The sequence below is a fragment of the Choloepus didactylus genome, chromosome 5, assembly GCF_015220235.1.
Source record: "Choloepus didactylus isolate mChoDid1 chromosome 5, mChoDid1.pri, whole genome shotgun sequence".
Lineage (NCBI taxonomy): Eukaryota > Metazoa > Chordata > Mammalia > Pilosa > Megalonychidae > Choloepus > Choloepus didactylus.
The window spans coordinates 127,381,490-127,453,578 of NC_051311.1; the positions used below are offsets into that span (position 1 = coordinate 127,381,490).

The window sequence follows — 72,089 nt, forward strand, 5'->3', positions numbered from 1 at the left end:
CTTTATTGTTAAAATTTAGGGTTTATTAGTTTTGATGAAGTTCAAAGGCTTAATCTTCTATAAATTGACAGGAATATTTAAAGTCTAATCCACTCATTCATTCAATAAATATTTATTGAGTGGCTATAATATGTAAGGCAGTGACATCAACACCTAAACTGTATAAAAGAAGCCCATATCAGGTTGGTTATTAGGACAACGACAAGCTAACCACACAAAATAAGTGTCATACAAAAGGTATTGGCTAGCATTAGTTCAGATATGAGTAACAAGGTATTCCCAGTTTGCTAATGCTGTCCTTTTGCAAAACACCAGAAATGGATTGCCTTTTATAAAGGGAGTTTATTTGGTTAAAAAGTTACAGTCTTAAGGCCATAAAGTGTCCAAGGTAAGGTGTCAACAAAGGGTACCTTCACTGGAGAAAAGGCCATTGGCATCCGGAAAACCTCTGTTAGCTGGGAAGGCACGTGGTTGGCATCTGCTTGCCCCCAGGTTGTTTCAAAATGGTGTTCTCCAAAGTGTTGTTCTTGGGGCGTTTTGTCCTTTCTTAACTGCAGCTGCTCTTCAAAGTGTCACTCTCAGTTTCTCTCTAAAATGTCACTCTTAGCTGTTCTTTTTATAGGACACCAGTGAATGAATCAAGACACACCTTGAATGGGTGGGGCCACATTTCCATGGAAACATTCAATCAAGAGGTCACACTCTAATCAAAGGTGTCACTTAAAGTTGAGTGGATTACATCTCCATGGAAACACTCAATCAGAAGTTTCCAACCCAATCAACACCAATACATCTACACACACAAGATTGCACCGAAGAACATGGCTTTTTTCTGGGGGACATAATATATGCAAACCAGCACACAAGGAAATTCAAAATAGCAGTGACTTGAAAAAGATATTTATTTCTCTTTCATTTTATTTTATTTTATTTTATTTTTTAGTTTTTTTATCTTCATTTTATTGAGATATATTCACATACCACGCAGTCATACAAAACAAATCGTACATTCGATTGTTCACAGTACCATTACATAGTTGTACATTCGTCACCTAAATCAATCCCTGACACCTTCATTAGCACACACACAAAAATAATAAGAATAATAGTTGAAGTGAAAAAGAGCAATTGAAGTAAAAAAGAACACTGGGTACCTTTGTCTGTTTGTTTGTTTGTTTCCTTCCCCTATTTTTCTACTCATCCATCCATAAACTAGACAAAGTGGAGTGTGGTCCTTATGGCTTTCCCAATCCCATTGTCACCCCTCATAAGCTACATTTTTATACAATTGTCTTCAAGATTCATGGGTTCTGGGTTGTAGTCTGATAGTTTCAGGTATTTATTGCTAGCTATTCCAATTCATTAGAACCTAAAAAGGGTTGTCTATATTGTGCGTAAGAGTGCCCACCAGAGTGACCTCTCGGCTCCTTTTGGAATCTCTCTGCCACTGAAGCTTATTTCATTTCCTTTCACATCCCCCTTTTGGTCAAGAAGATGTTCTCCGTCCCACGATGCTGGGTCTACATTCCTCCCCGGGAGTCATATTCCATGTTGCCAGGGAGATTCACTCCCCTGGGTGTCTGATCCCATGTAGGGGGGAGGGCCATGATTTCACCTTTCAAGTTGGCTTAGCTAGAGAGAGAGGGCCACATCTGAGCAACAAAGAGGCATTCGGGAGGAGGCTCTTAGGCACAATTATAGGGAAGCCTATGTTCTGGGGGACATAATATATAAAAACTAGCACACAAGGAAATTCAAAATAGCAGTGACTTGAAAAAGATATTTATTTCTCTTTCATTTTAAATCTAAAGGTGGTCATTCAGATGGTGAACCATGGTGGCAAGTTTGCGCTGGTAGGCCTGGCTTCCATTTCCAAGGCTCCTTCATGACCCCAAATTGCTTTTGGATTTCAAGCCTTCATGACTAGTTAGTAGGAAAGGGGAACAGGAAGAAAAATGGCAAACCATCTACAGATTTGGAAAAGGAATTATGGCCTTCCCAATACCTTGATTTTGGACTGACTTCTAGTCTTCTAAACCTCAAGCCAATAAATTTCTCTTGTTAAGCCAACCCACTGTGTGGTATTTGTCATAGCAGCCTGACAAACTAAAACAGTTTTATACCAAAGAGATGAGATTATCCTGGGATTTAAGTCCACATTCACAAGTTCCAGGTGGTCATATCTTTTTGGGGGAGTGCACAATTCAATCCACTATACCATCTCACTTTGGTAATGCTTCCTAAACGTTGTGTTCATCATTTCTGCTTTTATCCCATTAAACACATCTATTCTGTGCCCATACCTAGACTCATGGGCGGCTGAGAAATATGGCATTTATGTTGGGTGGCCATGTACCCATTTAAAAACCAGGAGCTCCAATAACAATCACAAGTAAAAGTGATAGTGTTTTTAAAATGTTACTGAGAAATGAGGATTTTTATAACATACTTGTCCATTTTGGCCAATGCTACTATAATAAGTTAGATTTGTATATATTATTTTAAAAAGTAATGAACTCATATGAAGCAGTAACTGTAAAGCCCCTGTTGGGAGTTTAGTACATAGCAAATTCCATAATTGCCACATTTTCCTAAGGTGTTTTTGAGGCCCAGTGAGGCTAGTTTACAAGAGCCTCTTCAGCTCCTCTTGTGATTGTTTCTCTATGACTCAATTCCAGTTCGTAATAAGCTGTGAGAATCACAGACTGGCTTTTTAATCAAGAAAGAAATCAGGTTACATTTGAAAAGAAAAACCTACTAAGCTCACAAACCTTTAATTTGGGCACAATAGAGTGTCTCTTTTTTGAAATGAGGGAATTGACTACATACTCAGGTCCAATCAGTTGGAATCATTGTTATAGAGTTGAGAAAAGGAGATAGACAAAGCTTTAGGGTTTTAAATGAACTGTTCTACATGAAGAGACATTTCTGAGAATCAGAAAGCAGTCTGAATTCAAAGTTGCAGGCAGTGGAGCTTGGTTTACAGAGCCAGGAGAAGGAGAGTTAAGCCCCCAGGGTATTTGTGAAGATCTAAGCTTCCACAGACCTATTGATTAAACACATTCCTCTTAAAATCTCAGAATTTTCTTGTATTTGAGCCTTCTTACAAAGATTGGATTTTGTGTTTGTGTGTGAGTCAATAATACATTTAGGGTAGCATATCAGTTCAAAATTATTTTGAGTGATCTAAAATTTTCTTCACGTAGTCCTCTTCGTTTGGCTAATGGTTTCTTTTTACCAGCCAACTGAAGTACTTTTTTGGACCCAAAAGGAGAATACCTCACCTTAACGAAGAATCTTGCATTTGCTACATGTTGCACAGATAAAACCGGTTTTAAATGATCAACAATCACATAAGAGGAAGTGATTGGAGAATCAGAAACCTCTTTCTCCCTCCCTCCCTCTTTCATTTTTATTTTTATTTTATTTTATTTATTTTTTATTTATTTATTTTTTTCCTGCAAAGAGTTTTATTACACACAGGGAGGGGGGTGTTCTTTCTTGGCGGCCGCTTTTCTCATGGCAGCCAGGATGTTGCTTAGCTCCTCTCTCTTCCTGTTACCACGGATGTGTGTCCCCATCCTTTTCTTGATGAATTTGAGGGCCCGCTTACCCTTGGAGACCTTGAGCAGCTCCATGGTGCACCGCTGGTAGGGGGCGAAGCTGCAACACCTCGCGGATCATGTCCCGCACAAACTTGGTGTGCTTGGTGAGGCGCCCACGGCGCTCACGTTCTTGGTCACTTATGGCCCTTGTTGAGGCCCACGGCCATGGGGTAGCGCAGAGCCATGGTTGCTGCTTCGCAATGGCTGCTCGGCGGAAGCTCTCTCTCTCTCTCTTTTTTTTTTAATCTTCATTTTATTGAGATATATTCACATACTACGCAGTCATACATAACAAATTGTACATTCAATTGTTCACAGTACCATTACATAGTTGTACATTCATCACCTAAATCAATCCCTGACACCTTCATTAGCACACACACAAAAATAACAAGAATAATAATTAAAGTGAAAAAGAGCAACTGAAGTAAAAAAGAACACTGGGTACCTTTGTCTGTTTGTTTGTTTGTTTCCTTCCCCTATTTTTCTACTCATCCATCCATAAACTAGACAAAGTGGAGTGTGGTCCTTATGGCTTTGCCAATCCCATTGTCACCCCTCATAAGCTACATTTTTTTTTTTTTCACTTTTAACAAGAAGGTTATTTTATTTATACAATGCATTATAAATTTTTTCAAGATTCTTCACTCATCAAGAAACTTTTCACTGTATTCATTTAACAAGAACAATGCCAACCTACACGTCACTACCTGTCAAACTCCAAGCGTTCAACTCAGAGACAAACAAAAAAGTGCTTGGGGCACTGAAAGGAAAGAGAAAAAGGCTAAAGAAGACCAACAGAGATACTTTAGAAGTAGTTAAAAAGGGATGGTTGGGGGGAATTAGATTCCTGAGCACCATCAGAGTTTCCTTAAGGTTCATAGGGGTTTTACAAAATCATTTTTAAAAGACACGAGATTAGAACTAAGGAATCAGAGGAACCTGCACTTTTGGATATTAAGCAGGTTATCAAAGTTCCTAGATTGGCAGAAAAGGTGAGAAAAGGAGGGTTGAGAGAATGTGGAAATAGGAAACAGAGAGGCAGACAAAGAGACAGACAGGAAGAGGGAAGCAGAGGGAGAAAGTTGTACCTAGAAGAAATGAAGTTTGGAACTTGTCATGAATTAAAGAATGAAAGCCATAGTCACAAGTCGGAGATGGACTACAAGAAGAGAAAGGCTGGAATTTTATACCTTCCAGCTGGTGAAGATAAATCCTAAAGTTGTGCAGTGGCAGGCAGGGAGGTGCATCCTAGACTGAGCCATGTATTTTTCTAAGAAGACATTGGCACCCTTCCTTGACTAATTATCCTCTATACTGCTACTTTGAAAGCATTTATGTCCAGAGTACAGCCACCCCAGCAGGTCAAATGCCTACAGGCAATTCAGAAGGGCTCCAAGCCAAATGGGTTTGTAGAAATTGAGATTCAACTAATGCTACTGTCAAGTGAAGAAACAACAGAACCAGTTTCATTTTTCTCCCACATTTTTTTAGTCTCCTAAAGCCAAACCATTCTGATCATTCTTAATAAGCTGGTATTGCCAAATACTGTACAGTCAAACATAGGCTGACCATGATCAAAGCCCAAATTTTTCCTGAGCCTCAACTGCCTCTGTGATTTGGAACACAGCAAACAGTATGGAAGTTATTATTATTACTTAGTTTCTGGAGGGGAAAATGGGGATAAAAAACTGCCTAACCATATATATAACTAAACAAGGGAGATCAAACTGGCTAATTCCATCAGCTGTTCAGAATCTCTTGTCAAAAAGTCATAACCTTCAGACTGATTAAGCAAAACAGGGCTACTTAGATGCTCTGAGTCTGGGAAGCCCTGGTATTGTTTGGTCAGTTTTATCTCCATTTTCTCAGGCACTTCAGCCTAAGACTACTCTGCCCACCAGGGAAAAGCTTCACATAAACATGTACCACATTTTCAGCGTGGTACCTTCCAAGGTGCCTCCATCTCCCCACCCCATTCAGTTGTCCACCTCCTCCTCCTCATTCTGTTCTTCTTCTTCCAGCCTTTCCTCATCTTCATCATTGTCCTCATCCCTGCTCTTGTCTTGCTCTTCTGAATCTGTCTTTTTGTCTCTGTCCTTCTTCTTTTGCTCTGAAGCTTCCTTCTTCCCTTTCTGCTCCCGCCTGTATGCTTCCAGGGCTACTTTTAGGGGGGTAATGAACCACTGGAACTCTATCTCTTCCATGGCCGAGAGCACATCACTGGCGTTCAGAGTCTTGCGCTTCCCTTTCATAGCAAAATTGTTGGCACACGAAGTGGCGTACAGTACGAAGACGCTGGCGGCGCGGGAGATAGCGCTCCGGGCCTCCTTGGAGATGTTGACACCTTCCGGGAGCGCCTCCTTGATGATCCTGGTGATGACAGCGTTGGGCAGATTTAGGTCCTCAGGCCTCTCCGCCATGGCCGCCGCAGGGGCCCACGCCTCCGCCTCAGACCTCTTCAGAGTGCACCCGCGTCCAGACTTCCCGCGTCTCTCTCATAAGCTACATTTTTATACAATTGTCTTCAAGATTCATGGGTTCTGGGTTGTAGTTAGATAGTTTCAGGTATCCACCACCAGCTACCCCAATTCTTTAGAAACTAAAAAGGGTTGTCTAAATTGTGCGTAAGAGTGCCCACCAGAGTGACCTCTCGGCTCCTTTTGGATTCTCTCTGCCACTGAAGCTTATTTCATTTCCTTTCACATCCCCCTTTTGGTCAAGAAGATGTTCTCCGTCCCACGATGCCGGGTCTACATTCCTCCCCGGGAGTCATATTCCACGTTGCCAGGGAGATTCACTCCCCTGGGTGTCTGATCCCACGTAGGGGGGAGGGCAGTGATTTCACCTTTCAAGTTAGCTTAGCCAGAGAGAGAGGGCCACATCTGAGCAACAAAGAGGCATTCGGGAGGAGGCTCTTAGGCACAAATATAGGGAGGCCTAGCCTCTCCTTTGCAGCAACCATCTTCCCAAGGGTAAAACTTATGGTAGAGGGCTCAACCCATCAAACCACCAGTCCCCTATGTCTGTGGTCATGTTAGCAACCATGGAGGTGGGGTAGGCGAATACCCCTGCATTCTCCACAGGCTCCTCAAGGGGGCACTACATATTTTTTTCCTTGTTTTTTTTTTTTTTTTTTTTTTTTTAACTTTTTTTCCTTTTTAAATCAACTGTATGAAAAAAAAATAAAAAAAAAAACAACATACAATAAAAGAACATTTCAAAGAGACCATAACAAGGGAGTAAGAGAAAGACAACTAACCTAAGATAACTGCTTTCCTTCCAACCTGTTCCTACTTTACCCCAAGAAAGTTACCTAATATAGCAACATTTCTGTGAACTTGTTCCTACTATATCCATCAGAAATTAACAGGCCATAGTCATTCCTGGGCATCCCCAGAATGTTAAATAGCTTATCTGTTCTCCTTGGATTATTGTTCCCCCTTCCTTAATTGCTCTCTATTGCTAGTTCCCCTACATTCTACATTATAAACCATTTGTTTTACATTTTTCAAAGTTCACATTAGTGGTAGCATATAATATTTCTCTTTTTGTGCCTGGCTTATTTCGCTCAGCATTATGTCTTCAAGGTTCATCCATGTTGTCATATGTTTCACGAGATTGTTCCTTCTTACTGCCGCGTAGTATTCCATCGTGTGTATATACCACATTTTATTCATCCACTCATCTGTTGAAGGACATTTGGGTTGTTTCCATCTCTTGGCAATTGTGAATAATGCTGCTATGAACATTGGCGTGCAGATATCTGCTCGTGTCACTGCTTTCCGATCTTCCAGGTATATACCAAGAAGTGCAATCGCTGGATCGAATGGTAACTCTATATCTAGTTTTCTAAGGAACTGCCAGACTGACTTCCAGAGTGGCTGAACCATTATACAGTCCCACCAACAATGAATAAGAGTTCCAATTTCTCCACATCCCTTCCAGCATTTGTAGTTTCCTGTTTGTTTAATGGCAGCCACTCTAATCGGTGTTAGATGGTATCTCATTGTGGTCTTAATTTGCATCTCTCTAATAGCTAGTGAAGCTGAACATTTTTTCATGTGTTTCTTGGCCATTTGTATTTCCTCTTTAGAGAAGTGTCTTTTCATATCTTTTGCCCATTTTATAATTGGGCTGTCTGTACTATTGTCATTGACTTTGTAGGATTTCTTTATATATGCAAAATATCAGTCTTTTGTCAGATACATGGTTTCCAAAAATTTTTTCCCATTGAGTTGGCTGCCTCTTTACCTTTTTGAAAAATTCCTTTGAGGTGCAGAAACTTCTAAGCTTGAGGAGTTCCCATTTATCTATTTTTTCTTTTGTTGCCTGTGCTTTGGGTGTAAAGTCTAGGAAGTGGCCACCTAATACAAGGTCTTGAAGACGTTTTCCTATATTATCTTCTAGGAGTTTATGGTACTTTCTTTTATATTGAGATCTTTCATCCATTTGGAGTTAATTTTTGTGTAGGGGGTGAGGTAGGGGTCCTCTTTCATTCTTTTGGATATGGATATCCAACTCTCCCAGCCCCATTTGTTGAAAAGACCATTATGACTCAGTTCAGTGACTTTGGGGGCCTTATCAAAGATCAGTCAGCTATAGATCTGAGGGTCTATCTCTGAATTCTCAATTCGATTCCATTGATCTATATGTCTATCTTTGTGCCAGTACCATGCTGTTTTGACAACTGTGGCTTTATAATAACCTTCAAAGTCAGGGAGTGTAAGTCCCCCCACTTTGTTTTTCTTTTTTAGAGTGTCTTTAGCAATTCGAGGCATCTTCCCTTTCCAAATAAATTTGATAACTAGCTTTTCCAAGTCTGCAAAGTAGGTTGTTGGAATTTTGATTGGGATTGCATTGAATCTGTAGATGAGTTTGGGTAGAATTGACATCTTAATGACATTTAGCCTTCCTATCCATGAACATGGAATATTTTTCCATCTTTTAAGATCCCCTTCTATTTCTTTTAGTAGAGTTATGTAGTTTTCTTTGTATAGGTCTTTTACATCTTTGGTTAAGTTTATTCCTAGGTACTTGATTTTTTTAGTTGATATTGAAAATGGTATCTTTTTCTTGAGTGTCTCTTCAGTTTGTTCATTTCTAGCATATAGAAACATTACTGACTTATGTGCATTAATCTTGTATCCCGCTACTTTGCTAAATTTGTTTATTATCTCTAGTAGCTGTATCGTCGATTTCTCAGGGTTTTCCAGATAGAAGATCATATCATCTGCAAACAATGACAGTTTTACTTCTTTTCCAATTTGGATGCCTTTTATTTCTTTGTCTTGCCGGATTGCCCTAGCTAGCACTTCCAGCACAATGTTGAACAACAGTGGTGACAGCGGGCATCCTTGTCTTGTTCCTGATCTTAGAGGGAAGGCTTTCAGTCTCTCACCATTGAGTACTATGCTGGCTGTGGGTTTTTCATATATGCTCTTTATCATATTGAGGAAGTTTCCTTCAATTCCTACCTTTTGAAGTGTTTTTATCAAAAAGGGATGTTGGATTTTGTCAAATGCTTTTTCAGCATCTATTGAGATGATCATTTGATTTTTCCCTTTCGAATTTTTAATGTGTTGTAGTACATTGATTGATTTTCTTATGTTGAACCATCCTTGCATGCCTGGAATGAACCCCACTTGGTCATGGTGTATGATTTTTTTAATGTGTCTTTGGATTCGATTTGCAAGTATTTTGTTGAGGATTTTTGCATCTATATTCATTAGGGAGATTGGCCGGTAGTTTTCCTTTTTTGTAGCATCTTTGCCTGGTTTTGGTATTAGATTGATGTTAGCTTCATAAAATGAGTTAGGTAGTGTTCCATTTTCTTCAATGTTTTGAAAGAGTTTGAGTAAGATTGGTGTCAGTTCTTTCTGGAAAATTTGGTAGAATTCCTCTGTGAAGCCATCTGGCCCTGGGCATTTATTTGTGGGAAGATTTTTGATGACTGATTGGATCTCTTTGCTTGTGATGGGTTGATTGAGGTCTTCTATTTCTTCTCTGGTCAGTCTAGGTTGTTCATATGTTTCCAGGAAGTTGTCCATTTCCTCTACATTATCTAGTTTGTTGCCATGCAGTTGTTCATAGTATCCTCTTATAATTTTTTTAATTTCTTCAGGATCTGCAGTTATGTCACCTTTTTCATTCATTATTTTGTTTATATGGGTCTTCTCTGTTTTTGATTTTGTCAGTCTAGCTAGGGGCTTGTCAATCTTGTTGATCTTCTCAAAGAACCAACTTTTGGTGATATTTATCCTCTCTATTGTTTTTTTTGTTCTCTATGTCATTTATTTCTGCTTTAGTCCTTGTTATTTATTTTCTTCTACTTGGTGTAGGATTGGTTTGCTGTTCATTTTCTAGCTTCTTCAGTTGATCCATTAGTTCTTTGATTTTGGCTCTTTCTTCCTTTTTAATATATGCATTTAGTGCTATAAATTTCCCCCTCAGCACTGCTTTTGCTGCATCCCATAGGTTTTGGTTCTCTCTCTCTTTTAAAGAAATCTTTGGCTGTCAAAAAGTAACCAACTAACTCTAGCCTTTCAGGCCCATTTACTCTTCTTGACTCTCTAAACTGCCCTTGAGGGCAGACTCTGAGATATTAAGGAGATATGAATACTTTCCTTCTTGTCCAGAATCCAAGTCAAGGATGTTAGCCATCAAAGAGATAGTAACTCCAAGCTATAATGCTCACCTCCCCCTGAATGTATTATATGTTAGTTTTGTTCAGATTGATTCCAGTTGCTACTATTTAGCAAATCAATGTGCTATTTAAAGGTAAGTTTTGTGTGGAATTTTCCACTTAGTAGCCAGTGTTCTACATGGACAATTCTCAATTTTTAAAAGACTATTTAACTTCCAATATCACTGAATTTTAATACTGTAGTATTAGTCAGACTTAGGGTAACTGCAAGAAGCAAGTGTAGTTTTCTAGTTTCCCTGGAAACAGGCAAAATTTTAAAATAAAAATCCTCCCAATTCCCTTTTAGTATCTTTTTTTCTCACTTACTATCTCCTCCTGATCCACCGGTGTCTTCGTCCTGTCCTAAGTGGCCTCTGTAGCACTCCTCTGAGATCCTTCTACCCTCTAGCACACGACTGTTCCTCGTGGTTTATCTCCCTTCCCCAGTCCAAACCCTCCTCTCCTCCTCAGGGCCTTCCCTTAGGTGTCCTGAGTAAAGCAATCAGATTGAGTTACTTTGAATTCCTGTGTCAGTGAGTCTTCATTTCTTCACTCTCAAGTCATTTATATTATTAGAGGAGAATGCTTGTTACACAATAAGAATCGCTAATTGGTAAGAATTTCAGGCAGGACAACAAAGTGTAAAATGTGGGAGCTAGACAGGATGACTTCTAATGTTTCCTTTTAGCACTGGCATTCTTTAATTTCATGACTAGATAAGGGTTGTATAGGGGAAAGACATTTTTGGCCACAGGCTGTCATGGTCTGGTGCTCAGTTTCTACAGCCTCAACTGTGGTCCTTAAGATCAAGCTGGACTTCAGGCTGGAAGCATTTAAGAAGCTCTAGACCGGCAGTGCCCAATAGAAATATAATGAGCCATACATGTAACTTAAAATTTTTCTGCTAGCCAAGTTTAAGAAAGGAAGATGAAAAAAGTAAAAATAATTTTAATAATATTTTTATTTAACCTGTTACGTCCAAATATTAGCATTTCCACATGTAATCAACATAAAAGTTATTAATGAATATTTTGTATTAATGTTTTCATACCGAGTTTTTGAAATCCATTGTGCATTTTACACTTACAGCATACCTCAGACCAGCTACATTTCGTGTGCTTAATACCCATATTTGGCTGGTGGCTACAGTATTGGACAGTGCAGTTTTAAACCACTAATCTCCACTTTGGCTACAAATTAAAATCATCTGGGGGGCTTTTAAAGGCCCTGATGTCCAAGCCACACCTCTGACTCTTTAAATTAGAAGACCCAGTCTTCAGTATTTGTTTTAAACTACACAGGTAATTATAATGGGCTGACAAGGTTGAGAACAACCATTGTGGACTAGTGTTTCTCAACTCTGGCTTAGAACACTTGGATAGTTTTTGTTTGTTTTAAATAGTGATCTCTAGGCTCCACCCCCAAGGATTCTGATTTGAATCTGTCTGGATTGGGTACTGTGCTGGTTTGGATGTATTATGTCCCCCAAAACCCCATGATCTTCTTTGACGCAGTCTTGTGTGGGCAGGAAACGTATTGGTGTTGATTGGGTTGGAAACTTTTGATTGGATCTTTCCGTGGAGAAGTGATCACTCAACTGTGGGCGAGATCTTTCACTGAAGAGTTTCCATGGAGGTGTGGCCCTGCCCACTCAGCATGGGCATTGATCAGTTTACTGGAGCACTATATAAGCTCAGACAGAAGGAGCGAGCTGGCTACAGCCAAAAGGGGCACTTTGAAGAATGCACAGGAGCTGAGAGAGAAACTGCAGTTTATAGAGACATTTTGGAGATGGACTTTGAAAGCAGACTTTTGCTCCAAAGAATCTGAGAGAGGACAAACACCCCAAGAGCATTTGAGAGTGACATTTTGGAGAGAAGCTGAAGCCTAGAGAGGAACGTCCTGGGAGAAAGACATGTTGAAACCAGAACTCCAGAGCAGACGCCAGCCACATGCCTTCCCATCTAACAGAGGTTTTCTGGATACCATTGGCCATCCTCCAGTGAAGGTACCTGATTGTTGATGCATTACCTTGGACACTTTATGGCCTTAATATTGTAACTGTGTAACCAAATAAACCCCCTTTTATAAAAGCCAATCCATTTCTGGTGTTTTGCATTTGGCAGCATTAGCAAACCAGAACAGGTACCAAGTAAAAATATTTGTGTAAATGTCCCCAACAGACTAGCAAGGTAAAGATATACTGGGTGGTACCCTTGAACTCAGTATTCTATCAGTCCTTGCTCCATGATCTTCTAGACCAGCTCTGCAACTAATAGTTGTCTATCTTGTTCCAAGACCCACTTCCCCAAATATACCCTGGATCTTTGTTTTGTTTTCCCTACTCAGATCCCTACTTATACCCAGGATTATTCCATTTCTCTGAGGTGTGCAGTCCTTTGCTTTGTTAGTTTCCTCCACTCACTAGAATTATCTTCCCCCCACCTGGTGAATGCATCACCTGCTAACAGACTTCCCAAATAATATTGGCCTACCTGCCTAGATCCCCAGCTATTACCATTTACTGGATTCTTTATCAATGTGCTTGGTTGCTGTTCTAGTTTGCTTTTGCTAATGCTGCCGGGATGCAAAACACCAGAAATAGATTGGCTTTTATGAAGGGGGGGTTATTTGGTTACACAGTTACAGTCTTAAGGCTATAAAGTGTCCAAGGTAATGCACCAACAATTGGGTACCTTAACTGGAGGATGGCCAATGGTGTCCGGTAAACCTCTGTTAGCTGGGAAGGCACGTGGCTGGTGTCTGCTCCAAAGTTCTGGTTTCAAATGGCTTTCTCCCAGGACATTCCTCTCTAGCTGCAGTTCCTCAAAAATGTCATTCTTAGTTACTCTTGGGGTGTTTGTCTTCTCTTAGTTTTTCCAGAGCAAGAGTCTGCTTTCAACGGCCATCTTCAAACTGTCTCTCATCCACAGCTACTCTCTCAGCTTTTGTGCATTCTTCAAAGTGTCTCTCTTGGCTGCAGCTCCTCTTCAAAATGTCACTCTCAGTTGCTCTTCAAAATGTCACTCACAGCTGCACTGAGTTCCTTCTGTTTGTCAGCTCATTTATATGGTTCCAGTGATTTAATTTAGACCCACTCTGAATGGGTGGGATAACACCTCCATGGAAATTATCCAATCAGAGTCATCACCCACAGTTGGGTGGGGTGCATCTCCACAGAAACACTCAAAGAATTACAATCTAATCAACACTGATACATCTGCCCACACAAGATTACATCAAAGAAAATGGCATTTTGGGGGACGTAATACATCCAAACCAGCACAGTTGCCCATTGGACATTTTCCTCAGACCATGATAGATTTCCTCATCCCCAGTGATTTGCCTCTACTATCACCTTCTGCCTATCTCAACACACTCCAGATACTACAGACTTCCTCAGCCTTCATCTGAAATTATCACTGCAGCATATGCCCCACCCCAGGATTGTATATAGCTTATATATTCTCCAACTCTACTGCATCCTCACACAGCCAGCCAGATCACCTGAAACCATGAGGAGGAATGTCTTCAGGAAAGTCACACATTTAAGTTCAGATCTACCCCTCCCTGGAAGCGCATCCCAGAGTATATTCCCATAAACCATTGACAACTATTATAGTTTCTCCCATTAGTTGTACTTTTATGCCAGACTATACTTATCTCCTCTCAAGCTTCTCTAGTCTGCTCTCGAACTGCATCTCAGGTAGCACCATCCCCATCCACAGACTTGCCTAAGCTAGGAGCCTTTGGGATTCTCTTGGCTCCCTTGTTCCCTACATTCAGTTAGTCATGATGTTCATTTTGATTTTATCAACTCTTTCTCCATGTTGTGACATTTCTCCAATGCACTTATCTTTCCAAAATATATTGAAATTTCATCCATTCCCTTAAAACTTCTGTTGGCTCCCCTTTGCCTACAAGAGTAATGACAAATTCCTAAGTGTGACACATAATACAATTAATAATGTAGAATATTATCAGAACTGTGCAAAGAACCTCCGTTTCTCAATCTGGCCTCAGTCTTTTGTCTTCAGTCTCACCTCATTACACTTATGCCTTGTATGTTCTGTTTGGTCACCCTGAAACTGCCCCATGCATTCATGTCCTTTTCTCAAGCTGCTTTTCTTTCTGCCTGGAGTGCTCTTCCTCCAGCTTTTTGCCTGGGAACATCTATCTTTAGAGTTCAAACAGAGTAGCCATTCTACAATTCTGCAATTTGACATCCTTCCTCTTTGGATTCTTAGCACTTGTACCAAATTATAATACTGAACTTACTGAATTATTAATTAATGTCTGTCTACGCAGCTAAAATGTGAACAGAAATTTCTAATTCATCTCTGTGTTCCCATCCCCAGCACATATCAGATATTTAAAAATGTTGTATGTGGTTATGGTATAAAATGATCATAGCTTCATTCACATGGAACTGTGTGAATCCTTTTATCTACACCCATTTGGGGAGTTAATTGTTGGTATATATTTTGAGACCATTTAATGGGAAAATGTATGGAGATTTTGGTCCATGTTTCTTTTTTCCCCTATATGGTTTCTTCTTATCCTGGCAACTTTATCCTATCAGCCAGTGTTACTCATTGCCTCAGGGGAAGAGATGATAGAACCTGGAATAAAGAGCAAATACTGATTCCTGAAAATTTATGGCTAAGAGCAATAGTTAGAAGGTTGAAGCCCTTTTTACTTGCAAGAGTTGAATAATACGAAGGAGAAAAATATGTTAGGTCCCAACGAGTCAGAGCTTGGAGAACTGAGCAAAGTTTGTATCAGTCTTTCAAACTTTTTTGACACTGACTCACAGAAAGAAACATAGTTTACATCTTGATTCAGTATCCAACACACATACTCACACACACACATGAAAAAAACAGAAGATTCACAAAACATTACTTACCTTTACTACACGATGGAGTAGTATTTTTCTATTATGTTGGAGTCTGTCAATTCTAACAAAAATAAATTGATTTAAACCCCTACTGAAGAGTCACAAGTTATTGTTTGAAAAATTCTGGCTTATACTACAAATCATAAAATAGAAAGAACTTATTATATGATGTCAAAGCTTCTTTCTCACCACACTGAAAGGAGATATAATTTTAGCTAGCTGTCAAGAAGATGAGAGAGGACATAACTATGATTCAGATCCAGCCCTATCTTGAAACCCCAAATTGGTTGAGGAGGAATTCAAGTAAAATAGTAAAGACAACCACGGACTTCTAAGTTGCAGGAAAACTGGTGCTGAAAGGACTTTGCTGGCTGGGGCTGGCTGATGGAGGTGTCTGGGAGAAGGTCTGGAAGGCACCCTCACAGAGGCGCACACTTCCCAGCATGGGAGGGGCATACAGCTGAGTGTTCTCACGTACTCAAAAGGTATGGAGATGAGCTGCTGAGTCCCAGGGGACTGGGAAATTAGGAAATAAGGATGAGAAAACCTCAGAATGCATGGGATCGCTCTATGATCAGGAACCAGAGTAGACACCACAGATGGCAGCAGCAGATTCCTGCTCATGAAACCCAGAGTCTGACCAAGGGCAGCTAAAACACAGCAGATGCCAAGTTTTGGTGCCTGAAGACCTGGTGCAACCAGAGACATCTAACCAGAGCACAGCTTTTGGGTCAGGTAGTCCCTATCCTTGCCCTCTTCAAACACATGCACTAGGGTGATATATATGCCCCTGGGGAACTTAGTTCACTTAAGGGAGAGAATGGAAGACTGAAGAGAAGAGGAAGGAGGAGGAAAAACCTAATTTTTCTTTTTTACTACTTGTCTGAGAGACATTACATTTTAAATCAAAATGTTTAGGATATTGAAATGGTAAGAGTAAGAGATTTCCACCATCATTTCTGCACATTTGAGTAATGACTGCAAATTTTAAACCCAATAGACAGAACTGCCAAAGTGATACATCATCTAAAGGCTCAGTGTCTCCATCATCTATACTTGTTATCAGTGGAGGTTTCTGGTTGATGCACAGATGGATGGACATTTGGGCATTCTTCCTGTCTACCTCAACCGATCAGAGAGAGGAGGGCTGCACCAGCCCCTGAAGGTGAAGGTGCCTTCCTGAGGCAGCTGGGGACCCAACAGTGACCAGGTTGAGGCAGCAGAGAGCAGAAAAACCTATTGGTAGGATTGCTCTTAATCAAGAAACATGTCTGAGCTACAGAGGGGGGATGTGAAATAAAGAGTTTGACTCAATAGCCTGTGGCAAGGCAATACGTAGAGCAGTGTCTTAAGAGAGGACACTTGAAGAATCCCTTATGGTATCGGGACTGTGCAAAGGGGAGAGGCTAGGATCCAATGCTGGGTGGCCAAAGCAAAGGCCCCTGAGCCATCTGAGGAAGTGGGTTGAATTCCAGTGGAATAGGAGACAGGCAGTGTATAGGAGATATTCTGGTAAGGAGTGGCTTGGAAGTTGACCTCATGATGTTGGTTTTGCTGATCACATTTTGGACACTCAGCCAGCCCTGCCTGCTTTCAAAGGCATACTGTCTCTATATGGACAGGGCTCTGTTGGGCCCTGGAACCCTCGTGAGTCTCTTCTCTCCATTCTCAACAATCAATTTCTTCTTCAACTCTTAAAATGCATGCTCCTTCTAACTTCCTCTCTGCCTCAAGGATAGCTCCATTCTCGTACCACCTTCACTTTTATCTTGCCCACTGCATTGTTTCTCTAAGAACTCTGTACCTGCTGGTGGATGACAAATATTCTCTCACCAGCACTCTTAATGGTTATTTGGCCACCTCTGCCCTGAAAACTCTCGACTCTGTATTAATTGCACAATTTGCTTTTTGGTGTGTGTGTGTGTGTGTGTGTGTGTGTGTGTGTGTGTGTGTGAGCTTTTTTGTTACATCCAGGCTGCAAAGCACAGCTGTAAAATATCACCTTGCTGTATAGAATGGGGCCATTCCAAGTATAGGCTACTCAACCTCGGTTGGTCCATTAATATTGTGTGAAAATCCTTTTTAAAATGTTGTATATTGATACACATTCTCCCCAAAGCTCAAGCAATCTGCCATCCCCTTTACTTGCTGCATTATAGGGATAAAAGCTAATACTTATTGGGACCTCCTTGAGATGGTTGTTTTACAAGTATTATCTCATTTAATTCTCACAACCACCCTACAACAGGCACTATTATTAACCCCATTTTACAGGTGAAGACATTTATGATTAGAGACATTAGTGATTTGCTCCAGAACACACGGGTTGGAGGGTCTTTCTTTCCACACAGGCTATGAACATAGTTAGATCTTTCTCATCTTAAAATAAAACATAAATAATTGACTTGGCCACTCCATCTAGCAAGCTCCATATTTCGCGTTCATAGCCAAGCTCCCTGAAAGAATAGTCTACATCTCTGGTTTCAGCCTTCATGATTGTGAGACCTATGAGGACTGAAACCATGTTTGTCTTCTTTAACTGCTCCACCTACCCCTTCCCATGCTTAGCACAGTTTCTAGCCTAATAGGCATTCAGTAATTTTATTATACTAATGAATGGGTGCATGGAAGCCTAGAAGAAATAAATAAGATTTACATCTTCAACAAGTTTCTGGAAACTCTGTTAGTCCTGCCACATCTGAAACCAAACCCCTTATTTTCCTCCTTCATGCCTCTTTTTTCTATTATAGCTTCCTCTCCCTTATCCTGTATATGCAGCCAATTACTAGAAAACTATTTCATCAAGCAAGCATAGCTTATGTAGTATAGTAATAGAAACATTTATATTTGTCTCCTACTCTCCGTTTAAATATTTTTCTGGGACTAGCTTTCACTCTGCCTCTGTATGAAATCTAGGGTAAGGTCCATGATTTTCTGTTCACTTTTAGTGACAATCTCTATCACAGCCCTGAAGGCTCTGTCTCCCAGGGGCTGACCAAAGCATTCATTCAACAAAAACGGCTTTCTCCAAAAGGAGGTTTTCAGATCAATTACTTTAAACACACACACACACACACGCATACACACACACACACACTCCATGTTATACTTTGGTTTCCTTGTTAACTGCTTGAATACCTTATACAGAATCTGGCTACTCCCTCTGGACCCAGACTTTTTGGATTCATGCCCTTTAATATAAATTTCTCCACTGGATTTGGTTTCTCATTTGTCTTTCTTTGCTCTATGCATCTAAGCCTATCACCCAGTTCCAACCCATTTCTACTCTTAACACCTGTAATCAGTGGACTCAGCTCACCTTTGAAAGGGAAGGTATACTTTCACTCACCTAGGAGCTCTTTAAGGGAAGACATCATATCCATTCATCCCCCGAAATACAACTGTCCACCTGGCACCCATGTTTTCTCCATTTTCCTCATATTCTGTAGGACCCAGAAGAATACTTAATCCTGAATTGTCAAGTCACATATTTTGAACCTGAAGTGTCAGATGTGTGAAACATTGGGTTACGTGAGATAATCAAAACTCAAGTTATATACCCCATTTCTGCAATGGGAGTGTCACAAATTCAAAACCAAAATTTTCAATTATCAAACTGTGAGTTTCAAACTAGAATTTTATGCAGCTCTTCTTGCTCTGTCCCATAACACCAATTGGCGCAGTTTCCTCTTGCTTCTTGTGCCTTCTGCTTCCATCTATCTGACCCTCCTGTCAGTCACTTTTGGGCATGAGTAACCTGGCCTCCGTTTGTGCCTGGATTCATTATATGGCAGCTGTTTTCATTACCATCTCATTATTTCACTGAGAGGGAGATGTTTCCATGGTGATGCTCAACTGTGTAAGTAGAGATTTTACTACGCTGAACTTTTATCTCCTCAGTGTACCAGTTAAGGGCAATTGAGCTAGAATCTTTCAAGTAGGAAAAAGGGATCTTAACTCTCCCTTCAGTTTACTGTATCTGCCTGTGCTTTTTATCAGTGAAGGGATGTTATACTTATAATTATTTACAACAGTTGAAGAAGAAAAACACTAGTTGTTTCTTTTTATACTAATTTACTTGCCCTTTTAACATATCCATGGAAGTTTCCACAGTAGCATTGCACAAGACAATTGATTATTAAATTTTTTTTCTAATAGCCCCACCTGAAAAAGAGAATTTGGAATAGCAGAAAAAATTCTGGATGGGACTGGACCCATAACTAGTGTGATTATTGCCTAAGCTTTGCTTTGAAAGTGTCATTGCCTGGGGAAATTAAGGTCACAGTAGCCTTGAAATGATTATTTTAATGCTTTCTCTGCATGCAAATGTGTGACACTCACTTTTCATTAATGGCTTTGTGGTTAATCCTACATTTGCAAGAGGACTTTATCAATACATTTCCCTTTGCAATAGCCTTCAATAATTTGATCACTGAAAGCAAATCCACATAAGGCAGCAAATTCATTTTTTCACCATTTGCTTTTGGACTTTTAGCCAAATCAAATTCTATTTGTCTAACACTTAAGTTCTTACTTTAATGTAACAACATTGTGCAAACTGAAGTACAAAGACAATTAAAAAATGTGAAGCAGACAGCTTTGACATTGACAGAATTGTTAAGGACACCCATTAAGCAAATGCATCAATAAGATAAGTACACTGGAGCAAGATCAAACTAGTTATGGCAAGGAATTCAACTTAATATGGATTTATCTATGGCCCAATCCAATGGACGTCTATGAATGGAAGAATATTGTTTTCACACAGTTACTTGATATCATAGTATTGCTGCAGAGATTATCCTACCAGCAAATTTTCGATAAATGTAGGCCAACAGGTTGATGCCTTAGGATTCAATGTAACAGAAAACTTGTCGAGGAACTCTTATGTGCTAGCCGCTCTGGTAGGTTCTTTCCTATGTTACCGCATTTATTCCTTACAGCAACTCAGAGGAGGATATTATTATTTCCACTTAAATGATAATGAAACCAAGTTTAAGTAACTGGTCAAATGCCGAACATCCAATCAATATTAGAACTAGGGGTTCAAATTCTAGTGTTTAAGTCCTTCCACCTCACTGGAAGTAATTATGAAATTATAGTAGTCACTGTCAAACTCTAAATAAACTAGGACAGCTCTTGGGGGGCTATCTGAACAATTACAGGGTGAGAACATGATGGAGAAGCATAGAGAATAACAAAACCATGCTTTTATGAAGAATTTTATATATTAATAAATAATATTCAGCAATATTTTGGACCAATAAATCACATATGAAAATGAAAAACAGATTTTTAGTGTGTTAGGGTTGGTTGGTGGGCAGTTCAACTTTCAGTACACAGTTTCTGCTTTCATGGACACTCATTTCAAATCAAAGGGCATTAAAAATTTTCATCACTGTTCATTCTAAGCTGTTTGTATTTCAAACCAAAGTCCCACTTCTAGGGGAGTAATAACTCATATCTTTACATGAGACATAACAGAAATGTTCTCTTCCCTAGTACTAGAATATTCAGATGTAACCCATAAAATACAACCACCTGTACATTTGAAATCAGTGTAGATTTAAGACATAATGGTCTTGCTTTAATATCTCACTGGGCATGCAGAGTTCTATTTCATTGACCTAAAAAGCTAGATTAAGCAAAATTCCTTCTTTGTTTATGAGAACTTTTTTATTCACATCCCTGAAAAACTGTTTTCTGTGTTTTAAATCCAATGAAATTTTTTGAGTAAATGGTTAAGATGAGGAAGAGTGGTATTTCCAATATACAAGATGAAGCTAGAGAAACCCAAGAGTTAGTCAAGTGTTTTTGGAATTGAATCCTTTGAAATTGTAAGTATAAGCAGAGCAGAGCTCCATTTGACTGCTAGCCAAATATTACCTGGCACTATTTTTGTACAGTCTATTATTATCAAGCAGTGTCTTCACAGAGAATGAAAGTATAATGACCCATCAGTCCTCTAAATATGGATAAGGGCTCAATGTCAAAATGCATTGCTATGCCTCACTACATAGGTAGAAAGAAAATTAATCAAAATTTTATTGTGCAGGTAGAAATGCTTTAGTAAGTTTTACAAACCAATTACTGTTCAGTTCCAAAAACCTGCAACTTGTTTGAGATTTCATACATACTGAACAGCCTCAGAACTCCTTGGAGAATAATAATTCAAACTTAATGTAGAAAATAAGTTGACTACTATTTCTGTGTTCTTTAGCTTTTATATTTTTCAGTGAAGGTAAGTTATAATCAGGGCTACTGACTCAATGACTTTGTAGGAGATGTTTTCTGCTGATTGGCCTTTTTTACAAAGACTTATGCAGCATATTTTTAGTGATTTTGTACCATTGTTAATAGGGGGCAAGGCAACTTGAAAGGTGAAATCACTGCCCTCCCCCCTACGTGGGATCAGACACCCAGGGAAGTGAATCTCCCTGGCAACGTGGAATATCACTCCCGGGGAGGAATGTAGACCCGGCATCGTGGGATGGAGAACATCTTCTTGACCAAAAGGGGGATGTGAAAGGAAATGAAATAAGCTTCAGTGGCAGAGAGATTCCAAAACGAGCCGAGAGATCACTCTGGTGGGCACTCTTACGCACACTTTAGACAACCTTTTTTAGGTTCTAAAGAATTGGGGTAGCTGGTGGTGGATACCTGAAACTATTAAACTACAACCCAGAACCCATGAATCTCGAAGACAGTTGTATAAAAATGTAGCTTATGAGGGGTGACAGTGGGATTGGGAATGCCATAAGGACCAAACTCCACTTTGTCTAGTTTATGGATGGATGTGTAGAAAAGTAGGGGAAGGAAACAAACAGACAAAGGTACCCAGTGTTCTTTTTTACTTCAATTGCTCTTTTTCACTCTAATTATTATTCTTGTTATTTTTGTGTGTGTGCTAATGAAGGTGTCAGGGATTGATTTAGGTGATGAATGTACAACTATGTAATGGTACTGTAAACAATCGAAAGTACGATTTGTTTTGTATGACTGCGTGGTATGTGAATATATCTCAATAAAATGATGATTAAAAAAAAAAAAAAAAAACAATAGCAGGATCCCACCTCACTTCTGTTTAAAAAAAAAAAAACTGCTTGAATTTAATAGTAAAATATCTGTTAAAATGTGGAGGAATTATACAAATAAGCATGTTACACTGTGCCCAAGTTCAATGATGATCAATAGGAGCAAATATTATGGGATAAAGATGAACTGTAATATCAGGGCTTTCAGCTACATGTAAGCAAAGCCTTATGAAGGAAGTGGCATGTCAAACGATCTTTGCAGAAAGAGATGATTGGACAGGAAATAAAATAATAAATACCTAAAAAAAAAAAAAAAAAAAAATAGGGGGCAAGGAATGATTCTGCATTCCTTGTTCAGAATAAATGCCCTGAGAATCATAGATAAAGACAGTTAGATTTAAACTAGGAAGCAAGGTGTTTTTTAGCATTTGTCCTGACTAAAGCTCCAGAATTACAATTAATAAATCTAATTCTGAAGGCTTTTTTTTTGTTGGGGAGGGCAGTTTGCTTAGTAAAGTTGTTGATACCTATTTCATCAAATACACTCTACTGTTTTATTTTAAATATTTTTTCTTATAATATAAATAATATGTGCTCAGGATATAAAAACTAGAAAAAGAGATAAAATGGAAGTAACATCACTCATAATTCCACCATGTAGAAATAACCATTGTTAATATATGGTATTTAATATTAGTATTTTATTTAAATTAATATATTTTATATTTATGCAAATATATTAATGATATGATTTTTTAATTTGAAATATATCACAATATAGCTATTACTTAGTAACCAATCTATTTTGATTATTTATTCTATGTCTTCAATAAGACCATTTGTAATGGCCATTAAAATATTAAATACTAAATATAAAATGTTCTACTTTATGGGTCTTCAAAATTCCTGTTTGATTACTTCCTCAAAATATTTTTAAAAATTTAGATATCCCACTGCTATTTTTTTATTATGAAATTTTAAGAGTATCTTAAGAATTATTACTTAATAGTTATGGTTAACCCTTTCCATATGATTCTTTTTTCTTTATTTGAGAAGTTGTGGGTTTATAGAACAGTCATGCATAAAATATGGGATTCCCATTTACCAGCCTATTATTAACACTTTCTATTGGTGTGGTACATTTGTTACAATTAATGAAAGCACATTTTTATAATTGTACAATTAACCATAGTCCATGGTTTAATTTAGTGTTCACTGTTTCTATAGTGTAGTTCCACGGATTTTTTTAAAAAAGTTTTATTCTGTAACCATATATACAATCTAACATGTCCCCTTTAAATCACATTCAGATATATATATATATTTCAGTGCTTTTAATTATGTTCACAGTGTTGTGTTACCATCACCACCATTCATTACCAAAACATTGCCATCAATCCAGATAGTAACCTTGTACATTTTCAGCTTTAATTTCCCATTCCCTATCCCTACCCCATCCCCTGGTACCCTATATTCTATATACTGACTCTACGAGTTCACTTATTCTAATTGTTTCAAATCTGTAAGATCATATGATATTTGCCCTTTTGTATCTGGCTTATTTCACTCAACATGGTATCTTCAAGGTACATCCATGTTGTCAAATGTATCAGGACTTCATTCCTTTTTAACAGCTGAATAATATTGCACTGTATGTATATACAACATTTTGTTTATCCATTTAGCAGTTGATGGACATTTGGGTTGTTTTGGCAATTGTGGATACTGCCACTACGAACATCAGTGGGAAAATACCTGTTTGAGTCCCTCCCTCCTTTCAATTCTTTTGGGTACATACCTAGTAATGGGATTGCCAGGTCATATGGTAGTTCTACACTTATCTTTTTGAATAACTGCCAAACTGACCTCCACAGCAGCTGCACTGTTTTATATTGCTACCAGCGATGAATGAGTGTTCCTATTCTCCACTTCTCCACAACCTTTCTAACATTTGTTAGTTTTCTTTTTTTTTTTTTTTTTTTAATAGCAACCATGCTAGGTGTGAAATGCATCTCATGGTGGTTTTGATTTGTATTTCCCTGATGAAAATGTAGGGAAGCATCTTAGGACCCTGCGTTAGGCAATGGTTACTTAGACTTTATACCCAATGCACAAGCAAAAAAATAAAAAGAAAAAGAAAAAATAGATAAATGAGACCTCATCAAATTAAAAACTTTTGTGCCTCAAAAGACTTTATCATGAAAGTAAAACAAAAACCTACAGACTGGAAGAAAATATTTGGAAACCGCATATAAAAATTTAATATCCAGAGCATATAAAGAAATTCTTCAACTTAAAAACAAAAAGACAAACAACACAATTTAAAACTGGGCAAAAGACTTGAATAGGCATCTATCTGAAGAAGATAGACAAATAGCCAGAAAGCACATGAAAAGATGCTCAGCCTCATAACCCATTGCTATTTTTAAAGTAGACATCTAAATTTTTTTTATCATGAGTTTAATAGTTGCCAATCATGTCATTTCCGCTAATTAAATATTAACATTTTAAACTAAAACTGTTTTCAGTGGACTTAAATGTAGCTACTGGAATCTAAATATTATCATGATTTGATGCCCACAATCATTTATTTGAGAAATACATCAAGTGCTTTTTGCCAGAAAGTGTACATTGTTCCTTTTCTTCCTTATACTCATATTTCCATTACACTTTTCCTGCTGATTTTTTAATCCCAATATAATCTATTTTTATGCTTAAAATATTTATTTTTGAAAATACTTATCGGTTACATCTTTATTCCTCTCTGCAACAATGAAAAAAATTCACATAAAATAAATTTGAAAATTCACTTATTCTCTGTAATCATAAAGCTCTAAGTCTTAAAAGTTTTTTATTCTGCAATGAGTTATGATTACATTTACTATTAGAATAAATTATTTACCAAAACAACCTAAGTACATTATATTTTTTATAAATTTTTTAAACATTAACTAATAAGATTTTGTCAGCAATAAATTTTTTAATAAGATAGATGTGTCTTTTTTTAATAGAACATATATCCATGGATAACTATACCTTATTTCTAAAATGAGGCAAGTTTTAATGGAAATTAACAAAAAGGTCACTAGTAAATATATAGCTACCCAAGGTGTTTTCATGATTGTTTCTAAATGCATTACTTACAGAAGCATCCACAATACATCCCCTTTATGTTGATCCACATCTGTTAAGTATATGATAGAAATGAAAAAATAAATGAAATGGTTGACATGTGATTATGAGCCAGAGACCTACAGAAGTTAAAAGACGAATGTGATTACAGTATCAACAAAGTTTTAGCAAGTGTTAATGAAAATATTTTCTTATGAGTCTGAGTACATATTTTTTTAAAACAAAAAAACACTGACTAACTTCCATCGTTGTTCTTTTCCCTCAAAGTTGAGATGCACATAGGAAGTAAAAATGGAATTTTCCCCCATTGCCTCCCTGAAATCATTAAAAAGAAAAAAAGTAATGGAGACCTAAATGGTGCTTTGATTAAAAAAAAAAAAGGCTTTACAGACACCCAAATTTGAATTGCTTCTTGTTTGGCACCTCACAGTCTTTAACTACTTTGGGAAATGCATCTTTGCAAGGCTCAGGATGGGTGAGAGGCATGTTTTTCTCAGGTAAAGTGGACAAGGGCAACTGGGAAACGGGAAGTGGGAAAGGAAAACAGACATGATACTTTAACCATAAGTACATTATCAGGTAGATCAGATTTAGGAAAACGTCACTGAAAAAAATGAAGATTTGGAAATTGATATTCTTAAAACTGTCAATACTTGTGTTCCATGTGGGAATGCCTTCACGTAACCCCAAAGATACTGAACCCTGGGTGGAACAGCATCGGCGTACTGGTTCTTTACCAATAAAACATGTTACTACATGCATTAAATTTTATTTGTTTTTAAGCAAATAAAATTTATGAGCAAATAAAAAATATGAGTTTTAGGCTACTCACAGAAAGGAAATTCCAACAATCTTAGACATATTTATCTATAATCTATGTCAAAAACAATTGAATGATAAAAGTTTATGCCAGCAGAGACTAGCACAATCCCCTTGTTAACAGATGGAAAGCTGAGAGACCCAGAGAGGAGATGACTTTCCCATGCCACTTGACTAGTTAGTGGAAGTAGAAAAACCAGGCTTTGAACCTACATGCCATTTTTCAATGGACATAATCTTAGGAAAGAAATTCACTTCCAATTCTTCTTTAAAGTCCAGCATTAATGTAGTTTCAAACTAGAATTCAAAAATTGCCAAGTCATTATTCACAATAGCCAAGAGATGGAAATAGCCCAAATGTCCACCAATGGACGAGGGGATAAACAAACTGTGGTACATAAACATGATGGAATATTACGCAGCAGTAAGACAGAACAAAGACATGGAACATATAGTAACATGGATGCACCTTGAGGACATTATGTTGAGTGAAGTTAGCCAGAAACAAAAGGACAAATACTGTATGGTCTCACTAGTATGAACTAACATTAATGAGCAAACTTTGATAGTTAAAAGCTGATACCACAGGCCACCAGGAGATAGAAAGAGGGTAGAGATTGGGCATTTGATGCTGAAGGACTACAGAATTTTCAGCAGGATTGATTGTATAAATCCAGAAATAGATAGCATAAAACTGTAACTCCACTGAACAAAGATGTCCATGAGTAAAGCTGAAAGAGGTGGGCTAGGGACATGAATGACACCAGAGGTAAAGATAGAAGATAAAGACTGTGACTGTTTAACTTAGCAAAAACTGGAGTGGTCAATGATTGTGTCTAAATGTACAAATATAAAGCTGTTCTTGCATGTGGGAGAACAAATGAATGTCAACCATACAGAGTTGGAAAGGGGATGGTATTGGGGAAAAAATATAATCAAAGCAAACTGGAGTCTGTGGTCACAGTAACATTGAAATATACTTCCTTAAATGTTAACAAAGACAATATACCAAAGTGGGATGTAAGGGAGGGGTATGGAATTCTTGGTAGTGGTGTTGTTGTCTGACCCTACTATTATATTGCATTGTATAATATTTTATTTTTATTTGTATTATCTTTTTTATTATTCATTAAAAACATTTTTTTTCATAGTAATCAATATGTTCAAGTGCTGACTGTGGTGATAAATGAGCAACTGTATGATGATACCATAAACAACTGATTGTACACTGTGGATAATTATATGGCATATGAATATAGCTCTATAAAATTGTACGAAAAATATAAACAGGGATAAAAGTGCTGGAGAAAACATGAAAAAAAAAATTTGCTGAGGCCCAGAAACAGAGAGCCACAATGCTAAATCTAGTGGAGAGCATCTTTGCAAACAAACCTCCTGCCAGGAAATTAGAACAAGTTTCACAGAACCTGAATTCTAGTGTCTTCATGATATCTGTTAGTCCCTCATGATTTTTACCAATGTCTGCTTCCTTATTCTCTGCCTTTGGTATTTTCCTTCCTGGTCTTTGGAGTCTTTAGCTTCTGCTTTCCTAAACACTGGCCCAAGAGTCTTCTCACCATGCAAAGCACTTAATACTCTTCAGTGTTCTACTGGTCCAGCCTTGTGGAGACTGAGCCTGAGTGGGTCTTCTGAGTCCACAGAAGCTCTGGAGACCCCAACACATTTTTGTGGTGCTTCATTAATGCCATTGAGCTACTCTCTTGCTCTTTTCTTCATTTTGCAGGTCTTCTCAAATCACCTTTTCTAAAACTGTTTCTTCACCCAGCAGTCTCTTTTGACTGCTTCACAGGTTTGGCTTAGTCATGCTTTCTGCTTTCTCATTACTTTCATTTCCTCATGTCCCTTCTCTGCCTGGAGAACTTTCTTTGTTCATTCCTTCAGCTTCAGTCTCACTGCCTGATTGTCTCAAAATTTCACAATTCCAATTTCCTTGGGGCAAGATTCTGATTGACCTAGCTTGTTTATTCTTGGTCAGAGATTTTGATACCAAGCTGTTCTGAGCTTTCTACCAGCGTATAGATTGGCTGTCAATCAGTTGGTGCTCACTTTTGGTCCAAACCGATTTGGTAAAGGTAGGGCACGTTACTTTGCTTTGGGTGTCCCTTCAGTAAGGGTTGCAGGTAGAACACAATTTCTATAGTATATTGCCATGTCCTGAATAGTATTGTTTTGCACCTTGATTTTTTTTAACAAAGCAATATATTGCAAATATCCTTTCATGATAATAAATATTTTTCTATCTTTTTAATGCAATACTTTTCAAACTACATTGCACATTGCATCTAGGGAGCTTAAAAAAATAATGATGCCTGTGTCTCATCCCCAGAAGCTGTGATTTAATTGGTATAGAGTGTAACCTGGAATTCAGAATTTTTAAGAGATCTCCAAATTATTCTACAGTGCAAATAAATGTTGGAATTACTGCTTTAATGGTTGCAGAGTACCACTGAATGGATGCACTATAACTTATTTAATGAATATTTTCTCGATGAATAAACTTTAAGGTTGTTGTTAATTTTTCACTATTTTAAACAGCATGACCAAGAGCATAGTCTTTGAGCATAAATCTGGTTACTTACTCAGGAAAAATTCCTACTACTGGAAGTATTGGATTAAAAGGTAATGAATATTTCTGAATTGCCCTCAAAAAAGATTCAGCAATTTACACTTGTAAAAGCAATGTACAAATGTCTTTTCTTATTTCCAGTCAAACTGAATATTTAATTAATATTTTTTCTATATGATAAATAAAAAATAGTATTTATTTTATTTTAATTTTATTTCTTGCATTACTAGAGAGGTTAAATTCTAATCTACCCCTTGCCCAGTTCATTTTGCCCTCTTATTTCTTCTGTGAGTTATTCCTACCTGTTCTTTGCTCATTTTCCTCTGAGGTGATTATCTTTTTTCCTAATTTGTTTGTTACTCTTTACATACTAAAGCTTTACTTCCTTCATTGTATAGAGTGCACATATTTCCTAGATTGTTATTTGTCTTTCATTGTTTCTTTGCCACACAGATTTTTTGTGTGTGTGAGGTAAAGTACCCCAATCATTTTTGTATTTATACTTATTTTTGTTGCCAGTTTCTCGACTTAAAAAAAACACACACTTTCATTACCTGTTTTGGTTTGTTAATGCCACCCTTATGCAAGAATACCAGAAATGGATTGGCTTTTATAAAGGGGGTTTATTTGGTTACAAATTTACAGTTGGAAGGCCATGAAAATGCCCAATTAAGGTATCAAGATGAGTATACTTTCACCAAAGGAAGGCCAATGGCATCCGGAAAACCTATAGTAGCTGGGAAGACATGAGGCTGGCATCTGCTGATCCCGGGTTGTGTTCCAGCTCCTCTCTCAGCTCCTGTGAATTCTTCAACATGTTGCTCTTGGGCTGTTTTGTCCTCTCTTAGCTTCTCCAAAGTGTCAGCAAAAGTCTGCTTTTAATGGTCATCTCCAAAATGTGTCTCTGAGCTGCAGCTTCTTTCTGAGCTCTTATAGGGCTCAGTAAACTAATCAAGACCCAGGCTGAATGGGTGGGGCTACAACTCCATGGAAATAATCTGATCAGTTATCATCTACAGTTGGGTGGGTCACATCTCCATGGAAACAACCTAATCCAAAGACTCCAAGCTAATCAACACTAATACGTCTGCCCCCACAAGATTGCATTAAGGAACATGGCATTTTGGGGGACATAATACATCCAAACCGGCACAATATCAATTTTGCTAACCCTCAAAATACATACCTTATCGAGACTAAAATTGTTTGTTACTTTTAATGGAAAAAAATGTTAGAAAATGTCCTGTTCTGGTATGATCTTTACTAGAAATAAATGAGACTTAGAAAACTATAACTGGTTTGAGTTATTTAACCAATGGTTAAAACTAATAGTTGCATCCAATTCTTACCAGAAGCATAAACTAAATTACATAAAAGACATGCAAAAGAGTAACCTCACCAAAAGTTTTTACTTTTTGCTATACCCCTGCAATGGAAACACTGGCATTTTCCTGGGCATAGTGCAACAAGAGGGAAACAAACATGGCATCACGAAGATATGATGTTCAACTGAAGACTCTCTTGCTCAAGTTATTTCATAACCAATACTCCAAACATAAAGTTTAAAAGGGAGTTGGTTCCCCCATAGTGGTATCCTGACATTTATATTTGTCTGTAATGTAATCTTTAGATATAGCTCTCAAGTCTTATGGAAATTAGCATTCAATTATGGGAAGAATCGTGTTCCTTCAGGATGTCTTTGAACTAACTTGAATATCCCTATAGCTGTCCTTCAGTTTATGATGCTGAACGTATGGGGCTCTAGTCCTGTAAGAAAATAGCAAGGATGAGATTGCCTTGTAGTCTCATTTAGACAGTTAATTTTATCTTTGTTTTCTTAAGTCACGTTTCATTGTGCTTCTCGATGGTGCAAAACTAATTGGCTCTTATCACACTTACATTACCTTCAAAGGCAGATAAAATTAATGCAAATTAAAAGATCACTACAATCAGAGATATCTGGTTAAAAGGGAGAGAAGCTTGCATAAAGTGACTGCACAATCCACAGAAGACTCTGGCAGAATAATAAATCATGACTTTCTCCAGGTTATCATCTTTGCTCTAGTTCATTATTTTGTATCATTTGTTTTAACCTTGGTTTGTCCCTATTACATCTGCTCTGCTGTGATTAATTCTGCTGACGGAAATAAACTGTCGAAGGGCAATGCCGTACTGCATGACTAATTAGCCTACCGAATTATGTCCATAAATTAACATTTTGTTTTTATTCATTTAAATAAATCAAAGTTGTCCAAACTTATTTTGTATAGATCGCTTTACTATCAATTTATTTTTGTAACCTTATAGCTGGATCAATTTACTTACTTTTGGTCAACTAATTCTTAAGGATTCTCTTACCTTAATTTTTCTAAAACGACTATAGCTGGGTCTGTTTGCCCAAGAGGAAAAGAGAAGATATTTTCAGTTTGGCTGCCCTCTCCACCAGGCTCTCTTCTTTAGCCTACCATTCCTCAGGTTCTTTCCCAATCACCCACTCTGGCCCCAGCTACCCATCCTGTTTCTACGGGTTGTATGGAAATGATTACTATTACAAACAAACTAAATTCTTCTACCAAGAATCTTCTAGGAGTTGTGGCAGAAGGAGACTTAGGAACTCATTGAGAGTAGGGACCCTGCTACTTGTTTTTGAATGCTTTCCCCCAGAACACTAGCCAACACCAAGCAGGCTCTCAGTGAACTTTGAAAGTCCTGTCAAGAATTCTACATGAAAGAATACTAGTTTTAAAAACTGATATTATTTCAAGAATAGAGGAAATGATGAGAAATATTTCTATATATTCTGCAACATTGTGTTTCTTGACTCCAAAGATGACCTAAAGAATAGGACTCAGTCTTTCTGGAACCCTGTTTTATTGGCCTTATTTTAGTGAAAGCAACTAGGCCCTTTTCAGTAAGAGGTTCACTGCTTGTCATCTCAGGAAACTTAATAAGATGAGAAAAGTTACAAGCTCTCAAGTTAACTTGATAGTGGCTGTCCTTGACTCGTATTCAGGTGTGTGCTGGAACCTGGGCCTATTGGCTCACTAGTCCCCATTGTAAGCATTGCTTCTCAACTCTGTGCTCAGTGAGGATGTGTTGGTAGCTTGAGTTTGGTTAGGGGGTTATTTATACCACAAAAATCAGCAAGCATTACATGGTCTCTCTAATTCTAAAGCTCATTTTTGTTTTCATTGCACCACACTTCAGAAATATGTCTGCATAACTAAACTTTCATAAAAGGAATTGTTGATATCCATTTTTTTTCTTCCAGAAACTGTGGCTCTGAAGCCTTTATCAATATATATGGGTGAAGCAATAAAGTAAATTTAACCCTACAGCTAAACCTCAAAACACAAGTACATTTTTCTATGTAAAAAAAATTCAATATTGCCCAAAATAAAAATCAGTTGAGAATCCCACCTGGTCTAGGTATGATAGCAAGGGGAAGGTATACAGGTTTCATCTCCTAAGCGGGGTTTTATCAACTGGTAGTTGCAGAGAAGGAGTCTGAGGTCATGTCTAGACACAGCAGGAAAGAATTCTGGCACCCGTTAGAGACAAAAGCCATGGTCATGGCAGAGGAAAGCAGCAGCTCAGGTGTGATACGTTGACCAGAGCTGCCACAAATAGTAAAGTAGCCTGTGATTTGGGTTGCTCAAAACTATCCTCCCCCCTCACCATCAAATTCATGGTTGGAGCTTAGTATTTCCTAAGCTTCCTTGGGCATAAGAATGACCAAAGTATTTAAAAATACTGTTCCTAGACCTCTTCTCTGGAGATTCAGTAGGTCAGGGGTGAGAGGCCAGGAATTTTATGATCTGGCAAGTCTGGGAATATTTGAGTAGCTATTATACTCAGAAAGCCCCTATGAAGAACAAGCATTTTCTTATTAATCAGTAATAATTTGACATCATCTTCCTAGCATAGACCCAAGCGCTTACAAGAAAAGGGCAAAGAAAGATCAGTTGATGGTGACTGGAGATGAGGAAGTTTGGAGCACTTGATAGCTTACCTACCTTATCTGACCCTGTCCACCTCACTGACTTGATCTCATTCTACTTTTCCTCTCGTTCACTCTACTCCAGCCACACTGGTCTTCCTTCTGTTGCTCTAACTTATGCATGTTCCCACCTCAAAGCCTTTGCCTTTGTTGATGCCCCTGCATGGAATATTCTTCCCTGAGACCTTCACAGGGCTGATTCCTTCACCACAAGGCTAGCACAAACAACAGGGCCTCAAAAAGACACTTCTGGACTGCCCTAACTGAAGTTGGCATCCACAGTTATTCTTTAACTCATTACCAGGACTTTGTATCTTTAGAGCATTTGTTATAATCTGAATTTATTGTATTATTTGTCAACTATACCTTTCCCCTGTGGCTAGAATGTAAGTTCCATCAGATCCCTACCTCTCTGGTTCCCCATTGTGTATTCATTTTTTACCACAGTTCCTACAATGGTAGACACTTTATAAATATTTTTTTGAGTGAATTCACTTCGGAGCACTCATGAAGAGGTGAATTAAGGGAAAGGAGGTAGCAGAGAATAGTGGAAGGTAAAGAAAGGAGAAATGTTAGGCTGTTCAAATAAATTCCAAGTCTTTAGTCATTTTGCTTTAGCCTGTTTACACAAGTCAGTTCAAATGGTGCAGAAAAAATTTTAGATAAGAATGATTTCCTACACTAATGTTTCTCTTAAGAAACTTAGGCTTTGCAAAAATGAACTGTGATAGTCTACTGCTAAAAGTAAGGAATGGGAGCCCTAGAATAATTTGTATGGAAAAAAATGATCAGCTTTAAGGCTTTCTCCTTTAAGTTTTTTCTTAAGCTTTACATCTACCACTGCTTACTAAGATAAGATGTTATTGAATTTAATACAAAATTAAATACTTTGTTATTCTCAATATGTCAATACTTCCTGATGTTACTCACAGGGCACTGTGATTTTTAAAGTTCTCACTCAATTTAGTTAAAAACCACTATTGCAACAAAGTAAAGCAAAGAAACGTCTTGAAGATATTTTTTCAAGATTTTAAAGCAATCAGACCATGGCTGCAAGGAGTAGAGGGATTTTTTTATTTACTTTTTAAGAATTCTTATTACTAACACCTTAATGCAATGCTTTATTTATGTATTAATCGTTCTTAGCATTACAATTTCTAAGAAAGAATATCTATAAATTCAATCTCAGATTAATAGTAAATCAATTGACTTAGAAGTGGTTTTTCTGAGGGTACATAGACTTGCAGAATGACAGGATACTCAAGCTGGAAAAGGACCATTAGAAATAATAAGAGAAGTCAAGTGTATTCATCAAATTAGCATAGCTAGTTTGTGAAAGGAAAGGATCAGCTCAAGGCTTCATATTCCCAGCTCAAGCACCACATGAGACATGAAAGTTTCTATGTGTGCCCTGAAAGAAACTCTTATTTCTTGTACTCGCAGACTTGGAATTTTGGGCAACCAGACCCAAGGTCTCATTGTGCACATGGCTGGATTACAATGTAAATTGAATTCCCATCCTTGCAGTGTGTCTACTGTTCAAGAGAGGGCATTGATTAGGAAGGAATGGGATCCTGAAAATTAGAATGGAAACATATGGACTAACAATGATGGTGGAGACATTGAATCCCTAGATTCTGCTGAGTCTTCTTTGGCAGATAAAGCAGTAACTCTGCCCTAAGGATTCAGCTGTCCTGCTTCCCTCTGAAGAGATAAACCCTGCACTGCCTGATAAATCTTTAGCTATCTGCCCTGAGCAAACATCCCTCATACCTTCACCTGAAGAGATTAATCCTGTATCACCAGATGAAACTGTAATGGAATGCCCTGAGCTAACTGGCTTGCAAGATACTGCTAATTCCTCATGACCAACCCCTACCACCGCTTCTTTTCTTTCAGACCTATAAAAACACTGAAGTCCCAACAGGCCCTGAAAGGTAAGGTACAAATTGTGATCCCTGAGGAAGTGTACTACACTCCAAAGAACTGTATGATTTTTCTAATTTATATAGACAGATCAGGGGAATATGGGATAATGATGGAAGGAGCATAGAGTTGGATCAGGCTGAATTTATTGATATGGGCCCAATAAGCAGAAATTCTGGATCCATTGTTGTAGCCTGAGGGGTTAGAAAGGGCTCTAACAGTTTGTTCAGGTGATTGACTGAAGCATGGACAAAAAGGTGGCCTACATTACCTGAGGTTGAAATGGCCAGAACTTCCTTGGTATAATGTAGATGAGGGGGTGTTCCAGTTTGCTAGAGCTGCCATTATGCAAAATACCAGAAATAGACCAGTTTTTATAAAGGGGACCTATTAGGTTACAAATTAACAGTTCTATGGCCATAAAAATGTCCAAACTAAGGCATCAACAAGAGGATACTTTCACTGAAGAAAGGCTGATGGCCTCTGGAATACCTCTGTCAGCTTGGAAGGCATGTGGCTAACATCTTCTGGTCCTTTGCTCCCGGGTTGTGTTTCAAAATGACTTTCTCCAAAATGTCTCTGGGCTTGTCTCTCTTAGCTTCTTCAGCTCCTGTGTATCTAAGCATCTGTGGGTCCTCTTTTAGCTTCTCTCTCAGCTCCTGTACATCCTTGCTTGTTCTCCCAGGGCATTTCTCTCTAAGCATCTGGGGGTCCTCTCTTAGCTTCTCCAGAGCAAACTGGGCTAACATCTCAAAATGTCTCCAAGAATCTGCACCAGTGTCAGCCCTTGAGCTCTCTTAAGTAGTCCAGTGAACTAATCAAGACCCACCCTGAATGGGCAGGGTCCACACCTCCATGGAAATAATTCATTCAGAGGTCTTACCCACAGTTGAGTGGGTCACATCTCCATGGAAACATTTAATCAAAAGATTCCACCCTAATTAAGACTAACCAGTCTTCCCCCTACAAGGTTGCATTACAGAACATGGGTTTTGTGGGGGCCATAATAGATTCAAACCAGCACAAGGGGTTAGAAAGGCTTAGAGAGATTAGGATGTTAGAGTAGACTTATCATGCAAGACCTGCTCATCCAGCCCAAGAATGTCCAGAGGACACCCCTTTCACTGGGACTGTGAGGAATAAATTTGTGAAGCAGCTCAATCATCCCTAAAGAACTATGGGGCTACTCTTCTCTGTAGGTCAGATGTTACTATGGGAAATTGTTGCCCCTGAACTTGGATCTTTAAATACAATAGGGATAATAAGATCCCAGGTGGGCAGGAGCTAAGTGGCAGCACATAATTGCTAAAGACAAGGGAGGCGTGGCTACCACAATGGACAGCAGAGTTAAAGCAATAATCAGAATAGCCACACTCACAGAGACCTATGGTGTTGACAAGTTGATCGTGGGGTACCTGAAAGTGAAATAGATGTGCAGCATACTAAATTCTTACTTGATCTGTATAAGTAGAAGAGGTCTAGGCCAAGTGAATAAAAGTCTAAGTTGAATCACAAAAACAGAGTCATGGCTACCCAATCAATTCCCAGCCCTGAGCCAGTTTACAGAACCAGAACCCCTTTAATGAAGATAAGCCCAACTTCTCTTGGAAAAACCCTGCAACACTGCAAAAAATTTATACTGTTAATCTTCCTCCAAGCCTTCCCCAAAGAGACCTGTAGCCTTTTACCAGAGTGACTGTGCTTTGGGGAAAAGGACATGATCAAACATTTTGGGGATTATTAGACATTGGTTTGGAAATGACATTAATTCTAGGAGACTCAAAATATCACTGTGGTCTACAGTCTGGGTAAGGGCTTATGGAGGTCAGGTGAAAAATGAAGTTCTAGATCAGGTCCATCTCACTGTGGGTTCAGTGTGTCCCCAAACACATTCTGTGTTATATCCCCAGTTCTAGAATTCATAATTAGAATAGACATATGCAGAAAACTGGCAGAATCCCTACACTGGTTCCCTGACCTGTGGAATAAGGTTTATTATGGTAGGAAAGGTCAAGGGTAAGCTACTAGAACTGCCTCTACCTAGTGAAATAAATTAAAAGCAATACTGCATACATGGAGGGATTGCAGAGATTAGTGCCATCCTTCAAGGTCTTGAAGGATGCAGGGGTGGTGATTCCCACAACATCCCCATTCAACTTTCCTATTTGGCCTGTGCAGAAAACAGATGGATCTTTGAGGATGATAGTGGATAATCATAAACTTAACCAGGTGGGGACTCCAATTGCAACTGCTGTTCCAGACGTGGTTTCATTGCTTGAGAAAATCAATACTTCCCCATGTTTCTGGTGTTCGCTATTGATCTGGAAAATGCTTTTCTCTTGATACCTATCAGTAAAGATCACCAGAATCAGTTTGTTGCAGCTGACAAGGCTAGCAGTATGCCTTCACTGCCCCACCTCAGGAGTGTATCATTTGTCCAGCCCTATAAAATAATCTAGTATGCAGGGAACTTGCTCTCCTTTCCTCTCTACAAGACATCACACTGGTTCATTATACAGATGACATTATGCTGATTGGACCTAGTGAGCAAGAAGCAGCTACTCTAGACTTCTTGGTAGGGAAGTTGCATGTCAGTGAGTGGGAGATAAATCAAACAAAAATTTTGGAGACGTCCACTTTGGTGAAATTACTAGGCATCCAGTGGTGTAGGGCATGTTGAGATATCTCTTCTAAGGTGAAGGATAAGCTGTTGCATCTAGCCCCTCCTGTAACCAATGCCTAGCTGTTCTCTTTGGATTTTGGAGGCAACAAATTTCTCATTTGGGTGTGCTACTCAGGCCCATTTACCAAGTGATTCAGAAAGCTGCTAGTTTAGAGTGGGGACTGGAACAAAAGGAGGCTCAGCTACAGGTGCAGCCTGCCATGCAACCTGCTCTGCCATTTGGGCCATATGATCCACCAGATCCAAAGATGTTGGAAGTTTCAGTGGCAAAGAGAGTTGCTGTGTGGAGCCTTTGGCAGGTCTCTATAGAAGAATCAAAATGCAAACCCTTTAGTATAATGGCACAAAGCCCTGCCATCCTCTGCAGATAACTATTTTTCTTTTGAAAATCAGCTTTTGGCCTGCTACTGGGCTTTAGTAGAGACTGAATACTTAACCATGGGCTCCCTAGTTACCACAAGACCTGAATTGCCTATAATGAACTAAGTATTGTTAGACCCACCAAGCCATAAAGTTGGGCATGTGCAGGAGCACTTCATCATCAAATGGAAGTGGTATATATGAAATCTGACTCAAGAAGGCCCTGAAGGTACAAGTAAGTTACCTATGGAAGTAGCCAAAAGCACATGGCCCTCACTCTCACCACCTGGTTTACAGATGCTTCTGCATGATATAAGGTACCACCTGAAAGTGGTCAGTAGAAGCATTAAATCCCTTTCTGGGACATCCTTGAAGGGCAGTGTTGAAGGGAAATCCTCCCTATAGGCAGAATTTTGAGCAGTGTACCTGGCTGTTCATTTTGCTTGGAAGGAGAAATGGCCAGCGGTACATTGCAGAAGTTCTTACTGGTTTAGACACATACTCCAGGTATTGATTTGCCTTCCCTGCACACAATGCTTTTGCCAAAACTACCATCTGTGAACTTATAGAATGCCTTATCCACTGTCATGGTATTCAACACAGGATTGCTTCTAATTAAGGAACCCACTTCACAGCAAATGAAGTGTGGGAATGGGCACATACTCATGAAAGTCACTGGTCTTAACATGTACCTTATCATCCTGCAGCAGTTGGAATGATAGCATGTTATAATGGCCTTTTGAAGATTCAATTATGGTGCCAACTACATGGCAATACCTTGCAGGGATGGGGCAATATTCTCCAGGAAGCTGTAAATGCTTTAAATCAGTATCGACTCTATGGTGTTATTTCTTCATAGCCAGGATTCAAGGATCCAGTAATCAAGGGGTAGAAATGGAAATGGTACCACTCACTATTACCCCTATTGAGCCACAAGAAAATTCTTTGTCCCCTTTCCCCATGACCTTAAGCTCTGCTGGTGTACAAATATTAAGTACAAAGGATGACAGCCTTAAGTTTCAACCAGGAGAAACAAAAATGTTTCCATGGAACTGAAAGTTAAGACTGTCACCCAGCCACTTTGGGATCCTCATGCCTCTGAATCAACAAGCAAAGAAGAGAATTAGTGTACTAGTTGGGGTGATTGATCCTGATTATCAAGGGAAATAGGACTGCTACTACACAACTGAGGTAGAGAAGGGTTTTCCTGGAATACAGGAGATCCCTTAGGGTGTCTCTCAGTACTAACATGCCCTGTGATTAAAGTCAATGGAAAACTGCAACAACTTAATCCAGACCAGATTATTAATGACCCAGAAACTTCAGAAATAAAGGTTTAGGTCACCCTACCAGGTGAAAAATCAAGAGCAGCTGTGGTGCTTGCTGAGAGTAAAGGGACTATGGAATAAGTAGTGGAAGAAAGTAGTTATAAATATGAGCTATGTCTACATGACTAGCTGCAGAAACAAGGGCTATAATGGTTATGAGTATTTCTTCCTTGTTTTGTTATGAATATGTCTGTATATCTACGAAAGGCAAATTATTTTTGTTTTCTTCCCTTTCCCACTTATCATATAACACAAGTTGCATTAACTTTATATCATAATATTTCAGTTACAAGATATCAAGTTTAAGAGTGAATATTTCACAAAGACTTGCATCCTCTTCTAGGAAAGGGTTAGTAGCATTGCCAGTTGTATGCAGGACAGTTGAATTCTGTTAGGTGACAGTATGACTACTATTGTTTTTATTTGGAGATTAAGTATGGTGTAAGGAGGTGTGTATGGGTTCCAAGTTGACAAGAAGTGGACTGTGTTGGTTAAATTCATGTGTCAACTTGGCTAGGTTACAGTGTCCTGTTGTTTGGTCAAGTGAGCACTGGACTGATTATTACTGTGAGCATATTTCATGGATTTAAACCATTAGTCAGTTGACCGCATCTATGGCTGATTACATCTACAATCAACAAAAGAGATTGCCTTCAGCAATAAGTAAAGTCTTATCCAATCATTTGAAGTCCTTCAAAGAAGAACTGATGATTGCAGAAGTCCCAATCACTTGAAGTCCTTCAAAAAAGGACTGATGATTGCAGCAGTCAGGAAGAAGAATTTCTATCTCTACTCCAGTCTCACGGAGTATACATTGAAACCTTCTCTGGTGTTCTCAACGTTTGGTCTGCCTTATAGAACTTGGAATTGCCAATCCTCACAGTCATGTGAGCCAATTCCTATAACAAATTTCAAAATATCTTCACACACACACACACACACATATATATTTATATAATGTTGATTCTGTTTCTCTTGAGAACCCTAATATAAGGCAGAATTAGAATATGGGTGCTGTTTGATGGCATATATGCTCTTGCAGAAAGGGATATTCATAAAATTCTTTTTCTCAGAAAGAAATATTTGGGAAGACAAATGCAAGGCTGATAAAAATTTTACCCAATCCTATGCTTTCAAGGCCAGATTATTCAGCTTGTAGACTGTATGTGTTAGGATTGTGTTTGACTACCAATAAGAGAAAACTTGTCCAACAGAGGCTTAAAGAAATTGTTTTGTTTTTCACATCAGGAAATCTGATGGTATGGTTGTGGGTTCCACTGCTCGACAACACTATCCATACATAATCTCTTTCCATATTTCTTCACCATCATCTTCAGAATACTGCCTTTTTACCTTATTATTTGTCACTTCAGAGTCTAGGCAGCACGTGCAACCTCAAGCTGAAAGAAGGAAGGGATGGCGCCATCTGAATCTCTGACTGAAAAAAAACAAAAGCCTTTCCAGAAACCACCTGGAGGACTCCCCCTTACATAGACTTGACCAGCACTGGGTCATATGTCAAATGTCCACCCTGGATGAAGACTGGCAAAGTTTTTGTTATGCAATGATTGTCATTACTCCTCACTTAGAGGTAGGGAAGGGAGTCTCCCCTTCACAACAGAAGGCTCTCTTTCTGGTTATCAAATAGGCAAAGAATAGTGTCTGCCTCACAGAATTAAAAATGTGTTCTTCCTCTTCCCCCTTGCTTGCTATTTAGCTTCTTCACTTAATAGCATCAGCAAGTTGCCTCCCTCCCCAATTTAGTGCCACTATTTTACCTTTGCCCTGTTTTCTTCCATTTCCTGTCCTTTCTGTCCATCATACATCCTAAGCACTTAAATGAGGATTAGAGGAACAAGACAGAAACACAGAAGTTGCTGCTGCTACCCAAAAAAAAAAAAAAAAAAATGGAAATCAGAATGAAAAAATAGTGGTTTTCATAGAAAAGAAAAAAGAAAAAAAAAAAACAGAATTAGGGGTATAAAAAGGGGGGGGAGTCACTAGTTACATAATAATTAAATCTGGGTGACATGTATTCTTTAAAACCACTCAATCACTGCCTTATCTTTTCTGATTCTTGCAGGATGCTCATAAATATAATCATCTCACTGTATCTTTGAAACAGCATTAGGATTTAGGAAGCATCTTAACTGAACACTAACTGAAGCCATTCTGTAGAAAACATCATTAATCATGTCATCTGAGAAGAGATACTGTCAGTGTTACATTAGAAATTTATACACAGACTGAATACCAGTAAACATTCCTTATGTGCATTAGGGATTAGGAAAATGAAGGCAATGAAGGCTTCTTTGTTTACTATAAATATAAAAAATATTGTTTAGACCTAATTTCTTAAAACAGAACCCACCAGGAAACATTTGGTCTCCCAGTGGCAGTCTTTCCATTCCAGTTCACTTTGTACAATGCTGTTGTACATTACATCTATCTCTAGTGAAAATCTACTGAAACATCTACAAGATCTGCCCCCTGCTTTTATGTATGTATGTATGTATGTATGTATGTATGTATGTATGTATTGTGGTAACATCAGTACACCATAAAAACTGCTATTTTAATGATTTAAGCATACAATTCAGTGGCATTAATTACAATCACAATGTTGTGTTACCATCACCACTATTCATTACCAAAATTTTTTCATCACCCAAAACGGAATCTCTGTAACCATTCCATTGCTTTTTAAATTAATTTTTAAAATCCTTAGGTTTTTAAAATGTTGCCACTTAGCTAATTCTAGGTTCACTCATCATTAGGTAAGGTTTATATTAATAAAACAATCAATCAAGGCATAATTACTGACTTCCTGGTATATATTAAACACTAACAAGACATCATGAAGAGTCAAAGAATGAATGAAATATTCCCAGTCCTTAAGGACTACATGAACTGATCTCACAATACAAGGCAATGTTGTAAAGAGGATGCAGAAAATAGGAGTACAGAAGAAAGAGAGATCAGGTTTTGAGATGTCTGTTAAGTAAATAGACCTTGAAGAAAAGTAAGATTGAGTTAATGGAAAATAACATAGAGGGTACTGAAAGTTAAGTGAATGGGTGTAAAGGAGTGAAGGCAGAAATGTGCAAGTATGTGTAGGGAGAAATGAATAAATCTGTTAAGAATAGAGTGAAAAGTTTATATTGGGTGTGGTGGGTCATACTTTGATGGTCATGCATAAAAATTGGTGAATTTTTCTTTAAACAGTGGAAAAAAAGATTGAATTTTTTTTTATTATGAATTAAAGTTAATGAAAGTAATATGTTAGAAGAGTAAGTCTTATAGAAATGCAGGGAGAATCCATGTAGGAGGATATTAAAATAAGTACTAATATAATAAGAACAAAGGCCTTAAATCTTTGGATTTGCCCACAGTAGGTTAGGAAGAGCTGTACCAGAGAGATGGTGGGAAGGAAGTTTGAGAAGAGCCAAGTGTTGGAAGAAAAGCCTCTGGTTTTTTTTTAGTGTCAAAGAAAGTCAAGTGCAGAGAGTGCCTTGATTATTAATCTTGTAATGGTCTTTAGAAAGGTAAAGGAAAATGAGTAGAGTCAACAGAAAGAAAAGAAAGAAAGAAAGAAAGAAAGAAAGAAAGAAAGAAAGAAAGAAAGAGAGAAAGAAAGAAAGAAAAGGAAGGAAGGAAGGAAAGAAGGGAGAGCGAGAGAGAGAAAGAAAGAAAGAAAAGAAAGAAAGAAAGAGAAAGAAAGAAAGAAAAGAAAGGAAAGGAAGGAAGGAAGAGAGAGAGAGAGAAAGAACAAAAGAAAGAAAGAAAGAAAGAAAGAAAGAAAGAAAGAAAGAAAGAAAGAAAAGAAAGAAAGATAGAAAGAAAAAAGAAAGAAAGGAGAAAGCAAGCCTGGAGAAAAACCATAAAAAGACCAGAAAAGTAATAATTCCCAGATGATATAAAATATATGTAAACTGAATGACAGCAAGTCCTAATAGCACCAAAAAATTAGAAATCCATAGAAGTGAAGACAGAACCTCTAATAAGGAGGTTTTGTAGCAGATTTCTAGAAAACCCACCAAAGAGATATTGAGAATTCAGAAAGGGAATGATCTATGAGCAATTTGTTGAGTTATAAATTAAAGAGCAGTAGAACAGTTGTGACCATCATCAACTTTTAGTGGACTTCAGAATTTGCCACAAGAGATGATTTGTGAGCACAGTTCTCAGAAATGGTTTTTCTGAAAGGAGTGAATTTCAGAGTAAGCTTTCTGGCTTGAGAAGCCATGCAGTATCCCAAGTAAATTATGGTCACTCCAAGAGCTAGGAAATCCTTGCACCAAAAAGTCAAAATACCCCCATATCTCAAAGGAAAGACCACCCACTATACTTTCTTTTATCCATTATTGTGCATCCTCAATGAAACAGTTAATACTGGGAAACAGAATTAAAAGTTAAGTATATTTAATATCTATGAAGAGAATAGAGATTATCTTCTATAATATGAAAAATATCAATGACATCAACTACACTACACACACAAATATACACACAAGAAAAAGAAAATGGAGTATTTGGAAACTAAAAGCATGACTACTGATATTGTTAGGAAATTTAATAGATTGGATGAATAAATAGAATTAATACAATTGAAGATTGATTTATACTGGAAAATCAAGTTAAAGAATTCTCATGGAACCCGGTGAAGTGACAAAGAATAAAAAATGAAAAATATGAGAAATTTTATAAGATAAGGAATATATATCTAGAAAAGTCATTATCCATCTAACAGGAATTCCAAGATAAGAAAATGTGGGAAAGTTAGAGGAGGCAGTATAATGAGTTGAATAGTGACCCCTAGGAGATATGACTGCCTTCCTTCTTTATGTCCTGTCTCCGTCCTCTTCAGTTCAAGCTGACAGTGGACTGGAAAACCTTCCTGTCACTTCCTGTGTATGTCACCATTTGGGGTCCACACCATTAGACAAGAAGGTTCTCCACAGATCCTTCCTGGCCCCTATTTTTATTCCTGCCTTCTGCTGATAGTTGATTGGCTCCATGAATCACGCACAGTCTGTGCAGCAAAAGGTTATCCATCCATACCCTTTGCTTTTTTCTCCAGAGCATGCTTTCCCAACAATGAATTTCCTAATTTTGGCATCCTTTACCATCTGGATAGGCCAAGAAATTCCCAAATCATCAAGTAGTGTTAGCTCCTTTTTGCTTAACAATTCCTTCTTCAATTTATCCCTTTCCTCTTGCATTTTACTACCAGCAGCAAAGAGAAACCAGGCAATAACTTCAACACTTTAGAAATCTAAATAAATTGTATATTGAGTATACTGAGTAAATATGAGTATACTGAGTAAATATGAGCTAAATATATAAGTTCATTCCTTAGAAGTTCTTCTTTCCACCCAATAGTAGAACAAAATTCAGTGAAGCTTTCTGCCACTTTATAACAAGGATTGTCTTCCCTCCAGTTTCCAATAACATGTTTCTCGTCTGATACCTTATGAGAAGCACCATATTTAATGTTAATATTTCTGCTAGCATTCTGTTCATGATGATATGTGTATTTTCTAAGATAACAGAAGCTTTCTTTACTACACTTTTCACTTCCTTCTGAATCCTCACCAGAATTGCCTTTAATTCTACCAACAGTCTCGCCAAGCAATCTAGGTTTTTTTCTATCATGTGTCTCAAAATACTTCCAGTCTCTACCCAATACCCAATTCCAAAGCCACTTCTACCTTTTTAGGTATTTGTTACAACAGTACCTCACTTCCTGGTATCGAAATCTGTATTCGTTTCCTAGGCATGCTGTAAAAAGTCACTACAAGCTGGGTGGCTTAAAACAACAGAAATTTATTCTTTCACAATTCTAGAGGCTGAAAAGTCTGAAATTAAGGTGTTGTCAGCATTGGCCCTCCTGGAAGCTCTGAAGAAGAATCTGTTCCATGACTCAATCCTAGCTTCTGGTGGCTGTCCACAACCCTTGGCTGGAAGATGCATTGCTCCAATCTCGGTCCCTGTCTTCACGTTGCCTTCTCCTTTGTGTCTTTGCCTCTCAAATCTCCCTCTGCTTCCCATTTAAAAGAACACCAGTCATTAGACTTAGGGCTCACCCTAAATCCAGGATGAGCTCATCTGAAGATTCTTAACTTAATTACATGTGCAAAGACCCTTCACATTCACAGGTTCTAGGGATTAGGTTTTGGACATATCTTTTTGGGGCCTACTATTCAACCCACTCTACCCACTTGCTCCCCAAAATTCATGGCTGCCCTATGTACAAAACACATTCACTCCATCCCAACATTCCCCAAAGTCTCAACCCATTATGGCATTAAATCTAAAGAAACTCATCTAAATATCATTAACTCAAAAAATTACAGATCTCATCATTTAATCATCTAAATCAGGTATGAGCTATCCAGATGTTACATTCTTCTCCATACGTGGACCTGTGAACTTAGAAAACAAATGATCTGCTTCCAAAATACAATGGTTGGACAGGTATAGGATAGACATTCCCATTCCAAAAGGCAGAAATTGGAAGGAATAAAGGGGTGGCTGGTCCAAAGCAAATTCAAAATTCAGCAGAGAAAGTTTCATTAGATTTCAAGGCTTGAGAACAAATGTCTGTGGCTTAATGCTTCACTCTCTGGGCCTGCAGCTGCAGCAGCTGGACCTACAGTGGCAGCTTGATTGGCCTCTCGGCCCATGGTGGCCCCTCTGTCAGCCTCCGTGCTGCTCCTGGTGGCTCTGCCCTTGACATCAATTTTCCTCTTTCTTGAAGGGTAGCACATATTCTACCATATGGTTTATCAGTCTGTTTCCTGAATGTAGAGTCCCAAAAGTCATGTCTCACTCTTATCCTTTATGAGCTTTGAGTTTTATATTCTTCTTAGGAAAGCTTCTCCACTCCAAGGGTATCAAAAGTATTCCATATTTTCTTCTAGTGTTTTACAGTTCTATTTTTTAATAATCATTACATCTGGAATTTACTTTTGTACATGGTTTAAGGTTGAGAGACAACTTTGGTTTTGCAACAAAAAGCTAGTAGTCTAGCACCATTTATTGGTCAGTGCATTATTTATCTAATGACATGATATGCCAGTTTTATCACTATATGTGCATACTTGATTTAATGCTACTTCATCAGCATTTGTTCTATATGTAATGCATTTTTCCCCTCCCAGCCTCTATGTGCTGTTGTAAGCTCTGTAACTGTGTACTATGACCAACTGTATGAAACAATTCTTGGCCAATAAGCATACGTGCACTATAATTCTCAGCCAGGGAGCTTACCACTTAGCTTACATATACAAAAATACCTTATTTTTGCCCTCAAATTTGTATGATATTTTGGGTGGGCACAGAGGTTTAGGTTAAAAATAATACTCCCTTCAAACTGCAAAACAATTATTTTGTTCGTAGCTCAGGAGTTCAAATGAGAAATTTGACAGCAATCTGAATGTTGTTTCTTTAAAGGTATCCTGTTTTTATTTTTCCCCTTTAGAAAATTTTAGGATTTTTCTCTGTATTCTTGGAAATTAGAAAATTCACAAGCTATGTCTAGGTGTAGGCTCTCCCACCGCTGCCCTCTGTCCCCTCCCCCCTAAACTTTATTAGTTTTCTGTAAGAGACAATAGCATCAATCTTTTTAAAAGAAATTTCAGGTCATTTGAGAGACCAAACAGATTCAAGGGAGGATGATAAAAATTATTTAAATTAATCAAAGTCATTACAATACCACTTAAAATCTACTACCATGGTGATGGTGGCTAAGGAAGATTAAGCTACAGTAAAAACATCTAATGTAAATGTTTGAGATTACATAGCAGGAAGTGAGTTTGTTTTCCAGACTATGGCTAACTGATCATTTGGGCCTAAGAAAATATTTGGCCAGGAAAATGTCAAGAAGGCTGATGGTAAAGCCAAATCAAACAAACAGGTACAACAAGCTACATGGTTTCCAAGCATTTGTTGACAGATTAGTCTTCTTCTCAAGAAACATTTACTGCTCATGCTGCCTCCCCCCATAACCCCACCCAAATTGAAAGCGGCCTACTCTTCCCCTCACAGGGGCTCAGCAACCTGGAGAACTAGGTTTGGGGTTCCCTAGAGTTCTTGCTGTGATTTAGCATAGACCATAAAGAATTTGGAAGTCAGGGAATGAATTGGATTTGCTGCCAGACCTTCTGAAAAAGAAAACCCTGAAAGTGTTCACATGAAAGTAGTTGACGCTTCTCCAATAACACCCTTACATGGCACCCTCAAAAGTCTGAAATCTTGTGAGAGCCAAGCTGTGGTAAAAGCTGCAAGGCTCACAAAATCATCTAAGAAGCCAGAATGAGAAAACATAGGCAGGTAATCTCAGCTATTAATCTCAATCTGTCTTTCTCCAATTTAGGATAAACTCTAAAACACCTGGTGTGAGATGTGGACAGCTATAATGCCAGCTAGGTCTTCTGCTGAACTTTTCATCAAATACCAAGGGAAAACAAGGGGTGGGGTTGATTTTATTTTCATTTATTTTACATTAAAAAAAAATTGAATAACTCAGTAGTTATCCTATTATAAAGGGACATGACTAAACAAGTAGGAAACAGATTCCCCATTGTGGGTTCTTCTGATGGCTTCTGCAAGGATCATGGAGACAGATGTCAATCACCCGTATTTTGGAGCAATGCTTCATCTTACCTTCCTGAGGTATGGTATTCGTGACCACTACTGCTTCAAAGCAAGCACTGTTGATGCGAGAAATGGCCAGGCCAGAAAAGATTCCGAGTCAAGATAGCATAAACTCTGGTGGCTCCAGCTGAGAGAAGTTTGTGAGCTGCATGACAGATTGTACCACAGGTGTCGCCATGTCATCCACAAGGATAGCCACTCGATTCTTCACATCTCCCACTAGTGCCATACGATCCACTTCATTTGCTTTCTTCTGTTCTTTGTGAATCATGGCAAAGTCCACATTCAACCGGTCTGCAATGGAGGTCACTCTCTTCTCCACCAGCATCCAGTGAGACAGTGGTGCAGTTTCTCCATTCAGAGAGATTCTCCCTTATCCACTTCAGGACAACTGGCTCTGAGTATAGATTGTCCACTGGGACATCAAAAAAGCCCTGAATTTGGGAAGCGTGTAGTTCGATGGTGATGATATGATCTGCGCCTGCTATTGACAGCATATTGGCAACAAGCTTGGGGGAGATTGGGGCTCGGCTCTTAACCTTCTTATCCTTCTGGGCATAAGGGAAGCATGGTATGACTGCAGTAACTTGACTGGCTGAAGCAATTTTGTAGGCATTAATCATAATCAAACTCCATCAGATTGTCATTGATTTCACCACAACCACTCTGTACGATGTAGGCATCCTGTCCACGCACTCTCGCCAGTTTCCACGCAGGTCTACCGGTTGCTGAATTTCTTTGTCACCACCTTGCTTAGCTCCAGGCCCAGGCGATCAGCAATTTTCTGGGATAAGTCTGGTGAGAGCTGCTGCTGAAGATTTTGATATTTGGCGTCTTGACCAGTTACCCTAGGTACTCTTCGCTCAGCGATCATGGCTCCTGCAGAGACTGGAACTGAAGTCAGACCACAGTCCTGACACTAACCGCGTAGCTAATTCAACGGGTTCGCACTGTTACGCCACCGTCTTACCTTCTCCTGCGCGTGTGCGGCTCTAAATTGACCCTGCGGGGTTTTTTTGTTTCTTTGTTTAAGCCTTTTTGGCACTCACTTGATACATTTAATACCAGAGAATCGAGTCTTTCTTTAGTCCATGGAATTTTTTTTTCCATTACTGCTGTATAAGTTTCCTAGGACTGCCATAACCAATTTGAATATATGAAAACATAAAACTTCTACAAGGCAAAAGGCATACAAATTTAAAAGGAATGCTACACACTGGGGAAAATGTTTATAAAGCGTATTTTAGAGTAACTTCAATTGAGTGAGGTCAAGTAAAAACGTTGGAAAATGATTTATTCACAGGAAAAAAAAGTGGCCACTAAACATGAAAAAATGCCAGTAGTCAAGTAAATGCTATTTTCATACATCAGGTAGGCTAAAATTATGGTAGTTTCTTCTGTTCTAACAGATTGTATATGTTGATTTTGCAAGGGAAACATTGCATATAACCTTTGACTTTTAGTAATCTATTCAAGAGAAATATTCACAAACAGCCCCCAAAATATATTGATAAGGATGTTTGTTGCTGTTTTAATTTATTCAACAATTTTTTGAGCACCTCTATGGGTCAGGTGTTACTATTTATAGGATATACGGTGAATGGCAAATAGTAACTGCCCTAGAATTGTTTATAAAAGCAATATCTGAAAACCAACAAATGCCCATAGATAGGTAAATTATTAAATAATTTATTGTACATACACATGTAGCCATTAAAGAGACTGATTTGTGTGTAATCACAGAAATATCTCTATGACATTTTTGAAAGCTAAAAAAGCCAGTTACAAAAATATGGAAAGTGTTTATGTACTTAAAATTATGTAATATTCAAAACATAATATCATTATGGGATTCCTTTTAATATGATTATTACCTTTGGGAAGGAGAGTAGGTTGTTGGGAGTTGGGGATGAAAGAGACTATCACATTTTATTGCCAACTATTCATGTAGTCTTTGAATTTTCATTACTTATATAATTATAAAAAAGACTAACACAAAAGATATGAAAAGACAGTTCTCTGAAGAGGAAGTACAAATGGCCAAGAAACACATGAAAAAATGTTCAGCTTCACTAGCTGTTAGAGAGATGCAAATTAAGACCACAATGAAATACCATCTCACACCAATTAGAATGGTTGCCATTAAACAAACAGGAAACTACAAATGGTGGAGAGGACGTGGAGAAATTGGAACTCTTATTCATTGTTGGTGGGACTGTATAATGGTTCAGCCACTCTGGAAGTCAGTCTGGCAGTTCCTTAGAAAACTAGATATAGAGTTACCCTTCGATCCAGCAATTGCACTTCTCAGTATATACCTGGAAGATCTGAAAGCAGTGACACAAACAGATACCTGCACGCCAATGTTCATAGCAGCATTATTCACAATTGCCAAGAGATGGAAACAACCCAAATGTCCTTCAACAGATGAGTGGATAAATAAAATGTGGTATATACACACGATGGAATACTACGCGGCAGTAAGAAGGAACGATCTCGTGAAACACATGACAACATGAATGAACCTTGAAGACACAATGCTGAGTGAAATAAGCCAGGCACAAAAAGAGACATATTATATGCTACCACTAATGTGAGCTTTGAAAAATGTAAAATAAATGGTTTATAATGTAGAATATAGCAGAACTAGCAGTGGAGAGCAATTAATGGAGGGGGAATGATAACCCAATAAGAACAGATAAGCTATCGTGGTTAGTAAATTTAATGTTCTGGGAATGCCCAGTATTGGCTATGGTTTGTTAATTTCTGGTGGGTATGGTAGGAACAAGTTTACATAAATGTTGCTATATTAGGTTATTTTCTTGGGGTAGAGTAGGAACACGTTGGAAGTAAAGTAGTTATTTTAAGTTAGTTGTCTTTTTCTTACTCCCTTGTTATGTTATGGTTTGTTTGAAAATTTTTTTTACTGTTTTTTTTTTAATTTTTTATTTTTTATATAGTTAATAAAAAAAAGAGTAAGTTGAAAAAAAATGAAAAAAAATATGCAGAGCCCCCTTGAGGAGCTGATGGAGAATTCAGGGGTGTTGGGCTCCCCCACGTCATTGGTTGCTGATGTGCTCACAGACAAAGGGGACTGGTGGTTTGATGGGCTGAGCCCTCTACCACGGGACTTGCCCTCGGGAAGACTGTTGCTGCAAAGGAGAGGCTAGGCCTCCCTACAATTGTGCCTAAGAGCCTCCTCCCGAATGCCTCTTTGTTGCTCAGATGTGGCCCTCTCTCTCTACCTAAGCCAACTTGGCAGGTGAAATCACTGTCCCCCCTCCTATGTGGGATCTGACACCCAGGGGAGTGAATCTCCCTGGCAACGTGGAATATGACTCCCGGGGAGGAATCTAGACCCTGCATCGTGGGGTGGAGAACATTTTCTTGACCAAAAGGGGGATGTGAAAGGAAATGAAATAAGTTTCACTGGCTGGGAGATTCCAGAAGGATCCAAGAGGTCACCCAGGTGTGCATTCTTACACACGATGTAGACAACCCATTTTAGGTTCTAATGAATTGGAATAGCTAGCAGTAAATACCTGTAACTATCAAACTACAAACCAGAACCCATGAATCTTGAAGATGATTGTATAAAAATGTAGCTTATGAGGAGTGACAATGTGATTGGGAAAGCCATATGGACCACACTCCCCTTTATCCAGTGTAGGGATAGATGAGTAGAAAAATGGGGGAAAAAAAAAACACCCACTGTTCTTTTTTACTTTAATTGTTCTTTTTCACTTTAATTTTTATTCTTATTATTTTTGTGTTGTGGTAATGAAAATGTTCAAAAATTAATTTTGGTGATGAACGCACAAGAATACAATGGTACTGTGAACAATTGAATGTGCGCTTTGTATGACTGCATGGTATGTGAATATATCTAAATAAAAATGAATTAAAAACAAACAAACAAAAAAAAAACACAATGAGCTATCATTTCACACCTACTAGAATGGCCACTATTAAAACAAAAACAAAAACAAAAACAGAAAACTACAAGTGTTGCAGTGGATGTGGAGAAATTGGAACACTCATTCTGTGGGTATGTCAAATAGTGCTGTGGAAGACAGTTTGTTGGTTCCTGAGGAAGCTTAGTTTAGAATTGCCATATGACCCAGCAATCCCACTACTAGGTATATATCCAGAGCAACTGAAAGTAGGGACTTAAACAGGCCTTAGCACATAGGTGTCCATAGTGGCATTATTCACAGTTGCCAAAAGATGGAAGCAACCTAAATGTCCATCAACCAATGAATGGATTATTAACAAAATGTGGTATGTACATTTGATGGAATATTATTCAGCTGAAAGAAGGAATGAATTCCTGATGCAAGTCACAATATGGATGAACATTATGTTGAGTGCAATAAGCCAGACACAAAAGGAGAAATATTGTATGATCTTGCTGGTAAGCAAACTCATCAAGTTATAATCTAGAATACGGAATAGGGAATAGAACGGAGGTAGACAATGGGGAGCTGATGCTTAATTTTTGGAGAATTTCTATTTAGGCTGATTTTAAATGTTTGGAAATGGGTAATGGTGATGGTAGCACATTATTGTGAGTGTAATAACTAAATGCTGCATTATGTTTGTGAATGTGGTTGAAAAGGGAAGTTTTGGGTCATGTAGGTTACTAGAAGGAAAATAAAACATGGGTTTGTATAACACAGTGTGAACCCTTTTGTAGATGATGGACTGTGGTTAATAGTACAAGTATAAGAATGATCTGTCATGAATTATAACAAATGAATGACACTATTACAAGGTGTTAATAATAGGGTGGTATATTGGAAAAAATTACACCTAATGTAAACTATGGACTATAGTCAACAGTAACATTTTAATATTCTTTTATCAATTGTAACAAAGGTATCACACTAATGCAAAGGGTCAAAAATAGGGGTTATATGTGAATGTTGTATTTTTTACATGACTTTTCTGTGAACCTACAACTTCTCTAATTAAAAAGATGACAATAATTGTAAAAAATGAAAAAAAAATAGACTGACAAAATACATTTGATGTTTGTTAGCAAATTTTAAGTATATAACTTCCATAGTGTATTGGTGTCTGGAATAGTAGTATTTTCATATTTGAAATCACCAAATAATTTTTTAAATATATTTTCTCACCCCACTTCTGAGCTTCCCCAAAGGGGTCAGGTATGGGTTGTGTTCATGGATAGGATAAGTTCAGGGATGGGGGAACCACAGAGATGTGTAAGGTTCAGCAATAATTGTGAAACACTTTGTTATAAAAAGTGTTTTTATATATTGAATGGGCCATTGTTATAAAGCCATATCAGCTACTATGTTCAAAAGGCTACATCAAAATGTCCTGCTGCTGATCCAATCACCTCTCTCCCTGAGGCCAGCATTCTTTTCTCCTTAGTTCAGACTCTTCATGGCAATGCAGGTCAGCTCATTTCTGTCCACAACCATCCATTCATGTTCTTTCCTATCAGAAAATCAATAGACCCACCAATACCATATAATTCTTATCCTCACCTTGACTACATACAGTGATTTCTAAAGAAAAATCATGTGGCTTAATTTAGAAGCACTAAAAAAAATACTTGCAGCTTCAATTAAATTGATTTTTCTCAGTGTGTCACACGTTTTTCAGTTTTTAAAGAAAAACAAAACAGATTTTTAAATAGACTTAATACTACCTAAATAGGACTGCATGCTAATGTAAACATTAAAAACCCATAGTCGGCTGCATTTTCCTTGAGATGTTAAATAGGAGAAATTTTTATCTTGCTGCTATTTTTTTTGCTCCAAGCTCTGCCTGTTGCTACACCTCATAGTTCCAGGGATTTGTCTAGAATCATAAAATGTTAAAGATGGAAATGGCCTTAGAGATCATCCAGGCTAACACCTCAATTTACAGACTAGGAACTAAGGCCCAGAGAAATGAAATAACTTGCCTGGTATCTAACAGCTAATTAGAGGCAGAGCATGGATTAGAATGAATTTCCAAATAGGGCTTTTTAACGCATCAGTTTTAGACCTTTCCTTTTCTTTGAGGTTCATCTGAATGATTGAAAAATTAAACAAGTAGTTTAGAAATTTTTGCATATATATTTTACTCTTCTACCAAATAACTACAACAAAGAACAAAACCCCAAACATGAGAACGGAAAATTCTTTTGCTTTTAAAAGCTATTTCCTGAAAGAAATGAACCATTCATGGTGTTGTGGAAATATCTTTGTTGCTCTGGCATTTCTGTTACGTGGATATACGGCAAGGGAAATTTAACTCCTGTTTACTTTGGTTTCTGTAGCTTGAGAGAGTCATATGTCATATCATTGACTGCTTCTGATATACGTTACAGGTAGGACTGATGCCTACCAAACAGCATATTCTATCTGAGACATTTCTTAATAAATTACCCTGGAATTACCCTGGAAACAAAAATTGGGCTGTAGAGAAAATGTGTTATCTTTCTCCTTTCTAAGGCAAGCATATTTAAATGTCATCTCTACAGATGTCATTATTTCAAAATTGTTGTATTTTGAAAGTCTTTTGAGTCAATACCCAGAATACATATATTACCTTGGTAATAGTTTCTTGCTTTACTGATTATTCTTTTATTCTTCACAATTCCAACATAAATAATTCAAAGAGTGCCCTGATGCAACTTGATCAGCTAAGAAGAAATTCAGTCAGTTCTTTCAGAAAGTGGAGAAAAATGGTTGTTGTATTTTAAGTGAAATAAATGCTTTCACTAAACATACTTGCAGTTGACAAAATGCTAGATGTTTAGGTGGCAGTTATAGTTCTTTGATAAACTGTCAAATCTTGTCACAACACGTTACAAATAAGGACAGATTTAGATGTCCTTTATGACAGTTTTGTGTAGGTTGAGAATGTTTGGCAGTTAATTCCAAACAAGGAATATATTTTTCTTTCCAGCAGTTTTCTGCTTATTAGGAAGAGTGTCTTTGTGCCTTTAATCTTACTCATTTGACTCACAGCTCTAGATCATTATTGTAACATTACCTTACCTCATTTATTTTGTTCATAATAATCATCTGCAATGTTTGAGAAAACAATTTCTAATAGAGCCTCACATTGGTAGAAATGTTTTGAAGCTTGTTTTGTGATTGTTTACAATTAAAGTTAACTACCATGTGTATTGACAGAGATTTTAGTTGGAAATCTGTCATATTATACAATGGATATGTAGATAGTGACTAGGTAAATAAAGCTAAGTGAAATAAATAGGAGACAAGAAGACGTCTTTGTGATCTAGAAATATGACTTTAATTCTGAATTTTATTTTAGAGCCATGAGGGTAATTTTGAAATGCACTTTGGAATCAAAAAGATTTTTGTCTGATGCACTTAAAAATCGTCACATAAAATAATGATCTTGAGATAACAAGGAGGTTACATCTGCTGAGTATTATATCATTGTAATGACAGCCAAAGTTATATTAGAGAGAGCATCTATAACTAGTAAATTACAAATAAAAAAGTCACCTTTATATTTATGTGATGGTTTTTGAATGTTTTAAAGCAGTTTTTGATCATGAATATTTACTTCCATGTGTAGAATATTAGTCTCATGAAATTAGTAAAAAGATACCATGTTAATTATATTTTGACAAAATGTAAGATAAGTATATGTAATTCAAACCTCTTTTAAAAGTTTTTTTTTTCTCTTCAACAGTGACCGTTTATTTAGTCCTCATAATAAATATTAAGCACCAGTTATCCACTGACTTAAGTAGAAATTGTGTTCATTGTGTTTTGGAATGGTTCAGTGGTTCTCAAACTTCAGCTTCATCAGAATCACCAGAATGTTTCTAGAGTACAGGTTATTGAGCCAATCCCAGGACTTTCTGATCAGTAGTTCTGGGATGGAGTCCAGGGCTTTATGTTTCTAACAAGAAACCTTATGATACTGATACTACCCATGCTGGTGACCACACTATTGAAACCACTGATTTATATCATCAACTGTTATTTTGCCATTTAGGAAAATAAAAAATGTATTTGATTTATTTAGCTACTATTCATTCATTAGCCCCTTGATGTAGCATATTTCAATTTGCTTCAGCTCTTTTCTTGTGTTTTCTTCTACATGTGAATATTGCTTTAGAATAGTACATAATCCTTTAAGAACCATACACAAATTCAAAATACCTATACTACCTTGCATAAAACTTTGACAAATACATGTAAGTTGTGAACCCTTGTTGTTGGGTTTTGAAAATATCCATCAGGCATATTTCCTGAATCTCTAAAAACCAGTTTCTATCTACTAGTGCACTAACAATTCAGTGAAAACTAAGAAGCTCTCCTTTTTATTATCCCCTCACTTAAGTATATTATAGCACTTATGTTTCTGTTTGCTAAAGATTCTGGAATGCAATATACCAGAAATGGGTTGGCTTTTACAATGGGGATTCATTAGCTTACAAATTTGCAGTTCTAAGGCCATGAAAACATCCATATTAAGGCATCAGCAGGAAAATATCTTCTCTGAAGAAACAATGCTGGCATCTGAGACACCTTTGTCACGTGGGAAGGCACATGACCAGTATCTGCTGTTCTTTCTCTCCTGGGATTTGTTGCTTTCAACTTCTGGCTTCAGTGGCTCTCTCTCTCTCTCAGCTCCTCTGGGGGCTTTTTCTCTCTGAATTCTCTGTATGTTTCTCTTAGCTTCTCTGGAGCTTTTCTCTCTGGAAGCTCTCTTGGCTTTTCCTGTCCCTTATCCTCTCATAAAGGACTCCAGTAAAAGGATTAAGACCCACCTTGAATGGGGTGGATTACATCTCAAATAACCTAACCAAAAGTCCACCCACAACAGGTCTGCACCCTCAGGAATGGATTAAAAAACATGGCCTTTTCTGGGGTATATAAAGCCTTCAAACCAGCACAAAACAGAACTATCTATCTCTCTACCTACCTACCTACCTATTTATCTATTTCTATATTTGGCTCTCCTCTATTTATCACATAGTTGTATTTTATTTAGTTCAGCCTTATCAAAGTTTTAAGTTAATGAGTATCTTAACCCTCCTCTCAGACAATGCAAAGAACTTCATGTCATTTAATTTCATTTATTGCTTCCTGACGTAAATTATAGTAGCCAGGTTTTAACATTTTGTTTCCTTCCTTCCTTCCTTTCTTTTTTAAAACTTACACAACCACATTATTATTATGGTTTCATATAACAATGTTTGCTTAGATATATCCACCTATTTACTGCTTTTTATTATTGATTTTTAAACCTTCCATTTGGGATAATTTTCCTTCTACTTGAAGTATATCCTTACAAATTTCCATGGTGAAAAATTCCATGTGAGTTTTTTTCTTTTCATTTTTCTTGAAAGATATTTTTGTTAGGTAAGCAATTCTAGGTAGAGAGCTATTTTCTTTCAGCCCACTGAAGCCATCATTTTCCCTCTCTTCTGGATTTCATTGTTGCTGTTTAGACCTCAGCCATTAGTCTGTTAGTCTTTTGAGATCATATGTTTTTCCTCTGGTTGTTTTTAAGATTTTCTCTTCTTTTTTTTCTTTCTTTTTTTCTTTCTTAAAATTAAGCTGACTTACTCTTATGTCTATTCTGGAGTCTTTAAAAGTAATTACATGTTTGAGATTCATTTGGTGTCCTGAATTTGTGGATTGGTGTTTTTTATCAGTTGTGGAAAGACTCTCATTATCTGTTCAAATAGTGCCTCTATCCAATTCTCTCTCCTCCTACTGGAACTTTGATGAAATTTATAATAGATCTTTTATTCTATTTTCCATTAGTGTTCACCTATCTTTCATTTTTTTTCTTTTTATAAAAAAAATCTTTCTATATTGCACTCTGTCTACTTTCTTCTGACCCATCTTCCAGTTTCCTTATTCTCTTTTCACTTGGATCTATTATGCTAATAAGCCAGGCTATTGAGTTTTTAATTTGAGTGATTGTATTTTTCAGTTGAGGACATTGTTTTCCAGCCTTTTTTCAATTCTGCTGGGGTTCCTTCTTACAGTTACTTGTCCTCTGAAGATATTTTCAGACTTGTTCTTTATTATTATTTTTTTAAATTAGTATAACAGTTGTTTTATAATATGTGTCTGCTAATTCCAATATCTGAAGTTTAGGAATCTGTATCTGTTGCCTAGTTTTCTTGCTCAAGGTAATTTTTTTCCTTTTGTGCTTTTTTATGTTTAGCTATGTACTCTTTTTTTTCCTTACAATTTTATTGAGATATAGTCACATACCATACAATCTTTCAAAGTGTACAATCAATTGTTCACGGAATCATCATATAGTTGTGCATTCATCACCACAACCAATTTTTGAACATTTTAATTACTCCAAAAAAATAATAAAAATAAGAATAAGAATAAAAGTAAAAGTAAAAAAGAACATGTGGGAGCTATTTTAATGGGAACAAATGATTGACAACAAAGCCATAAAAATGAAGCTTCGTTATTTGGAACTGTCTCTTTAGTTAGTTTGATTGAGTTTGCCTTGTAGCACTGACCTCATTCCAATCCAATCTGGGGCAGTGATCCCCTGTTCTTGTGGAAAGAATAGGTAAGGGAATCACCAGTCTTAATGAGTAAATCAATAACCTCAAAGAGGGCATGCCATTTCCATGAAATATCCGGGAGTAAAGGCAATATCTCACCATAGAAAAATAATCTTTGTTATATAATAAATGTCTCAAATAGGTGGAATTGGCAGAAGATCTAAACAGAGTGAGGAGGGAAACATTCTTTACAGACCTCACACAGTAATAGGGAACAAGGACCTAACTGAGGATGCAAGATAGAACCTGTCTGTCAGCTGCCCATATATTCCAACCCCCTGCTTTCTATTCTATGATTTTAATTTTAGTGATTTTTTTAAAAAATTGGTTTTTGAAAAGTTAATACAGGCAGATGGTAAAAATTCAAACAGTACAAAATATTTAGAGTGAAAAGAAATTTCTTTCTCACCTTTGGCCCTCAGGCTCCCTTTTAGGAATGCTTACTGTTATCAGGGGACTCTGCATCCTTCCAGAAGTAGTCTGTGTGTGTGTGTGTGTGTGTGTGTGTGTGTGTGCACGCACAAATATATACACATACACATATGTGAAATTCTCCCTCTGTAATAAAAGCTCATTGAGGGCAGGGAATTGAGTCTGCTTGCTTTATGCTCAGAGACTGGCACTGGTGCTCAATACATATTTGTAGTATGAATATAGTCTATCCCAATTTATTAGGATAACTCTACTTCATTCTTTTTGTTTTTTTGTTGGCTGCATAGTAATCCAATGTACGGATATAACATAATTTTACTAATTTCCTATTGATGGATACTCAGGTAGTTTCCAGTCTTTTGCTACCCAAAGCAAAAAGGTCTACAAACGAATGTTCTTTTATATATACCTTTGTGCACATCCTGGAAATGGAACTATTGGGTCAGAAGATACATGAATTATTAATTTTGATAGAAATTGATAAAGAGGTTGAATGAATTCACACTCCCAACAATAGTGCATAAGGTGGTTACCCACTCTTTTGCAACATAATATGTTACCAACTTTTTTTATCTTTGTTAATCTGATGGGTATAAAATGGTATCTCATTTTTGTTTTCATTTCCCTTTCTTCAAGTATGAATAAAATTCAGGATTCTCATATATTTAAAAGCCCAATGGACACTTGTTTATATTTTTTGTCAATTTCTAGAGACTGCGCATCTAAATTATTGCTTATTATTAGTCTTTATATGTATTATAACATTTCCCCACTTATTTGCTTCACCTTGATTTTCAGATATCCTCACTCTAGGAATTTGAAAATAGGTAAGATATTCAAAGAATGCTTCTGTTCACTTTGTCCACATTTCAAAATTTCTATATTTGGGAGAAGAGTCAGTGATGGTTTGTTATCCCTCAGATATTACTTTTATAATGTCCCATTGCTGTCCTTTTATTCTAGAATCATGTTCCAGATTCCTGAGTTTTATGAATTTAACTTTTTCTCCCCAATACCCTTCTTTATTACAGGAGAGAGAAGATTTCTATAGCAGATTTAAGGTACTTGAAGCATCTACTCATGTATGAAAACTTTTACTCCAGAAGTCTCTGACCATGTTTTTTTTTTTTTTTTTTTTGTGGTGGGGAGGGCGGTTGTGGATTTTAGTTGGCAAACATCAAGTCCAGCCACCTCTGTCCCAGATGGAGCCAAAGTGGCCAGCTCAGTAGACCCTGACACTCACCTGTTGGGTGTACTTTTTAAAAAAAATACAGGTTTATTGAGATATATTCACATACCCTACAATCATCCACAGTGCACAATCAGCTATTCACAGTACCATCATATAGCTGTGCACTCATCATGGAATCAACTTTTGAACACTTTCCTTACTCCCCCCCAAAAAATAAAAGAATATAGCCACACCCAAAACATTCCATCCCCCCCAACCCACCCTATTTCTCATTCTGTTTTATCCCCATTTTCCTACTCATCTTTCTATATACCGGACAAAGGAAGTATGAGCCACAGGTTTTCGCAATAATGCAGTCGCACCATGTAAACTACATAGTTATGCAATCATCTTCAAGAATCAAGGCTACTGGGTTGCAGTTTGACAGTTTCAGCTATTTCCTTCTAGCTATTCCAATACACTAAAAACTAAAGTGGGATATCTATATAGTGCATAAGAATGCCCTCCAGAGTGATCTCTCAACTCCATTTGAATTCTCTCAGCCACTGAAACTTTATTTTGTTTCATTTTGCTTCCTTCTTTTGGTCAAGTAGATTTTCTAAATCCCAGAATGCTGGGTCCAGACTCATCCCCAGGAGTCATGGCCCACCTTGCCAGGGAGATTTCTACCCCTTCGATTCATGTTCCACGTAGGGGGAAGGGCGGTGAGTTCACCTGCCGCGTGGGCTTGGGGGGGGCCACGTCTGAGCAACAAAGAGGTTCTCTTGGGGTGACACTTAGGCACAATTATAAGTAGGCTCAGCCTCTCCTTTGCAGCAATGAGCTTCACAAGGGCATGCCCCAAGACTGAGGGCTCATCCTACCAAATTGTTAGTCCTTAATGTTTGTGAGAATATCAGTAATAACCCAGGGGGGGAGTTCAAAATTTCCACATTTTTCCCCAGTTTCCCAGGGGGTCCTTGCAAATACATTCTCATTCTCTGCCCAAATTACTTTGGGATGTATAGAGTTTCACACTCACCTGTACAAATCTACCAGATCTCACTTCCTATTCAAAGTTCTATGTAATTATGGTGTTTGGCTAAGCTGACTGTACAAGGTAAATTATTTAGTGTGCTGCAGAAAGTATAGAACCTGAACCACATAAACATCTCTTCCCTAGATTTCACATAGAAGTTGAAGTATTAAAATACAGTCAATATTGTCCTTTACCCTTTGGCCTGGTTTGCCTGAGTCCTACCCAGATCTGTTTCATTCATATAGCTAATTGATGCCTGAACTCTTTTTCAGCTTTTTTAAACAATTGCTGTATGAGGTAATACTGACATTCATAGCTGCCAAGCTCTAGCTCTGAGTTTCAGGTGTTATACAGATACCCAAAGATCCAGAGACTGACCAGGTTATACCCAAAGAGCAGCATCTCAGAATTTAGAGATAACCATCAAAACTCAGGAATAGATGTGACTGCTGTAAGAGCTTACACTCTAGGACCCATTACAGTAAGCATTCCCCTGATAAGCTGTGCTCTAAGATTCAATTCTCATAGTGTACACATTATAGTGAGTCCATATTTAGTGAGGCACTATATTCTTTGTCTTTTTGTTTCTAGTGTACTTCACTCAAAATACTGTCCTAGTTGCGTGTCTCACAGCTTTATTCCTTCTTTCAGATGCTTGATAGTCCATATCAAGTATGCATAGACCATAGTTCACCATTCTGTTCATCAGTCGATGTACACTTAGGCCACCTCCATCCATTGCAAATTGTGAGTACTGCCACCATAAACACCAGTGTGCCAATGTCCATTCATGTCCCTGCACTCAGATCTTCCAAGTATATACTTGATAATGAGGTTGCAGGACTTTATGACACCCACATACTTAGCTTCTTGTGGAACCACCACACTGACCTCCAGATAGGCTACACCATTCTACTTCCCCACCAATAGTAAATAGGTACATCACTCTCTCCATGTTTCCTCCAGCACTTATATCCCTTTGTTTATATTTTTCCCTGCAATTTTATAGACATATATTCACATACCATACAATCATCCACAGTGTACAATCAATTTTTCATAGTATCATCATACAGTTGTGCATTCATCACCACAAACAGCATTTGAACATATCCATTACTTCAAAAAAATTTTTTAAGAATAATAAAAAAGATAAAAAAATTAAAATACCATACAGTACTATATAATAATAAGGTCAGAAAACAACACCACTACCAAGAATCCCATACCCGTCTCTTATACCCCCTTCTCATAGACATGTAGCTTTGGTATATTGCCTTTGTTACATTTAATGGAAGCATTTTATAATGTTACTGTAAACCATAGTTTCCAGTTTGCTTTGATTATATTTTCCTTGATACCAGTCCTTTTTCAACACCTTACAAGGCTGACATTCATTTGTTCTCCCACACGTAACAACATTTTTAAATTTGTACATTTAGTCACCATAATTGACCACTCTGGGTTTCACTAAGTTATACAGCCCCAGTCTTTATCATCTATCTTTCCTTCTGGCATCATACCTGTCACTAGCACTCCTCTTTCTGCTTTACTCACAGACATCTTTATTCAGTGTACTTACAGTATTGTGCTACCATCACACAGTATTATGCTATCCATTTCTGGATCTATACAATCAATCCTGTTGAACATTCTATGCTCCTTCAGCATCAAATGACTGATCTCTCCCTTCTTTCTATCTGCTGATAACCTGTGTTCTCAGCTTTTGACTCTCAAAGTTTGCTCATTAATGTTAGTTCATATTAGTGAGACCATACGGTATTTGTCCTTTTGTTTCTGGCTAACTTTGCTCAACATAACATCCTCAAGGTTCATCCATGATATTATTTGGTCCATGACCTTGTTCTGTCTTACAGCTGCATAATATTCTATCATGTGTATATATCACAGTTTGTTTATCCACTCATCCGTTGATGGACATTTGGGCTGTTTCCATCTCTTAGCAATTGTGGATAATGCTGCTATACACATCGGTTTACAAATGTCCATTCGTGTTTTAGCTTTCAGTTCCTCTGGGTATATACCAAGTAATGGAATTGCTGGATCATATGGCAATTCTATACTTATGCTCCTGAGGAAATGCCACACTGCCTTTTGAAGTGGCTGCACCATTCTACATTACCAGCAACAGTGAATAAGTGTGCCTCTTTCTCCACATCCTCTCCAGCACTTGTAATTTTCTGTTTTTTGGATAATGGTCATTCTAGTAGGAATAAAATGATATCTCAATTTGGTTTTGATTTGCATTTTCCTAATAGCCAGTGAAGTTCAGCATCTTTTCATACGTTTTTGAGCCATTTGTATTTTCTCTTTAGAAAAGTGTCTGTCCATGTCTTTTGCCCATCTTTTAATTGGGTTGTTTGTCTTTCTGTTATTGAGTTGTAGGATTTCCTTATATTCTGGATATTAAATCCTTATCTGATATGTGGTTTCCAAATAATGTCTCCCATTATGTAGCTGCCTTTTTACTTTTCTGACTAAATTCTTTGGTGTATAAAAGTGTTTAATTTTGAGGAGATCCCATTTATCTCTTTCTTTTTGATTGCTCATGCTTTGGGTGTAATGTCTAGGAAACCACCTCCTATCACAAGATTTTTAAGATTTTTTCCTACATTTTCTTCTAAAAGTCTTATGATTTTAGTGCTAATGTTTAGGTCTTTGATCCATTTTTAGTTAATTTTTGTATAAGGTGTGAGATAGGAGTCCTTTTTCATTCTTTTGGGTATGGATATCCAGTTCTCTATATGCTGTCTACTGAAGAGGATGCTCTGTCCCAGTTGCTTTAGCTTGACTGGCTTATCAAAGATCAACTGTCCATAGATGAGAAGGTCTATTTCTGAACACTTAATTCAATTCCATTGGTCGGTATCCCTATGTTTTGACCACTGAAGCTTTGTAGTATGCTTCAAAGTCAAGTAGTGTGAGAGCTCCCACTTCATTCCTCTTTCTCAAGACATTTTTGGCTATTTGGGGCATGCTGCCCTTCCAAATAAATTTGGTTATTGTTTTTTCTATTTTTGCAAAGTAAGTTGTTGGGACTTTAATTGGTATTGCATTGAATCTATAAATCAGTTTAGGTAGAACTGACATCTTGACTATATTTGGTCTTCCAATCCATGAACATGGTATGTTCTTCCATTTTTTTAGGTCCTGTTTGATTTTTTAGCAGTTTATTTTAGTTTTCTGTGGATTTTGTGGCCTTGGTTAAGTTTATTCCTAAATACTCAACTCTTTTGGTTACTATTGTAAATGGATTCTTTTTTCTTGATTTTCTCCTCCTGTTGCTCATTAATTGTGTATATGGAACACTACTGATATTTGTGTGTTGATCTTGTAGCCTGCCACTTTGCTGTATTCACTGATTAGCTCTAGTAGCTTTGCTGTAGATTATGGGGAATCCAAGAGATTTTTCTGGATTTTCTACACATAGGATCATGTCATAGGCAAACAGTGAAAGTTTTACTTCTTTCTCTCCAATTTGGATGCCTTTTTTTTTCTTTTTCTTGCCTAATTGCTCTAGCTAGAACTTCCAGCACAATGCTGAATAACAATGGTGACTGTGGGCATCCCTGTCTTATTCCTGATCTTAGAAGGAAGATTTCAGTCTTTCCCCACTAAGTATGATGTTAGCTGTGAGTTTTTCCATATATTGTGTTTATCATATGGAGACTGTTCCCTTCTGTTCCTATCCTTTTGAGTGTTTTCATCAAGAAAGGATATTGAATTTTGTCAGATGCCTTTTCTGCATTGATTGAGATGATCATGTGGTTCTTCTACTTTGATTTATTGATATGGTGTAATACATTAATTGATTTTCTTGTGTTGAACCAACCTTGCATACCTGGAATAAATCCCACCTGTTCATGGTGTATAATTCTTTCAATGTGCTGCTGGATTTGATTTGCAAGTATTTTTGGGGGGATTTTTGCATCTATATTCATTTAAGAGCTTGGTTTATAATCTTTCTTTCTTTTTGTAGTATGTTTGTCTGACTTTGATATTAGAGTGACGTTGTCTTCATAGAATGAGTTAGGTAGCTTTCACTCCTTTTCAATTTTTTGAAGAGTTTGAGCAGGATTGGTACTAATTCTTTCTTGAACGCTTGGTAGAAAATTCACATATGAAGCTATCTGGTCCTGGGTTTTTCTTTTGGGGGAGCTTTTATGATGAGTCATCAATCTCTTTACTTGTGATTGGTTTGTTGAGGTCTTCTATTTCTTCTCGAGTCAATTTTGTTTGTTCATGCTTTTCTAGGAAGTTGTCCATTTTGCCTAAATTGTCTTGTTTATTAGCATATGGTTGCTCTTAGTATCCTCTCATTATCTTCTTTATTTCTGTGGGGTCAGTAGTTATGTCCCCTTTCCAATTTCTGATTGATTGTGTTTATTTGCATTTCTCTCCCTCTCTCTCTTCCTCTCTCTCTCTCTCTCTCTCTCTGTTAGCTTAGCTAAGGGTCCATCAATTTTGTTGATTTTCTCAAAGAACCAACTTCTGGTTTTGTTGATTCTCTCTATCGTTTTCCTGTTCTCAATTTCATTTGTTTCTGCTCTAACCTTTGTTATTTCTTTCTTTCTGTTTGCTTTGGGGTTTGCTTGCTCTTCTTTCTCTAGTTCCTCATGTGAACAGTTAATTCCACAATTTTTGCCCTTTCTTCTCTTTTAATATAGGCATTTAGGGCAATAAATTTCCTTCTCAGCATGACCTTTGCTGCATCCCATAAGTTTTGATATGTTGTATTTTCATTTTCATTTGCCTTGAGGTATTTACTAATTTCTCTTGTAATTTCTTCTTTACTCACTGGTTGTCTAAGACTGTATTAATAGCCTCCATATATTTGTGAATTTTCCAACCTTCTGTCTGTTAATGATTTCCAACTTCATTCCATTATGATCTGAGAAGGTATTTTGTATAATATCATTTTTTTTTTTAATTTGTTGAGACTTGCTTTGTGACCCAACATGTGGTCTATCTTAGAAAATGATCCAAGAGCGCTTGAGAAGAATGTGTATCTTGCTGTTTTGGAGTGTAGTGTTCTATAAATATCTGTCAAGTCTAGTTCATTTATTGTACAATTCAACAGCTCTGTTTCCTTACTGATCCTCTGTCTAGAAGTTCTATCCATTGATGAAAGTGGTGTATTGAAGTCTCCAACTACTATTGTAGAGGTATCTACTTGTCCCTTCAGTATTGTCAGTGTTTATTTCATGTACTTTGAGGCACTCTGGCTCAGTGCATAAATATTTATGATTGTTATTTTTTCTTGATGAACTTTTCCTTTTATTAATATGTAGTATCTTTCTTTGTCTCTGTTAATTGTTTTATATTTGAAGTCTGATTTGTCTGATATTAATATAGCTATTCCCACTTTTTTCTGTTTGTTGTTTGCATGAAATATCTTTTTCCAACCTTTCCCTTTCAGCCTATTTTTGTCCTTGTCTCTAAAGTGAATCTTTTGTAGACAGGATCTAGATGGGTCTTGTTTTTAATCCATTCTGCCAGTCTGTGTCTTTTTATTGGGGAGTTTAATCCATTAACATTTAGTGTTACTACTGTAAGGGCAGTACTTTCTTCTACCATTTTGTCTTTTGGTTTTTATATGTCATATCTTATTTTTTTCCCTCTCTCTTCTTTTACCCCACTGGTCTCATTGCATTGTCTCTCAGACCTATCTTAGCTCCACCCAGGGGCCAATTGCAAATATCTGAGGCTTTCTGTAATGAGCTATTTAGAATAGTTATTTTTTTTTTTTAAAGAGAGAAAGAAAGAAAACCTTTTTCAAGGCCTTTCATCAGACCCCAATTTTTCTCAGTCCTCTTATGCCCAATTTAAAAATAAGCCCTTTAGGCTATTATCTCTTTCACCTGAATAGTTGCTCTCAGACAAGTTTAATTCCTAATTCCACCCTTGCCTGAGGCAGGGCTGAAGCAGGAGCTCTGATGGGCTATTGAAAAGTAAAATGGTAAGAGTCAGAGACAAGAAAGAAAAAAAAAATACCTTTTTCAGAGCCAGATCCCAGCTCCCTGAGTTTGGAAGCCAGAGCCTGATTTGGTACCCATTTCTATGTTCCCCCTTTTTTGGAAGATAGCCCTTTTCTGCTATTCTGAATACCTCCAACTCCAAAAGTCTGTTTGTTGTTGTTGTTGTTGTCAGCCATGCCTTCTCTCTGCGGGACAGATTCTTCCCAGCTCCTTTGGTGCCCTCTCCTGGTTTATCTGTGCTTGGAGCTTTTATTTAGCAGTCCATATGTGTTAACTAATTCTGCAATTTGTGCCAGGTTGAGCCCTCCTCCTTGCTCCCAGCACATATTGCTTCTTTTTCCATCGGGAACCAGCTCCAAGACAGTCTTAGTGCCTGGGGTGGGGGGCTGGTGTAGGAGTGCCAGCCCCCTGGCAGAGGAAACTTACAGTTTTTTGCTGCAATCTCAGCCATTCCACGTGTTCCATGTTGGTGTATGATGCGTGACCAGTCACAGAAGTACCTGAAGCAGCTGGTCCATACAGTTCCTGGCTATTTACCAGTTGCACTGGAGGAGTAACTAGATCACACACTTCACCACTCCACCATCTTGCCCTCCCAGGTATGTACTCTTTAGGACACATGTATATTTATTTGAGGAAATTCTTTGAAGAATAGAATGAAGTTTCTTCTTCCAGAGAGAATTTGCTTCTATTTCTGGAAGTGCTTCTATACTGAGACCATAATAAACCATGTACAGGGCTTGAGTTTCCTTGGACCATTAAGGTGATATGAACTGAGGCTGCAAATCTATGCAAGGGTGGCCTATATTTCTCAGGGGTTCCCCCAAACACTCACCATTTTCACCTGCTCTACTCATCAACAAGTCCTCCCACCCTGATGTGGATATACAGGCAAGTTTACTTCTGGTTCACTGTTACTCTGAAGGTAGAGTAATGAATAGAGTGTTTCTTATTATCTCCTTACTTGGGCAAACCCTAGCCTCAACTTCCATCTCTCTTGACCCATGAAGTCTACAAAATTGAAGCCTGAGATGATAAATTAGTCTCAGCTCTTCCATCATGAATTCAGGATGAGTCTGTGTTCATATCCCTTCCCTGAGGGCAGCGCGTTGGCAGCAGCAAGCAGCAGCTGCTGCTAGCAGAGAAGAGCTGGGCCCTGGGGAGAAGCCTTCTCAGGATTAGTGGTAGCAGAGGCTGTACCATGATGGCAAGATGAAGAGGCTGGAGTGGATGAGTCTGTGGGATCTTGTGTTAGTAACAGAAACCTATAGTCTGAGAAATAGCTCACCATGACACACTTTGAGATGAGGCAAATTTTCAGCAATTAGCTAGTGTAAGGTTATTTCATTGTACTTACATTTATAGTTCCAACCTGATTTTCCCATGTCTGGTATGACCTTGGAAATCAGGCTTACATTTATATTTATGATATACTCTATGTCAGTGATTAGAGACTAAATGCATACAACGAACATATATTCTATATGCCACCTTCTGTTAATTTATCTTTAAAAATGTTACTTGTGATTGTTGTTGACTTTAGCAGTTTACTTCACCATAAGCCACTCTTTGTGTAAATACATTCTGCTTCATATCCTTATATGTTAATTTACTTCTTATCAATTCAATTCATGATCTCTTGTTTCAAATAAACTACAATGAAAAACAAGAAATAGCTTATTAGTGTCAATCTGTTTTCTTCTTCTTGTAGACATAAGGGAATTTTGTCAGTGGTTAAGTGAATTCATAACCATAAGCTAATATTTTATTTCTTGAAAGTGATATATTTTTAAAGCAATATTTCATTTTCTAACTTTAAGGAGTTCCCGCTCTTTGTTTGGTGCCTGAAAATTCATGATTAATTGTCTTTCCAAGTATGAGGTGTAGAATGGAAATAGTTGACTTCTCATCTCCCATAAGCAAGTTAAGTCCAAATGTAAACGTTGCAGCTTGGTGTTGTGGATATGCACACGGACCGTATTGCCAGACTGCCAAGATTTGAATCCTGGCTTGATAAGTTAGTACCAGGGGACTTTAACACCCAATATTGAACATCTTTTTGACAAAGTTTTCTCATCTGTAAAATGGATAATAATAGTACTGAGCTCATAGGGAGTGGGGATTAAATAAGCCAAACAAATCTAACCCATTAGGAATAGCACTTCATACACATTGTATGTATGTTATATGCACTATTTAAATGTTAGCTGCTTTTTGGGTACAGGATACCTGTAAGTGCTGAAAAAATTGAAAAGAGATAGCAGAGGCCTGGCCTACATGGGAACGTACTCCAGGTTCTTTACTTGCCATTTACCTTTCTCCTGGAGGGGAAATAACAGTGTAGTTGTAGAAGAGGCAAATTATCACTGGGTCCATTTCTCTCCCATGGGGTTGGAGAAAGCTGTGGTAAGAGGGTCTCATGCTGAAGTATGAGAGTACATGGTTCCATCTGACTCCTTGAACCAGGGTGAATCTTTACCCAACTCCTAAGTCAGGTAAGAGTTGGGAAGTCGCTGAAGCACAATCTCAAGCATAAAGTACAGATGGAAAATTAGGGCCTGTCAATAAGGTGGGTGGTCTGCAGAATTCAAAGTAAGGCAGAATGTGGCCTGAAGAAAGGGGACACGAAGGTCATGAATGGTGTGTGTGAGAGGAAACCCTGGGGAGGGTTTCCAGCTGGGTGTGGAGCCTTGGTTTTCAGATAGAGCAGAAATTTTCAGATATACTTCCTTGACCGAGGTATGTGTCTCCATATTTTGACATCTTAATGCATGCTTATAATGGCAGGCTCTCTTCACATATAGTAATAGAGTAAGCCCGTTTAAAAAAAAAATTATTGGTTAGCTAAAAGAAAATATTTCCTTGCTTTCTTCACCTCATCTTTTAGGGATTTATGTGTATTTTAACAATTAATCATAAAATCATTTGAATACTTCAGTGTTTAATTCTGGTAACCATATATTAAGTCTCCATTTAGTAGATTTTATAGCACTAAATGGGTGGTGGAAAAACATGATCTTCCTAACCTGAGATTCTAGGACAGTGGACTTTTCCTCCCAGCAAGACAACACTGAGACATTTTGAGCAAGGAAACATATGCCTTATTTATAAATATCTCCGGGGAAGGAAATTCTACAGACCCTCTGATGATTTGTTCTTTTTAAAAATATAACTCCTTTGGGAGATTCTCTTATATCTCACTTAAGTCTACTCTCCTCAAGTTTAATCTCATTCCTGCTTATTCATTCCTCAATAAGGATGGAGAGCAGCTGATATCATCCACTTTATAATGATCTTTTGCCTACTTGAGAATCATTATTTTTAAAATACCTTTGCTGCGTAATCTCATTTTGTTAAGGCCTTCATTATTGGCCCTATTTTTAAATCTTTTAATCATTTTTACTGCTGTCTGCATTTCTCATGAATCTCTGAATCTAAACAAATTCTACTCATGCAGGTCTGACCAGTGTGGTATTATATGGACATATTACCTCACATGTCTACATGTTGAACTACTATTTATATATTCCAGTATCATGTTTGCTTTTTTAAGAACAGTAAAAGCATTTCAATGGAGGTGAAACATTATCTCCCAGCATTTAATTGTGTCACACGTAAACTAAGGTCATTTGAAAAAAAAAAAAAAAAAGAATATATCTTTATTGTAAATTGTTTCTAATGAAATAAGTTCTTTAACAATTGTTAAAGAACAACATTATGTTGCAAAGCTATTTAGAGTTAATTCTCATTTATTACACATTGAAAAAAAAAAACAGAGTGCAAAAGCATAAGAATGAATTTTAGCAATTAATTGAATTATATTTCTTTAAAAAGCCAAGGAAGTAAAGCCAATGAAATAAATAAATGGATCATGGGTTAATTTGTTACATTTCACCACTCTCAATCTTTCCATTTTAAAAGTAGATTATATGGGTAGTACTTGCATTTGAAGTCTGCATCTGTCATTAGTAGAGTTAAAATGGGATAATTATGATCTGAAACTGGAATCAAAATTAGTAAAGTGATTGAATGAAATTTAAGACTTCCTTTATTATTATATTAGCCTATTAGATTATTTCTTGAATATGAGAACAATCTACAAGGATGCAGGGCTTGTTTCTTATTTTTAACTCTATTGTTTCATAATAGATTTATGATGTTGCTTTGTTAAATGACAGAATTTCACTTGCTTCTTTCATTTGTGGCTTTGTGCCTTTAAAAAGCTTCTACCACTTTTTAAAAACGTTGCAATCAGAGAAGATTTTCATTAAATTTTTCTTTCTATGTTTACTCTCTTGTTTGGCTGATGAAATCTTAGGGAATGTGTTTTTTCTCTGAAAGGTTTAGATTATGGCCTGCCATTTATAACACATTTATAATATATTTATGACTGAAAACAAAATAAGACCAAAAATTAGAGAAACTTAACATTTGAAAGGTTCCATATGTTTGGATGTTTTCAGATAATTATTTTCCCCCACAGCTAAGTTACAAGTGACTGAGATGTAACTTATGTGCAAGCACTGTATGAGATTTCATGAATATTTAGTGCTTTGTTTCTATTTCTAAGTCTGTGAAGTTTCATAAATCAGCACTGTTTTTTCTTGGTTGCTACATAGCTGTGATTTTTGTGCTGTTTCTTCTGTATTATAAAAGCTGCATTTCATACCATTTTTATTTGAAAATAAATCCTGAGAGGTAAAAGGTAAACTATGCTGATTCCATGTTAAGGGTTATAATGTAAGTAAAATGGAAAGGGAACTACAAATTTAGAGTTCTCCTTTAACCTCAACCCCCATACACTGTTTATAGGCTAGCAAGTAACAGTGAGCTCCTAAGAAGCCATTCCAATTTCATGATCTGGAAACCAAAATATTATCAAGTATTTTCTGTCTGCAAGCTTCATTGGCAATGTTTCTTCAGACTTCATAACTAAACATGGGCCTTCAACTATTTTATTGGGTCTGTACCTGTTTTAAACCAATGATTCTCAACATGGCCAAGCATCACCGTCATCTAGGTTGTTTTCTGAAAATAAAGATTTCCAGACCTATCCCCAGGTTTTTTTGTTTGTTTGTTTTTTTATTCAGTAGCATTAAACCAGCAATTCTCAACCTTAGCAGTACATTATAATCACCTGGGGAGCATTAAAAAAGGCTGATTCTCATTCCCACCTGTTTTA

At 37.5% G+C, this 72,089-nt stretch overlaps 2 protein-coding genes and 1 pseudogene across 2 annotated transcripts; all 3 read right to left on the minus strand.

The window, feature by feature from the left end:
* Positions 1-3,473: 3,473 nt before the first annotated feature.
* LOC119535434 lies at positions 3,474-3,790 on the minus strand (annotated as a pseudogene).
* Positions 3,791-5,472: 1,682 nt separating this feature from the next.
* LOC119535058 (DNA polymerase epsilon subunit 3-like) lies at positions 5,473-6,098 on the minus strand. The gene has a single exon (XM_037837588.1). The coding sequence runs from the start codon at positions 6,026-6,028 to the stop codon at positions 5,585-5,587; it is 444 nt and encodes a 147-aa protein (XP_037693516.1). The 5' UTR covers positions 6,029-6,098; the 3' UTR covers positions 5,473-5,584.
* A 41,502-nt stretch (positions 6,099-47,600) lies between these two features.
* PRPS1L1 (phosphoribosyl pyrophosphate synthetase 1 like 1) lies at positions 47,601-48,775 on the minus strand. Its single transcript, XM_037837790.1, is given in 9 exon segments — positions 47,601-47,681; positions 47,683-47,812; positions 47,814-47,892; positions 47,895-48,037; positions 48,039-48,347; positions 48,349-48,414; positions 48,416-48,515; positions 48,518-48,551; positions 48,767-48,775. Coding segments are annotated over 9 exon segments (951 nt in total).
* Positions 48,776-72,089: the final 23,314 nt, after the last annotated feature.

Coding starts and splice junctions, on each gene's coding strand:
- LOC119535058 (XM_037837588.1), bottom strand. CDS start 6,028: ATGGCGGAGAGGCCTGAGGACCTAAATCTGCCCAACGCTGTCATCACC.